Raw genomic sequence first — 72,089 nt, forward strand, 5'->3', positions numbered from 1 at the left:
TTTCTTTGTTTCAATGGTTATCTTCTTCTGCACCTTCTTCTCACCATCACTTTTCACTTTCTTAAGGGCCATTATGAAAAAAAAAAAAAAATCACAAGTTTGCATGTAAAAAAACACAAAGAGTTTGAAGTGAATGAACATGGGTGGATTGGAAGTGCATGGGAGGTGTGTGGGAGATGTACGTACATTATCATACAATAGCAAGATGGCGGCCCCCATAGCAGCTCAGATGCACCCACGTGAGGTAAGCGATTTCCCACATTTTTCAAATGTTTGAGTTTCAAAAATGAGTTCGTGAATCAAACCGCATTTTAATACAGTATATATTTTTATTCGAGAATCAATTTGCTCGTGGATCAAGGTACTACTGTACTACTGTATAGAACATTTTAATACAGTATATATTTTTATTCGAGAATCAATCTGCTTGTGGATCAAGGTACTACTGTACTACTGTATAGAACATATTGTGGATCAAGGTACTACTGTACTACTGTATAGAACATATCTAAAATATGTTGGTAGTTTAGAACGATGGGACACGTTCCTCCAAACAGAATGCTAGGTCTGTTACATCATGTTAGTATTTTCATGATTACGTACAAATACTGTACATTTATGATAAAAAAATGATTTACTGCAGTAAGTCCTTGGTTTACGTCTACTGGACCTAGCCATTTTGTGGTTAGTCCTCCCCATCTCCCATAAATTTATTAAAAAATTCTTGTTCCATCATTCTCTCTCTCTCTCTCAGTATACATATCCTTTAATAAGAAGACACAGCAAAATATCAACAAAACGTTACTTCACTTACAGAATCCATTTATACTGTATTATACTGATCTAATCACTGTAAACATATTTAAATTCCAAATTTCAAAAGTGGGCAACTCAAAACCTCCAGTAACAATTTCTCTGACAACAGAATCTCAGCTCTCTCTCTCTCATATTTCAGTACATAAACCATGAAAATAAGCAAATCCAGCAATTTCACTACGAGATCAACATAGGTAGTGTTGCCATATTTTTTGCTTTGTCTGATTTATTGTACCCTCTTTCATTTACAAGTTTAGTTGACTATGTTTATCACACATATTATATCAATACACAAGAGTATATTTTATCACTGTTGATGTTTCGTCTCTAATCACCGTAAAAATATTTAAAATCCGAATTTCATACGTGGGAAACACTTAACATTCTTACTCTCCTCCACAGCTATTGTTTAACCATGGTTGCAAGTCTCGTCCCCAGCTAGTTACTATGTTTGGAATTCGCTGTATAAACACCTCACTTCTCTCTCTCTCTGCTGCAAGTCTCGTTCACAGCTAGTTACTGTGCATAGAACTCGTTGTATAAACACCTCCCTCTCTCTCTCTCTCAGTATACATATCCTTTAATGAAACGACAGAAAAATATCAATAAAACTTTATTTCACTTACAGAATCCATTTATACTGCGCTTACACTGACGTGAACACCACAGTTTCTCTCTCTCTCTCTCTCTCTCATTACAGGTATACTATACATATCCTTTAATCTGAAAACAGCAAAATCTTGACAAAATGTTATTTCACTTACAGAATCCATTTATACTGTGCTTAAACTTTGATCCAAACACCTTGGTCTCTCTCTCTCTCTCTCTCTCTCTCTCTCTCTGTATACATACCCTTTAATGAAAAATACAGTAATTAGTGAATACACAGTGTTGCTCTAAAAAAAAAAAAAAAAAAAAGAGAATTAGTGATAATTTTAGAGTTACCGTCCAAAGAAAAATTTGCGAATTGGGGAAAGTTCCTGCGTAAAATTTGAAGATATGTTCCACAAAAATCCGCGACAAAGTAGAGTGAAAAAACAAAGCGCGTAGAAGTGGGGGTTCACTATACTAATTCAGAAAGTATAGTACAGACTAAAGGTCAAAGCAGTTCTCTATTGAAATATGGCTCGTGAAACAGGACTTAACAGGATTCTAATTGCCTTATTCACAACTACAAAAAAAACATTTTTGAGCAATTTTGTCTAGAAGAGAAAGACCATGACAATCTGCCAATACCTAAAAAGAAGAATCAACCAATAGAAAAAATAAAAGATCAGTGCATGAAAATAAAACAATACAGGCAGTCCCCGGTTTATGACTGGTTCCATTCTGACGTTGAGTCTTAAGCCGAAAATCGTCATAACCCAAAATACTGTCAGAAATCGTAAGAAAACCTTACTTTTAATCCTTTGGTTGTGTTGAAAATAATGTAACCTACATTTTTAATGGGTTTCTCATGAAAGAAAATAAAATAAAAAAATCCTAAATTTGACCATTCTGGCCTTTTGGAACCAAATTTCTTCCATCAGATCAGCATTGTCTGCATCATAACCCCTGAACATAACCCCAGAAATAATTTTTGATGAATATATTTGAAGAGCGTCGTAAGCTCAAAACTTTGTAATTCGAGACTGTCGTAACCCAAGGACTGCCTGTCCTTGCATACACTGAAAGCTATGCAAACTAGGAAGTTTTCTGGCAGCATTAGAGGTACCAAGGACTTACTAATCACTTCTCATCTTAAAGACTCACAATCAATTCACACCTCTCAATCAAGAACATATCCTTAAGGTGAGCCCTAAGAGAATCTATATGACGTTGTACTTACAGTCAACTTAACTAAGATAATAATATACCCAGTTGATACGACTTCGTACTTATTTAATTAATCTAGGTTAATAATACACTCAGAGCAGTACCCTGCGCTACACCAGTCATAATAGGTCTAGGCTCACTAAACATCCACTTAGAAACAGTGAGCCTATTTACTGAATTCATAATAACAAAAGCCATACCTTAACAGCCAACAACAGCTTGTTAGTAAATTTAAACACATCTGGACTCCCTGACTTCTCCAGACAAATGGAGATAGGTTTGTAATTGTAGCAATCAACTCTTACACAATCCTTTGGAATAAGATGTATGGCAGTAACTTCAGCAACACACCATTATTTATCCTCTTTAGGCACCTCAAATGGGGTTTTACTATTATCAATTAACAGTTTAAACCTGACCAATGAGTCAAACATTCTTCATTCTAGTAGATCTGGTCCAAAAGTTTTAAATGGCAGTTTATTGCTTTAAATACTTGCTCCTTGGAACTGAGAGACTTCTCAAGTCCCGATTACCCTCTTCGGGGACTCAAAAGACCAAATTTTTACATGATAAACTCACCTGATTATTATTTGATGGGCGCCACAGAATCATGATGACTAGAAGGATGATGGCAAACAATACATGCCAGTAAGCATCATCTACCCACAACTCCTTCCAATCTGTAATGCACTGCTCAAACAGGTGATATCTGAAAGTATTTCATCAATACATTAAGAGTTCACATCAGTAAAAGGATATACAGCATTATTTTTAATAAAATAAAACCATGTCTATACCAAATTATTTGCAGATAATCTAATATTTTTTATTAATCAATAATTAAGCAAGACAATTAAGATAACAATCAAAACACTCCTTTCACCATGCAAGACAATTAAGATAACAATCAAAACACTCCTTTCACCATGAACAGGGAAAACTATATAACTGAATGCAGCATCACCTGAACTGATTTTATACAAGGTCTATCCAGTTCTTCTTACTAGTCTCTTTTCTTCAAGACTAATATCTACTAAAAGCTGGCCAATGTACATAATCTGGGTAAGAGGAAAGGCAGGAGTTCTGAATTTTGTCTGCTATCAGTAGACATGAGACTTGCAAAAAAGAGAATAGTAAGTAGAATTAAAAAGACTGGATGAAAAGTACAAGAAATACAGCAATGCATCAGTGGCCCAAGGAATGACAAGTACAAGAAGGCAATGCATCGTGTGCCAAAGAGAAGCTACAGAGAACCTTTAGTAACATCTACAGTGTGCCATGTGAGGGTAACCTCTGTGGAAGATATTGTTTGTAAAGCTTCCTATATATATATCATGTAGAGTAGAAACAGATGCTAGGCAGAGAATGACAGCTTCTAAGATTAAATGATGCTAGTTGTGTGGTGGAATCAGCAATTAAGCAGTGGGCTGAAGATGAGCTTAACTAAAAACTGAACTTGGCAAATGATCAAATATTTACAGCTCAACAGGACATAAATAAGAATTCTGAGGTAGTTCTTAGGTATCTTTTAGGGGAAAAGACTAAGAATTGAAGAGGTAAGGAAAATAACTAATGAGGCAATTGAACTTTATTATGAAAAGGATACACAACTTGATGGCCCCGACATAATCTCACAGAAAGAGAGAAACCCAATTCTGTTCAAGAGAAAACTCTTGAAAATATGAAAATTCTGTGAGACTGGAGAAGCCAATAGATACTGAGCTTGAACAAGGAACATAATGGGTAGGGCCATTTTACAACAACACTACAATTACAAACCTAAACATTCTAGAGAAGGCTGATACTATCACTTCCTGACAACCTTTCAAAAAATTTAATCATATCAGGAAAAATGGAACACTAATGAACCAAATGCTACATCTCATGTATAAAGAGGATGGTGGTAAGACAGTAAAAGGTACACACTCATTCATCTCCAGGAAGCAAAATCTCCATGCTGCTTTTTTGTAGAAGGCATGCACTGGTAATGAAGAACCTGTTAAAAATAGTTTTTACATAAAAATTGAAATTATATTATTTCTTTTTACAATTTTCATTACCTTAAGGACCACAGCATGAAGATAACAGAAGCTAGCACAGCAAAGGCAAGGGTATTGGTGAAATGTCTGTACAGAGAGAGTTTCACCAAGTTTCGTCTTAATCGTAATGTTCTGGTTGTCTGCACAAGAGCAGCAAAGATCCAAAAGCAGATGGCAGACTCCAGTAATGCTAATGGCAACAATCCCAGAAGAACCTACAAAGAAATGGTTTACAGATACACTGTGTATATAAATTTGACAAAATTTAGATTGCAGCATTTAAAAAATGATTTTAATTACTTCATATGAAATACATGTGATATTAAATTTATGGGAACATTCTTAATCCTCGACTCAGTCCCGAGCTTAGTTCACACTTTTAAACTGAATCCAGTTTAAACGAAAAATGATCTAAATAGACCTACAGAGAACATCATACGGGGTCACTGAACTATTCACAGAAGCACCAAAGTTATCAGAGTCCGATGAAAATATATCATACTATGAAAAAACCCCTAATGTCTGGATAAGGTTGGAAGAGATATTAAAGAGCCGTGTACCTTAAAGTACTTAATTTCATAATACGGATGTGTATTAGAAATTACAGCAGTTATCAAATTACCCAATTCAGAAAGTTAGTTTTGTTTCAAGTTAGCAATAATTTTTGTAAACAATGCATTTTAGTATTTCACAGATACACATACAGTAATATACATTTTCCCTCCCCCCTCAGCTTTGATCATTAGTTCCTCAATTAGTTCAAGGAGAATATAAGTAAAGCTTTATTTCCATTTTCACAAAGAATAAAAACATTTCAGTCATTACTGGGGAACTTCAAAGAAAATATTATAATGTGGATAAATTGATAAGTCAAAACCTTATTCCCTATTATGACAGTTTAATTTAATCCAAACAACTGCTAGTCTTAATATTCCTTAAAATAAATTTATTCAGTATTTATCTTTCAAAATTTATCTAGATAATCCATCATTACATAAAGAAAATTTCATGTTAGGTACTCAACTTTCTATGGCTCATTTTTTTTTTTTTAACGTTAGTTTAACCATGCTCAACCTATACAGAACTATCAAACAAGAACCTGTAGCATAGGAGCACTGCACTCTCATTGTGCAATACTATTCATCTTGTCTGGTTAGTCTGTTCATTGTTTTTACCGGTACTTGTGCACAGCATTCATGAAACACTCAAACACATACATTACCTATAGATTTCTAGTGTTTGAAGGAACCTACTTGATCATGAACATGTAGCTCAGTAAGTTAAGCTATTTTGACAAAGTCTTTGAGTAAGAAATTTTCCTAGCTAAAGCATAGTATTTTTGGTTGTTTAGTAAAGTTTTTAATACACTTAAAATGACAAGATGAATGGTTCTTACTTCTTTGGATTCTACACAATTTCTGAAGGTACTTTAAGTCTGTATAGGCTATCCTTGGTTAGGCTATAATTTTAGGGGATAGACTACTTCAGATGTACCTGCAACCCCTTAGACATAATGGTGTGGTTAAACAAGGTGGTGCTATATAAATGTATGCAACGTATGAATAAAGGGTTTGCACTGAAATCCACACAAATTTGTAATCTTGCCAAAAATTATATTGTTTTATAAATTTCTATCAAGTTTTATGCACTAAATTTCCATTTCTTATCTATCTTTTTACCTTGACTAAAAGTAGAGCAAAAATCATTTGCCTAAATTTATTCCAGTTCCTTGTTAACCAAAAACCCATTATATCTAACTACCAGAAAAAGCATTACATCAATTAGAAAAACCTTTTTGTGGGGATCTGTGCGTGACTGGAGGATTCGTGTGCAACCTTCAACACTGGCCAATATAAAGTACAGAAGACCAACACCTACGACACGATGAAGAATCATGCCAAGCCGGGGTCTGAAACACAATTGAAGAATTTTTTCAATATGAAATGCAGTCTTGTATTTTGAAAAATGTAAATAAAAACACTACATGATAAATCCATTTTATTACTTTTGAAAACAACCTAACCATAAACTGTACTCTTTAAAATCCATTGCCTTTCAATGGGATCCAACAAATCACTTTCTAAGATGCAGCACCTGTCCTTGCAAGGAGGAGTCTCTCACTGTAAACATATAAAGATGAACATGAAGATCATTATACATTATTACAATAAATTTCTTTTCTATTCACAGAGAGAGGGGATTGAAAATAATAAAAAAAATTATGCATGTGCCTATTACATAGTACAGTAATCAGTTATGGAAGTTTTATTTGTAACTTTCTCTACTTTTCTGTATGGCAAATGTTTCATAATATAAGAGAGTAAATTGATAGTTTTTATTAAATAATTTAATGAAACCACTGAGTCACATCTCAAGTCACTGAGTCATATCTCAAGACTCTTAGGGGGTTCACAACAAACAGGGCTTAATAAAAAGAAATTAAGGAGCTTGAGTCCATGTTCTATCCTGAGTAAACCTACAACTCCATGTATCTTCTACATTCACATCAAGGGCTAAAAGAAAAGATAAAATTTTTGGCAATGTTGGAGAGCATCATTTCTATGGACTTCTTTGTAACTGCTGAAATCAACATTTGTACAAACTTCTGGAAAAGTGCGTAATCAAAGAATTTCTGCCCCAAAGAAAACTACTACAACCTAAAATGGAAAACACATAAGAATCTTGGCCACTAGAGCTATCCAAATTATCTCTAATATATTAAATATGCCTTGAGCTCAATGTATATTTACTATATTTAATATGCCTTGAGCTCAAAGTATATTTGCTATATTTAATATGCCTTGAGCTCAAAGAATATTGACTAAAACGTGGCTCACAAGGCAAAAAGTTTGGCTTCAAAGGTCCTATGAAGTAGCTTTCGCTTTGTCTTAGGGTTCCAGTTGTTACCTAATATGGGTAGATAATAAATTTACTAAATCCAAAGATCAGGTCAAATCATTTCAATTAGTTTGACTTTTAAATTATGATGATGTCTCTTGAAATTACTAAAATTGTATTTTCTTTAAGGTAACCTTCAACAAAGTTCTAGTCTGATTGGGAGTGATTGTCACCTGTGTAGGACTTTCTCTAACTCAGGTAGATCACATACGTAGATTTTTAGTTTTTCTTGCAAAAAGTGAAATAAATAAGTTGTTTGGCTTAATCCCTAGTTGGGGTCACTATTTTTGATGGACCTTTCCCTGTTGTTTTCAATACTTGTGTAATGGTTACTTTCACAACTTAAATTGGGTGATGTTTTATCGCCCATGGCATGCTCAAGATATGAGTTCATATACAGACACTCCTGTAATCAAAATTAATACTTTCCCTATTGACATGCTGAAAACCATACTAATGAGTTGGTTAAAATCATCTAGTAAAAAGCCTTGTTTTCACAGCAGTATACAACATCTCTTTTTTTTAAATTATGAAAAATAAAGTAGAGAATCTCTGGGATATAAGGCAAAACATTGATTTTTCATATGATAACATTAATGACGAAAGTGTTTGATGGATATAAATGTCCAGTCTTTTCAAGTGAATTTCTCAGGATAAATGTGAAAAGGAAGGAACATTCAGTTATAAATCAAAATGGAACATGGGTTAATCAGAATTATTGTATTGGCAAATGCTGGATAGATGTGAGCTCTTCTAAAGTGACAGGCTATAAACAGAAAACAGAAAAGGAAGATGTCTCATTGTTTTACATTCAAGATCAAAGGAAGGTTTTTGCCAAATGCAAAACTTATGTTTCATGTAAAAAAAAAGTATAGTGATTACACTAAATGACCAATGTAGTAATGGGAAAACATTTTTTCACACAACTTCTCCCAATCTTAGACGATTACAGCACTCCATATCTGGAATGTTCACAGTCTTTTTGAGCCAACATACGACTGCCATCATCTGGTAAAGTTGTGGACAATGGCCCATTCAGTAAAAACAGACGCATCACTGACATGGCATGAAAAAAGGCAACGATTAAAGATTGCCTTACTAAAAGGGGTCTAATTCTGGGGAATACCTGATGAAAGATGACCAGCTACAAATGGTGAAACCATGCTTTAACGCTATTCAAAACAGGTATGTAATAGATAAACTTACATAGAAATGTGGCCACAAAATTAATTATCTTCCCCTTAACCAGAACTCATCCAGGATCAAGTAAAGAAATAACTAGCAAGGAAGAATAATTTTATAATGGCAGACACTGAGACCAAATTAATTTTCCTTAAAAATGATGAATAGTTAATTCAACCAGTAGAGAAATTGAGAAAATACAATCCCACAAATGATATATAAAAAGGAACATATATAATTAAATTGCCAGACACACACACACACAAATCTTGACCATTGACACACAATATTATTGTTATATTACCATAAGCACTACATTGAAAGAAAACATTTAAAGAAGCCAAAATATCCATAACATAATCTACTACAGAAACAAAACACAGCGAATGACAGGTTTCAGACACAAAAAAAAAAACTGAAATGATGGATTAATGGCTCAGGAAAAGATTTCAAGAGACAAGCAGATATGGCAGTACTGTTTTCTGTACCTGGCCACACAAGAAAAATCTTAGAATGCTTGAAAGACTACAGAAATTCTAATTATCAAGCAGTTTAACATGATATGTACAGAAAAGGGTATTACACAGAAAAGGGAAAAGAGGAAATGATCCTAAATGGTGTAACTTAAGTATTTTGAGATTCATGGAGGGAGTGAACTAAAGAAATTGATATGGTTTGGGTATGTGATGGGTTTAGGCAAAGAGCAAGGAACATTGCCAAAAAAAGTTAAGTATACCTTAGTTTTACAAGACCACACAGCTGATTAACAGCTCTCCTAGGGCTGGCCCGAAGGATTAGACTTATTTTACGTGACTAAGAACCAACTGGTTACTTAGCAACGGGACCTACAGCTTATTGTGGAATCCGAACCACATTATAACAAGAAATGAATTTCTATCACCAGAAATAAATTCCTCTAACTCTTCATCAGCCGGCTGCGGGAATTGAACTCCGGCCCATCGTGTGACAGTCTGAAGCTCAACCGACTCTGCCAACAAAGGGCTTAGGAACATTGCCAAAAATCAGAACTTATACCTGATGGACATTAAACTGGAAGTGGATAAATTGTAACAGAATGGAAAGAGCTCATGAGACATCTAATCCAATAAAGGAAAATCCAGATACAACAACAACGATGACAATGCTGATAATGCATTTTGAGACTGAGGAGTACTAAACTGTGTACTGTATACATTTACATAAAAAAAGAACAACAATGAATATTAAACAATTGAAATGAAGAGTAATAATACAAAGTTTGACTAGAAGAAAGTGAAAGTAACAGTAGAAGCATTCCTCCAAACTGGCTTTCAACAAAAGTAGATTATCACCATTCATACTGTAACTATCATTCTGCCTGCTGCCTGTAACATATAACTTAAAATTTTGCATGGAGAGTTCTTTGTATACAACTGGATTGCATTTCATTCAACCATAAAGGGAAATACCTAACGAAAAACTGCTCATGTGGGAAAATAAATACCTAACGAAAAACTGCTCATGTGGGAAAATATCAAGTTCCAAGAGTTTGTATATAAGAAAGCCCACTAGCCTATACCAGCAAATCTTTTGAGTCTAAGTGTAGCTGAATAAACTCTACATCACACACAAGATATAAAAATCTCAATGCAAAAAAATACATAGAAAAAAGCATAAGTAAATAATTTCTGGTAACCTTTACAATCTAGGAAAAAGCATAAATAATAATTTATGGTAACCTTTATAATCTAAGTACAACCTAAGCAGTCATCTCAGTTCCTCCTTCCCCCTTTTTGGAAGACATGTTCAAAATGTTCACAACACTTCAAACATTTAAAATACAATTATGACATTATTCACTTTAAAAGTGTAGCGCAACTGTTCTGATTTAACTTACGATTCACAAAACATTTTTCCATCAAAACTTCTTGGGAAATGACTCTGGTTCAACATGATATATAGACAGACTAGTCTTGTCGAGTATGTTTGCTATGACTGCCAACATGCTCAATATCACCAAAGTCATGCATACTGAGAAGATATGTAAACAATGTTGTTCAGGATACATTTCTCTTAAAAACCCAACATGCTACCTCTGAGCAGCATTCATTTTGCAAAAGTGTGATCTTCGGTGGTCATCAGGGTGTACTTACGGTCATACTGATAATCTTAATTAGTTACTTCTATAGAGCAAATATCATCTATCAATCAACAATATTCACTGCTGAGTGTAGAACAATGGTTTGTACTTTTATATAAAAACATTAAAATTACCTCAAACACAGCATCAAATTCCTGAGTATTCAATGGGTTTCATGAGACTAAGTGCATAACATACAGTCTTGAAGGAGCAAAGATATAGTACTCACTTCACATTACAGTATCACAACACAAGATACACTGATGAACTTCATAAGAATGAGAATACAATATAGCATTTTTTTGCAAAAATATACTCACTTTACAATACCAAAACCTAAGGATACAATGATGACCAACATGCGGGCCAAAGTTCTCTTGGCACATGAGACAAGTTCAGCAAAAATGATAAGTCCAGGAACACTGTAACCTCGCTGATTAATGCTGCTATATTCAGCAGTGAAAACTGCTTTCTCCAACATACCTGAAAATTTTTCCATCTTTTACAAATATTCCATAAAAGGGACAAACACCATAACAACAGTCAGTTTGAAAAAATAAAAATATGGTTGGTGAATAAACTATTTTTTATAAAAGAAAGTCAGTGTTTCAATACAAACCAATCACTCATATGTTAGCTAATTCATAGTCTTTGAATGTCCCCAGACTCTGCATATGAACATCTAAAAAAAAAGTAGTAACACTGTGCATCTGCCACCTGGAACTTCATGTACCTATGAATTACCTGTCTCACTGTCTGTCAAAAATAGATGTTCTGGCAAAGTGAAATGCTTCAGAATGCATTTCACACTTGGAATCAATAAATGAGTAAGTAATCCTAATTAATTTACAGAGCAGCAAATATGCAAGTTTGCTAATGATATTGTGTATCATTTTCCTTCTTGCATGTATACATTAATCCTTGTTTAACTGTACTGACAGGCCCAAAATGGGGTGCAGATATGTCCAGAAAAGCAATGATGGTAGCAGTGAAAACCTAATCAGAGGGCTAAAACTAACCTCCAAAAATCCTAGCCTAACCTTGATTGGCCTAAGCAGACATACACTGACAAAATTTTTTTTATAAAATCCAAAGAAATAAGTACATTATACATTAATGCTGTATAAAATAAGTGTGTGCTGTACACAGTAAGTGTGCTAAGCATAAAATAACCAAAAAATATGACACTAGCAAGCACAAAGTCTCAAACAATACCTCTGTCACAATAGCTAGACTACCAAAACTACTATTCATGACCAAGTAATAGTATCATCACACCACACAAAAAATCCATAGGTAGTCATGTATGGTACCTTTATATATACATGGAAGTATTCTGAAAGCTTGCACAAGTAAGAATAAAAAACAGAACCAGGCTAGCACCAAAGGACGAATGGCAACATGCAACATAAGCACCTCATTACACTAGACTATCCTGCTATTCACATTTTGTGATGCACGTTTCCCATATACCTGTATATACATAAGGTACAGTGCATTATTTGGTCAGCTAACATTATGTACAAGTCTAATCAACTTAACCCTTTCCTGCCCAATTGACGTCATATTACGCAATAACCCCCTACCCCCCTTCTTGTCTGACTGACGTAATTGAGCGTAAAATTTACTGACATTTTCGTAATGCGTGTGGTAGGGGTAAATTTTTTTATTTTCGGACAGTTGGTGGTTTCCATAGGCTAAAGCATACCTTGGACTGTGTAACTCAGGCATCGATACGCCAGGCAAGCAGTGCCTATACTGCGCATCAAGCAATTCCCCTGGCATAGTAAATTTCCCACAATGAAATCAGCTGATCCTACCCACGTTTCTCTCTCGTATCTTACATTTTTTTTTTATAAAATGTAGGATTACATTATTGGAAACACTCTGTTTGGTATCCTCTATTTTCTATAAATTTTTTAGTTCCTCTACTGCGCATGCGCAAATCCATGGCGTAGTAAAATTCTCACAATGACATCAGCTGATCGCACCCACGCAGGCCTGACAGGCCACACTTCTGTCAGAGACCATGCGTACGAGGCTGGGTAAACACGTGTGGCTGTTTACATACAGCGACGTCAATCGAGAACAGTCTCCAACATGCTTTCGCAAAGTTTTTACGGTAAAACTAGCGGAAATTTGTTAGTGCATCACATAAGAGATGTCTGGATTTTAGGCAGGGCTCTGAATCTCATTTTTCATTATCATATATATCGATATTTAGAGAATTTTGTTGGCTTTCTCATAAAAAATAATTCATTCACCCAACTGTTATAGCTTTTGAGCTACGAACGATAATGTTGACAACGGTAACATTTTTTTTTGTTTCGAACAGCTTATAACGTCAAAATGAAACTGTTGCTGTTACCAAAGCCATTTTTCTTGACTCACTTTATTCCTCAACCTTTCCTCTACATTTTTGTATATTTACAAAGTAATTTCTATGAAAAAATCCGAGGTAGGGCTCTTCAAAAAAAATGTCTAGCGATAATTCTCACCTTATGCCTGGCGGCGCGCTCTGTTTCTTACCCACTTTTCTATCAATTTTCACCAACTGGACTTATTCGTTTTTCATTTTTTTTATATGTCGATATTTAGAGAATTTTCTTGGCTTTCTCATAAAAAATAATTCATTCGCCTAACTGTTATAGTTTTTGAGCTACGAACAATAATGTTGACAACGGTAACTTTTTTTTTCGTTTCGATCAATTTATAACGTCAAAATGAAACTGTTTCCGTTACCAAAGCCATTTTTCTTGACTTTCCCTTTATTCTTCAACTTTTCCTCTACTTTTTCGTATATTTACAAAGTAATTTCTATGAAAAATAACCGAGATAGGGCTCTTCAAAAAAAAATTTTCTTGCGATAATTCTCACCATAGGCCGGGCAGAGCGCTCTGTTTCTCACCCTCTTTTCTATCAATTTTTTTCACCAACTGGACTTATTCGTTTTCCATTTTTTATATGTCAATATTTAGGGAATTTTATTGGCTTTCTCATAAAAAATTATTCATTCGCCTAACTGTTATAGCTTTTGAGCTACGAACGATAATGTTGACAACGGTAACATTTTTTTTTTCGTTTCAATCAAATTATAACGTCAAAATGAAACTGTTGCCGTTATCAAAGCCATTTTTCTTGACTCTCACTTTATTCTACAACTTTTCCTCTACATTTTCTTATATTTACAAAGTAATTTCTATGAAAAATAACCGAGATAGGGCTCTTCAAAAAAACTTTTTCTTGCGATAATTCTCACCATAGGCCGGGCAAATCGCTCTGTTTCTTACCCTCTTTTCTATAATTTTTTTCACCAACTGAACTTATTCGTTTTTCATTGTTTTATATATCAATATTTAGAGAATTTTGTTGGCTTTCTCATAAAAATAATCCATTCGCCTAACTGTTATAGCTTTTGAGCTACGAACGATAATGTTGACAACGGTAACATTTTTTTTCGTTTCAATCAATTTATAACGTCAAAATAAAACTGTTGCCGTTACCAAAGCCATTTTTCTTGACTCTCACTTTATTCTACAACTTTTCCTCTACATTTTCGTATATTTACAAAGTAATTTCTATGAAAAATAACCGAGATAGGGCTCTTCAAAAAAAACTTTTTTCTAGCGATAATTCTCACCATACGCCGGGCAAATCGCTCTGTTTCTTACCCTCTTTTCTATAAATTTTTTCACCAACTGGACTTATTTGTTTTTCATTGTTTTATATATCAATATTCAGAGAATTTTGTTGGCTTTCTCATAAAAAATAATCCATTCGCCTAACTGTTATAGCCTTTGAGCTACGAACGATAATGTTGACAACGGTAACATTTTTTTCGTTTCAATCAATTTATAACGTCAAAATAAAACTGTTGCCTTTACCAAAACCATTTTTCTTGACTCTCACTTTATTCTAAGACTTTTCCTCTACATTTTCGTATATTTACAAAGTAATTTCTATGAAAAATAACCAAGATAGGGCTCTTCAAAAAAAAACTTTTTTCTAGCGATAATTCTCACCATACGCGGGGCAAATCGCTCTGTTTCTTACCCTCTTTTCTATAAATTTTTCACCAACTGGACTTATTCGTTTTTCATTGTTTTATATATCAATATTTAGAGAATTCTGTTGGCTTTCTCATAAAAATAATCCATTCGCCTATCTGTTATAGCCTTTGAGCTACGAACGATAATGTTGACAACGGTAACATTTTTTTTTCGTTTCAATCAATTTATAACGTCAAAATGAAACTGTTGCCGTTACCAAAGCCATTTTTCTTGACTCTCACTTTATTCTACAACTTTTCCTCTACATTTTCGTATATTTACAAAGTAATTTCTATGAAAAATAACCGAGATAGGGCTCTTCAAAAAAAACTTTTTTCTAGCGATAATTCTCACCATACGCCGGGCAAATCGCTCTGTTTCTTACCCTCTTTTCTATAAATTTTTTCACCAACTGGACTTATTTGTTTTTCATTGTTTTATATATCAATATTTAGAGAATTTTGTTGGCTTTCTCATAAAAAATAATCCATTCGCCTAACTGTTATAGCTTTTGAGCTACGAACGATAATGTTGACAACAGTAACATTTTTTCGTTTCAATCAATTTATAACGTCAAAATAAAACTGTTGTCGTTACCAAAGCCATTTTTCTTGACTCTCACATTATTCTTCAACTTTTCCTCTACATTTTCGTATATTTACAAAGTAATTTCTATGAAAAATAACCGAGATAGGGCTCTTCAAAAAAATCTTTTTTCTAGCGATAATTCTCACCATACGCTGGGCAGAGCGCTCTGTTTCTTCCCCTTTTTTCTATCAATTTTTTCACCAGCTGGACTTATTCGTTTTCCATTCTTTTATATGTCGATATTTAGAGAATTTTGTTGGCTTTCTCATAAAAAATAATTCATTCGCCTGACATTCATAGTTTTTAAGTTACGAACTGAAAATATGAAAATAAAGATTTTTTTTTTTCGTGCAATAACTCACATTTTTTTGTATTTAGAGGGCTGGGACTCTTATTCTGACTATTCCACCATAAAATATAAACATTTAGAAAAAAAGGACAGCAAAATGAACGTTGTTGGCATAAAATTTATATTTTTGCTGAATTTTCGAAATAATTATTTTTTCGCACTGTCGAGCGCTCCCAGACACATCGGGGCTCATGTGCCCTCAGTGATGTGATAACTATACAGATATGAAAGGGTTAAGGAGTGGCATTCATATTGCTAAGTACAGTAACGAAAAAGTAAAATTCATGTACTAGAACTAAAAACTAAAATGATTATACCAAACAAAATTCATCCTTTCTTTCTCTCTCAAATAAAACGATGCCCAACTTTTACAGAAACTGGTAACTAATCAAAATAATAATGATAACAGTAATAAAATAATGAAATGATACCAAATCATTATTTCACTGCTTGAGTTGAACTGCTCAGTGCTTAAAGTGCTTTTAAAAATTAGCATATTTACATTTGTAAATGAGAAAGTCAGGAAATCATAAGTATTTGTGCTGATTTTCTATTTCTTGTTGTAAAATATTTATGAGATTTACTGAGATGGGGAGATGCAGTAACTTTCTGTGAGGTATACATGTTTTTTCTAATATTTCTTTGCAAAATTACAATTATAGCTGACATACTTTCATAAAAGATAAGAACTAAAACCAACAGCAATACCTGGGTATATTTATGAGGAAATAAATAAAAAGACACCATGGGATAGAGAGGTGCCATACATTCCCTTATCAAGTCTTAAGTCAAACTGATCCCCCTCTGCCCTGTGCTGGGCTACTACAGTTGCCATAAGTCATTTATGGACCACTGAAGTGCTATAAACATCTTTCCCACTATATTCATCCAAATCATATGGCATGTAATATAAATACCCATATGAGTTAACCCATCCATCACTCGAAACCTGTTATAGATCATCACATGATGATGCCCGTCCATTAAGGGTTAGTCTTTTAATCCTTTCCTGGCTGATTGCAGAGGAATGACTGATGGGCAAGTAGTCAATCTCTCTTTTTCCCGTGCAAGGTCTCAAAACTAGCTTCCGTTATGCAAACACAACACTGAATGTTTACAGACGAAAAATAGAGAAAATTTACCTCTAGATAAAAAATATATTAATAAAAATTTGATGTTCTGGGTTTGCTCTCCAGTTAAAAAGCTTTCTTTTAAAAGAAATGTTATTTTACATCAGCAAATGAGATAATGAAATTATACAAAATTTTTTAAAAGTTATAGCTTTCTTATTTTTGAATTTAAAATGCAATTTTTTCTTAAGGGTACATCTTTAAGCAAAAAACTGAGTGATGAACATTCAATTTCCGCAACTCTGTCGTCCTCACTTTTACAATACTGTACTCAGATTAAATATTAAAAATTAATACCCAATCAATTATGTTGGGCTTCAAGTCAGTCTCAGAGGAAGAACTGGGAAGCTGCGCTCTCTCTCTCTCTCTCTCTCTCTCTCTGCAATCATTTTCTTATGTTTTTCAGTTATTATTCCTCTTCTCTTTCACTATGATATTCTTTTGCTTAAAGGAACATTTTACTTTAACTGCATATATGTAGGTGGAGTTACTTCTTACTAATCTCTCTATTTCAGTAAAAACCATTTTGAGATAACATACTGATCACAATTCAGCCTTCTGTGAGGGGATTTCTGAATAAAACTCTATGGATATGGGAGAGGCATTTAAGCATGAGATTACTGAAACTGGTTAGCTTACTACCAAAGCTCATCAGCACTCCACATGTAAACAAAGGAATTCTGATTTTATATCCATAACTTGTGCATACTGTCAACATTGTATGACATTGTTTTAAAATTCTACATGTTTATTTGTGTAGTAAACTGTTTATTAGTGATTCTGTACTTCACTTTCCTTTCTGAGAACATCAAATTTACATTAGGGTGCTAACATGACAACAAGAATCAGTTGTTAACTAGTAAACAACAGTATGTCATAACCAATGTCTGCGATTTTAATATACTTATTTACTGTAAGATGTTTCAAAATGCTGTTTAAATGTGCAATATTTTGTTTTCATTGGATTTCTATTCCTATTTCCTTCCCGAATAAAATATCATATTAACAATACCTTACAGTAGTCCAATCTTGCCAGCCAATGGTAGGCTACCTGGTACATTGGAGCCTTGGCTAGCCTAGATAATTATTCAACTTTCTACATGTAAGAGAATGCATTTATAAAACTGCAAATGATAACTACTTATGTTTATTAACTATTTAGTGAAGCCTATCACCTACTCATTATAGAATTCCATGTCAGTTCAAGAAAATAGATACATTTTCAGTTCTTACATTACATTCATGTTGACTACTCAGAATTTCTAGTCATCCTGAACCCATGTCCCATGGTGTTTGAGTAACAAGGACTTTACAGTATATAAAACTTGAAATTGTTATGCAAATTGTAGTACTATACTGCTTGATAGAATTTATGGGCTACCACAAGGTAGTAAAACTATTTTCCCCAATGATTTTTGCCAAAACCTTTGTTTAACATGCTAAGTTGACCACCAGTTTTTATCCATTATGTTTAAAATGTCTTATATACTGGCTTATACAGAATGCAGCATGAATTTTTAAAGCAATTTGTTATTCACAACAATAAAAAAAATACTTCTCAAACTTACCTAAAAGGATCACTGCTCCAATCCAATACTGCACACGCAACAGTTCCCGCCACCTCATAAATGAAACTATCAGCCAGGCTAACCCATATATGAGATAAACAACACACATGGCTGCATAAAATCCTAACAATGGCCAATCTGAAAATATATTACCATTAATGAAGTCTCTAATGTAATTATTATTACAGAAGCTGACATTGCTTATTACCAAATTTTTATGACTGCTTTCATGTTTCCTGAAATACTGTAATACTATAAAAGCTAAAATTCTAAATGTAAACCCATTACTCATAATTAGCCCATTCATACCAAGAAAATACCAAAGATACTTCAGCCTCTTAAAAAAAAGTCTGGCCGCCTGATACGTATGAAAGCCTGTTATGTAACAAAGGCCTGGTAGTATAGTCTACATGAAACTGCGCAGCTTACAATCATACAGGCATTAATGCAAAAAATCTTATTCTTTCTTCCCTCTCTTGATATGTATCAGTATTTCACTGCAGAATCATAATCAAAGCCACTTATAGTCATCATCCAAAAATCAATCTAGACAATGAGGAGGAACGGGGAGCAGGAAGAGATAAAAAAATGCCTAGCTAATTTGGTTTAGACAAATTGCTTGGGGTTGAGTTATTAACTGACTCTAAGCAATCATTCTCTGAAGACCCCCCACCCACAGAAACATGCTAGGAGTCCGAGTGGAAAAATGGAATAATGTGCAACTTAATAAAAGTTGTATTCAAATCCCGAAAGATTCACCTTCAGTACCTCAGCCAGGAACATCTAGCCAGAAAGCATTGTTGCTTTTGCAGTTGAATCCAGAGTAGCTCCTGTCTAGTCCTCATCCATGGAACTGGCCAATTCAGGCTCAGAATACCTATCACTGTGTCACCATGTACCAAGAATTTCACACTGCCCAACATCTCTCTAATCAGATAAGACTGAAATGAATGTTAAAAAAAAAAAAAAAAAAAAAAAAAATAAAAAAAAAAATAAATAAATAAATAAATAAATGTAGGTAAATGTGTTATGTTAACTTCCAGACCAAGGCTTTCTCATTACATGGGTATTGGGCAAAGTTTTAAAACTGAATGGTCAAGGGCTCAGTTATGATTTGGTTTTTGAAAGGGAAGTATTTGATAAACTGAAGTACTGCCTTTTAGACTAAGTCTATGCAGATGTTGAATACTGGATATGTCTGAAAGTGAATGCACATGGTAGACTATGTCAGGGCCATACAACAAATTTTGGAATTTAACTGTTAGATCTCCAAAGTGTCCATCAAAATTACTAGATTAAGCTGGCCTTGTGCTAGCATATGCTCTTGCTCTTTTGAGCAGTCCATAAAGTGAGGGGCCAGTGTACAGTGATGAGTAACAAGCTATAGAGCCCGACATGACAAGGACAAGTAAAACAAAACTACTAGCTTGCAAGCTCGTGCAAACAAAAAAATATGGTGACGATATATACGAAAGCAAAATCTTTCAGTTAAAACAGTTCAGAATTGGATCAAAATTTCTGATATTATTAATGCTTAATTACCAATGCGGGTTCATACATCTCGTTGACAAGTTTTCTTAATGTGAACTAAAAAATAATGTTCAGCTGCTCCTTAGAGTGACTTGAGGTCTAATCAGAAAAAACTAATAAGATCTAAGGGATGCTGCTTAATGGCATGCAACCTTGAAATATTACAAGCATGTTTGAATATTTTCAATGCAGCTGCCCAAATCTGAGCATTCTTCAGGTGTGGAATTGGAATGGAATTGTCATATAAAATTTAGGCCGAAGGCCAAGTGCTAGGACCTATGAGGTCATTCAATGCTGGAAACAATGATAAAACAATTGCTAGGAAAGGGTGGAAAAAAAAAGACAGAAAGAGAATATGACTGAGATATAGTAAAAAGAATGAAAGAGGTTGCAGCTAGCAGTTGAAGAGATGTTGCAAAGAACCTATAGTATTGCCTACACTGCACTGCTATGTGCACACTGAGAGCACTGACAATGGGATTCTTCAGGCGTGTCTCCTACTTCACTGTTGCATTTCCATTCAGTAATGCAATAACCAAACAAACACAGAACATGAACTGCATCAAATTTTGAGAATAACCTGATGATTTGCAATCTGAAACCATCAAAAAGACTCAATAAACTTGTTATTTAGTAACTGAAGTCATCAAATTAAGTCGAGACCAAAAATGGCACAACAATTTCATAGCAATATCAAGTGATGTCAACAGTTTTTTCAACTACCAGGGAGTTGTTCTTCAAAAGTACCATCCTGAAGCTCAAATACTGTACTGAAGTTCAAATGATTGATACCCAGTAATATCTGGGAGAATTCCTCCATCTACAGGAAGTAGTGGGAGATGGACAAATGGCAACTCAGTAAAATGCTCTGGCCCACTCAGCTCATTCTAATCATTATTTTTTACCAAAACACAAGATCAAACATGTACAGCAATCCCTCTATTCACATGACATGGCTCTGAGTAACTTCTGGTTTTCTTGGACTGAAATGTACAAGGTAAGAAGACACAGATCATATCAGGCTGAATACAACAAAAGATCAACAATTCAAAATATTTCCAACAACGGCAACACTGTTGGAACAAATGTGTTGAGTCCCAAGAGGCATATTTTGAAGGAGCGAGTATGAAAAGTGTTAGTAAGCTTACTTCACTATAAACCTAAAGGTAAGGTTTTCGTTCAGATTTCACTCAGTGTAGCATTTTTATTACTTTTGGAAATCACCAAAATATCTTTCAAAAGCAAAACTTTATTAATTTCAGCAAAAATCAGGAACAAATCTTTAGAGCAATACAGTCTGCAGATGAACATAACTCTCAGACTGGTCCCCATAGCTTTAATTGTCAACAGCCTCCTTGAGGCACTCCCTTGCTTGCCCAAGTTTGCAATACAGTTGCTCATGCTGGTCTACATCCCAGATGTTCTGACCAAGGTACAAATAAATGGGCAAATTTTAGGACTGGTGTTAAAAACCTGAAAGGCATTGCACAAATTGAAATTTCAGAAGAATATTCTTGCTAAAATAACTTCATTTTATTTACTCAATGAAATGATAACAATTGTGTTCTCATATTAATTTCTTATAATAAAATCATCCACTAACAATGCTGTTAAATGCCACTTGCTACTGAACTAATTAAAGATCATGTAAGAAAGAGGACTTTCCCTCATTGCAGAGATAAATCCCCTGAAAGAGTGACTCAAGATTTTTTCTGATACTCCTTGATAAACAAGAAAGGTCTGACTTTAATATGGGCACAATAAAGTACAGTAAAGTATTATAAATCTTACAAACGATTTACAATTTTCACTCTTGAAAAATAGCAAATGCTGGACAACAAAGACAAGTATTAATTGTTTTGAAAAGCAAACTTGATCAACAACACTTCATTTTGAAGCAAGCAAGAAACGCCTATTGTACAGGAATTCAACCTGATGCAACTTACCTACAGCAGAAAGATAACCATAATCACTCTTCATTTGTATGTCTATATATGCTGTGTATGATCTGCCAATATCTTCAAATGCAACTTCTGTGTGAACTACCAAAATGTACACACCATCATGGATGATAATTGCAATTGGATGATTTGTCTGAGCTGTCCCACCTGAGGTAATGTCTTGTTTTGATATTACATGGTCATCTGCAAAGAAGATGCTTTAAGTGTCTTCTGCAAGTTCAAGAAATTTAATGCCAGTAAAAGCAGCTCCTTCTAAGAAAAACACGACTAAATACAAATATAAATAGATTACAGCACACATAAAAAACAAAACCGTTAATCAATAAAAGTTCATATCTCAACAAACCATTGCCTTAAACTTTGGTTTAGCCTCAGCAACTGTTAAAAAAAATGCTGCTTTAAAGAGAGATAAAGCCCACCATTTAATTATCAAATTTTAATTATTCCACAGTTCTTTTCATGATACTGTACACTGCTATTCCTTGTTTTTTCTTCATTTACTTGAAGCGTTCCTCTCCTTTTCTAAGTGTTGTTGTGTGGTAAACAAACAATGTTCTGCACTAAGAAAATAAGTTTTCTGCCACCACAAAACCAATACAGTACAGCCAATGTTCATATATTTGGCATCCAGTCTTTCAGAGATCCCAACTATTCAGCAGATTTCCCAATTAGTCCCATTACTCACAAAAAAATTCCGGATTGTTTGGACAAAATTTCAGCCAGCTTTACTTTATTCAGTTCTGTGTTCAGCTTCCATGAGAATACCAGTCAGTCATATGTGGTAACTGATGTCACAGGCAGAAGGCTCAGCTCTCCCGTAAGGCTCTGCTGTTAATTTCCAGCAACTTAGAGAGAGATACGGGGTAGGGATAGGTAAATCAGATCCAGTACTGCTATGCACACTAGTTTCCAGTGCTAGTTTGGAATTTTCATCAATCTTTATTGGAAAGTTGTGAATATCACTCAATGGTCTGTTAAGCTATTTTAATAATCACAATAATAAATGAATATCACTGTTTATATTCCAGAATATCTTCTACAGCTGTGAAAGTACAAGGGAAATAAAAGTAGTACCCTCAAACTTATGCTTTTCCATAAAAAAAAAATGAAGAAAACAGATTACGATGCTGATAGGAAAGTGTTAATGGTACATTACACAAGAAATTTCCAGAAATAACAATGCAGTATTATTAATTCATTCACAGCTCCAGAAATTTCATCAACGCCTCAATTAAAGGCTAAGGAGGATATGAAGTCAGACAAGCTTGACAAAGTATTATAATTGGTTTATTGCTCAGCTCATTCATCATGGAGAAAGCCAAATTTTTTATGAAGGTCAAAGAGCTTTGCACCTTCTCAATTGGTTAGTTTTGAATCTACAAGGCCCATTGTAAATTCAGGCAACTGTACATCAGTGGTAAAACTAGGTCTACAAATGCAGACGCCACTGAACGCTATAATGAAACCTTCTATTTTAGCATGATGAGATAAGCATATTTTATAACTACATCCTTGAAAGAACTTGTCAGGGGAAGGAAAAAGGAGATTAAATGACTGAAGAGAAACGAAGAATGCATAGCTGAGATAGTGTACGGTAATAACTTGGGAACTCGTACACAAAAATTACTTATTATTAGAAATTTTGAGAACATAAAAAAAAAAGTCCATTTGCCATTGTCATATGATATTCAAGGGAATGAACAGATGACTGAAGCAGCCTTCTCTCACTGGTTCTACCATGTCAAAAATAAGTCTACCTTGAGGAGGGAGGCTATTTTAAATTCAAAGCCTTTACTCTGTCACAACAACTGATGTGCATATCCTCCAATACATAACTTATAAACGAGAAAATTTTTGTGTTGTGTTCATTCAGCCAATGAAACGAAAGGCTAATGAGTGCCAGTACCTCAGGGAAGGACTTCCAACATGATTTCACTACAACAACTGTCATGTTCACAGCCACCATTGCCTGGAACAATGTACAGAAGTTCACTTTACAAAGAATGTAAGTTATTGGAAGATTATTGAATTTGTGACTGCCCAGGTCATGGATGCCAAACACCAGATACAAGAATAGTATACAGAAGGCACAGTGAACACTCTGGCCTAGCATCATGTTCCAGGAGGATGAAGAAGGTCAGCACTTAGTGTGTGTGGGCTTTTGGAACAAGAGGAAAACTGAATACGTGGGCATCCTGCACACTGTTGCAAGTGCACCAGCTACTAATACCTCAGTATTCTATTTTTAAGCATTCTGGGACATGCTTATGTTATAAATGTCTGGATCATTTTAATAAGATTATTGTACACACTGGTCAAATTACGAATAGTGTTGGAATTGACACTGACAGATAAACTTACCTAAGATTGCCCAAAAGAAGTTAAGGAACTGAAAGGATGAGGATCCTATTTTTCTATTGTTCAGACATCCTCAGTCCAGGGGAAGCCATGTAATCTGACTTCTACAATTCCATTTTTGTGGTCTTCAAATGCCTCAGGCACTTCAGTCTTTTAATGGACAGAGTAAAGAGGTAGCCCTGCACATGCACATACAGATCCTGGGTCCCCAGCATTTTTTGGATGTCTTTCCATGATTTTTTCAAGATTGCCTAAAGCATTTACACCATTCAACCCTTAAGAGATTCTCATGACATCAACTGACATCATGAACATTTAATCCTTTCAGGTTCCAATGACACCAAATGACACTATCCATGGAACCAATAAACATTATTTTGATGTTGGGTGGCACTGGGATGACATCTGGAGGTGTTGGGAGATGGTTTAACTGACTTCCCTCAAAGCGTGGACAGTTCAAAGGGAATTTTCATCAAACCATCTGAATTAAAATTCAAAACATTTTTGCCTATTTTCCCTTATCTCTATAATGCAGACACAAGCACAAATAGCAATAAAAATTATATCAGTGCAAAGAAAATTTACTGTACTTTTCATGGTGCAAAAAGTACTTATTTTTAAAAGGCAAATAAATTTCAGCTCTTGGCTAACCTTATGCATGATTGTAAGTAATTTTGTTTTTAATTTATAAAGTGCAATGTCGATCGAGATGATCGAGACATTACAGGTTCATGTTACAGCTGAGGGTTTCGTGCAAGGATTCGTCATACTTAACATAGCAAGTTTTCACTCCACTCCCTCAACGCAAATGTTAATGACGCTAGTCCTACAGTTGCGTTGATCTCAACTACATGCTCAGGACCAGTCAGAATTTACGGTTTTGTCTTTTTCCCGTCTTGGGGGGGTGTGTGTGTCAGTCGTATGACTCACTCCCTTCCCTTAGATACAGATATATTTCTTTTTCTTTCTCTCAGGGTGGGAGGTTTATTCCCTTTCTAAGGGAGAAGGCATATTATTTGTTTCTTTTCAGGCCCTACAGTTCAGAACTTGCTTTACAAAACCTGATACAAATGTATTTCAAAAGTATGTACAAGTACTGAACATACAATGTCATTTCATTATTGCTGTACATCCCCACAGGTTTTCAGCAGTTTACTTTGTTCTCCAAAGCTAGGGTACCTACCATTCTTTCTTCATTTATAGTGTCTTTTCTCTACATTTATCCTTTAGTATTCATAATCATTTTCTTTTTACTTTTATTCATTCAATATTTTTACTTTTCTATTCATAATCATTTTCTTTTTACTTTTATTCATTCAATATTTTTACTTTTCTAATACTTTTCATCTGCTATTCTGTCTCACTCTCTTCAATTTTCCCATAACGGGGAGGGAGGGTGTTGGCCTTAAACCTATTTTCAGCCTTTGAGCTGCAAATGGTGGACAGGAGCATGGGCAGGGGAATGGGATGGTGGAAATAGGGGAGGAGGGGAGTAGGGCATTTTTTCTTCGTATCCCACACACTCTGTAAAAAACACTTTCCAGATTAGTTTCATATTCTTTTCTATTTTTCTATGTTATTATCATTACTATCATTATTATTTCCATTTTCCTATATTATTATTGTTATTATTACTGTATTATTATTTTCACAACTGTATTCGTGATTTTCTTTTTATTGTACTCTATTAAGTGCGTGCTATCTGTAATTCTTCTGGCAGATGGCGATTCTTTTTCTTTTTTGCTCTCTCTCACCTTCCTTTCATGCTGCCAGATATGTGCAGCTTTTAACTTTTTCATTCATTTCTTTTAGCAGCATGGGAATAATAAAGGTAGGTGAAAAATCTGCAAAAGCGCTAAATAAGCCATTTAAATTAGAATTTTCCTTTTTATTCCCTTGTTTCATTCAGGGAAAACAGTAGTGGTATATGGGGGGTTTCCCTTGACCAAAGGTAAAACTTTTCTCCACCAAGAGTCGTCTCAGTCTCTTTTTACCATTACTATTTGTGAGGCTGTCATGGTGGTTCATTCAACTGGAATTGAGAGTGTGTGTGTAAAAAAAAATGGTTGCTTTCTACATGACAGAAAATGGAAGACTAGTGACAGTCTCACTGAGACACTACCTGCTTAAGCAGAGTAGTTATTATGTTCTGAGTAAAAAAAAAAAACTTATTGCAGGTATTTATACTGGAGTACTATACGTATTACCTTTGCTTTTATGAATTTTTCAGGTCTTACTGATTTGGTGTGCATGTTTGCATATGGTAAACTAAAATTTTAAGGTTAGGATGTTTGCAGTAGGATGGCTAATTTAACTTTTTGGTAATGCAAACCAAACTCCTGCATAAAAGCAGCAAGGTTTCCTTAACCACAATATTTTACTTATGCTTACTATCTTCAGTTTTTGGATGTGTTTAATACTGCATATACTAATTAGTTGTTCTTGGTTATGCCAAATTTTCACCAATTAATAGTTCTGTTACCATGATAAATCACCTGTCTTAGGCACCTTGCTCACTTACATACAGTAATGTAAGAGAATACATTAAGGTAAAACTGTTTATTGCACTTTACTCAAACAAAGTGCAATACTGTAGTGGTTGCTTTTTATCCACTGTGATTTAAAGGATTTACTGACCTAGAGAGTGGCTGTATATGGTAAAATGTACTTGGTAAAATTATGCAGAACAGCCTGGTCAGCCATAACCACATTTTCTATCTGACACAGCCCAGAACTATCACCTACTGGATATGCAAAGGGTTACTGAATTAATAATTATGTATTGGCCTTTTTTTGTTTTCATTAGCATTATTGCCATCAATTCATAGTGAGTTACATTTACCTATATCTCTTCATTAGTAAATGTAATAAGGTAGGGAGTGCACAATACTTTACATGCCATTTACGAATAGTTTTAATTCAATGTTCTGCTAAAATATTTTTCAACTGTTTTCAAAGCATGTTTCATAACCTGAAAGTTACTGGATACTTATGGACATTGTTATCACCAACAGAGGTACAGAACACTCTTATGGGTTAGCCTTTGGCAGCCTAGACATCTGCATCATGAGAAAAATGAAATTTTTATGATAAAATAACGTTTCACTTATACTTACCCGGTAGTTACATATAGCTGTCGTCTTTGACGTCCACGGCAGTATTCAAATTCGCGCTAGCGCTATCGTTACAAAAGGTGATCCTCTACCGCGCCTCTATCGGGGTATCGGGAACCGTCCCCACGAACACGTCATAAGTTTTTGCCCAACTGCCCAGGTGAGGGGAGGAGGGAGGTTATGATTATGTAACTACCGGGTAAGTATAAATGAAACGTTATTTTATCATAAAAATTTCATTTTCACTTATACAACTTACCCGGTAGTTACATATAGCTGATTGGCACCTTGAGGAGGTGGGGGCACTGGCAGCTAATAAAATTCTGGAATTATCTACTGCAACAAGTTAGACATAGGTTCCTTACCTTAGCTGCAGCTGACCCAGTGGCATTGCCTCTGTAGCTGCTGGCCTTTATATTGCAGCCGAGAGGATATAAGGGATCCGTGTGTTTGACACAATAAAAACAGTACTCCGCCAGAGAGAACATGGCTGGGCAAAGACGACAAGTCTGATGCCCTTGATCAGGGAAACAGTACAACGAACAACAAAACGAGGGATCACCTAACATTACCATAAAACCAATACCAAAGATTAAAACTGGAAGATACTAATACATCATGTATCTCCAGCAGGCAACCTTCAAAAACAACCCCAAATAATTCAAGGTGAAATGTTAGTTAAGGAGCGGACCCCTTTTCACCTCTCCCAACACTGTGTCGTCAATAAAGGCTCAGCGTACGTAATTTCGAAAATAGTTTGCACGTCCATTTCAAATAATGCGATGCAAACACTGACTTGCATCTCCAAAAGGTGGACTTAACGGTCTCAGAGATAAGTTTCTGCTAAAGGCTACAGAAGCCTAAACCGCTTCTAATCTCGCAGGCGCTTTACCTTAAGAATACTCATCTCGAGTCAGCACACTGGCTCATGAGCTTCTTTTATCAGGCTTCTCAAAAAGAAAGAAAGGCATTCTTAGAGGCCTAGGTACCCTAACTGAGCACCACAGAGGTGTCATTGGGGACCCTCTCTTGAGCTTGCTCCCCTGAACGTAGAACTTCTGGAGAGCTCTCACAGGGCAGAGGTACCTTTCGGGTTCTTCGGGACCGACCAATTGGGAAAGGTCCTAATTTCCTGAACTCCTTGGCCGTTCAGACGGCCTCGCTCTTGGCTAAGAAACCAAGAGTAGACATACATACTGCTCTCTCCTTAGCAAAGCCTACTCTTTGTCAATCGCATGTAGCTCACTTACTTCCTGTCGTAGCCAGAGCTCTTTACCAAAAAGAGGCTTTTTCGTGAGATCTCAAGAGATGTTCCGCCATCGTTCAAAGGACTGAGACCGTAACCATCTCAGCACTACGCCAAGATTCCACGCCACTGGTCTCTTCTGGTCTCTCTTGACGATTAAATGATCTAATCAGATATGAAAGGTCTTGACTCAAAGACACTTCAAGCATCTCTATGTCAGAAAGAATGAAGCTAACATGGCTCTATACCTCTTTAATGGTAGGTACAGCAAGCTTTTTCTCTGTGGATGAACAAGACAAAATCGGCCATTCATGTTATAGACGCCAAGAAGAAGACACGCTTCCTTCGACACCAGGACCTAAACTGTGTCCACTTCATTCTGCAAACATTGTCGGAGGATTCTCTTCTTGGCTTCACATAGCTTCTGAAGCCTCTCTTGAAAAGCCTCTTTCTGATGAGTCTCCTGACAGTCTGCAGGCGACAAGATGAAGAGCCGGACAAGTTTTGGTGGAACTCTGAAAGTGCGGCTGTCTGAGTAACTGGTCTCTCTGGCAGAAGTCTCGAAAGCTGACAGTAGGTTTAGGAAGGTCCAGAACCACCCTCTGGATGCACAGAATGGAGAGCCACTAGAGTCATCCTTACGTTTCAAATGGCTTGAGAACTGAGATTACTTGGTCGCAGAGGATCTTGAACGTGGGGAAAGCATATAGGTCCAGGTCCGACCAGTCCATGAACATTGCATCCACTAAACCGCTTTGTTGTCTGGAACTGAGCAGTAAAGGGGCAGCCTAGCTGTTTTGTCGGTTGCAAGAGATCTATGAGCGGATGTCCTCACATCTCCAAAGCCCTCGCAACCAGGGATGTAAAGTCCACTGCTGATAGGACCTGGTTCTTTCTGCTGAGAAGGTCCGGCTAAGATTTTTCCCTTTGAATGAATCTCGTTACTAGTCTGGTCCCGATCTCTCCGGTCTAAACTAGGGAAGCTCCTCGAGGTCTCAGAGAGGGACCACAGGAGTGCCCCTGTTTCCGGTAACGTATGCCAGAGCGGTCGCAGTTGTCTGCCTGACCAAGACGATTTGCCTTCCACTTCTTTTTGAAAGGCTAACAGGCTAAGTGAACCGCTTTAGTTCCTTTCATTGATATGCCAGTTTCTCTTCTCTTGCCACTGGGCTCCGAAACTTCTTTTGTCTCCTAGTCGCCCCCTGTGCCCTTGTCCGAGGCACGGAAAAAAGAGTTAGGTCTGGGTCTGAAGGAAGAGGAAGTCCTTGTGACAGCCTTCCTTCTGACTTCCACCAAAGGAGGCACTTTATCTTTTCCGAAATGGCGAATGAAGGAGTCCGGGAACTGCTCTGGCCACTTTCTGCAGGTAAAACTGCAGTGGTCTCAGGTTTGCGCCCAGTTTTACAAACTTCCTCCACTGAAGTAAGGTCTCATTTAAGCTCATCCATTCGCTCGCTGAACAAATCTTCCCTCTGCAGAAAGTCGTCGATCTTCTGCAGGCATGAGCTATCCGTTGGTTGGACAGAAAAGCCTGAGAGTCCAGACTCACTCCCAAATAGACAATCTGCTGACTGGGAGTAAGGCAAGACTTCTTCTCGTTGATAATGAGGCCTAGAGACTTCGTTAATTGAAGAGTCTTTGATAGGTCCCGAACAGCTCTCCTACAGCTTTGAGCAGCCAATCACGGCGGTACATGGAAACTCCTCTGGAATTCCTTCCAGGTGAAGATGTCTGGCAACTGACAACAGGATCCCCAGAGGAACTTATGGGGCTGTCGACAGACCGAAGCAGAGGAACGAACTGATAAACCCGTCCCCTAAGACGAACTCCTCAGAACTTCCGAAGTTTAGTATCGACGTGAAAAATAAGCCGCCTTGGAGGCGTCTATCAAACCATCCAATCCTCTGATGGAAGACGCCAAGACTGACTGAGTTGTCTCCATGGAGAATTTTGTCTTCTGAACGAAGACATTCAACGCACTCACGTCCAGGACGGGTCTCCATCCCCCTGATGCTTTCGTAACCAGGAACAGACGATTGTAGAAACCTGGAGATAGAGGGGCATGAAGCAGTTCTATCGCTTCCTTCTCCAGCATGGCTCGGACTTCTGAGCGAAGGGCGTCTAGTTTCGCGGAGTTGTGCGAGTACGCCTGTAAAGAAACTGGAGCCTCCACTAAAGGAGGTTTGGAAAGGAAGGGGATGGCATATCCTTCTTTCAAAACTTGGATCGTCCAAGGGTCTGCCGAGATCTGTTGCTACCTTGCCAGAACCTTTGCAGTCTGGTTCACAGCTGTAAATGGAGGACAAAAGGTTCATTTCTTCTGGGGCCGCTGAGAAATTTAGGGCGTGGCTTTGCTCTTTCCTCTGGCCCTGCCAAAACACGCTTAGAGGGTCTTATACTGTCCATGAGAAAGCGGGGACGAAACATCACAGACAGAAGGGGGAAAGCACAGGTCTCTTCGCTTTCTTGGCAGACTGTGACAAAAAGATCCTGGTTGACTCTCTGGGCTAACGCCTGGGAAATTGCAGCAACCAACTCTGTGGAAACAGATGAGCCTTGTTTAAAGGAGAAAACAAGAGCTGACTTTCCTGGCTTGAAGAAACACCTTTTGCTAGAAAGGAGCACCAAAGTTGCCTCTTTTTGAGAACCCTGTCGTAAATAAAGAGGCTAGTTCTACTGCAACTGCTGCAGATGCCCCTATCCATGCAATCCACTACTCCTACCATCATCCAAGAGCTCGAAGGAAGATTGTAACTTAATCTTCCTGGCTAAGGCCGCAACGCCCAGTCCAGGAAGTCTACAATTTCAAGAGTCCGAAATACGTCGGAAAACTTGATCCGTTCGGAGGACGTAAAGAAGACCTCTGCAGAATTCAAGTGCGGTCCTCCTCTATTTGGTATCCATGAGACTGGAGAAGTCCCCTGCGCGAGGCAGCTACACCCAGGGAAACATTTCAGTCTCATACCAACTCCGGTTACGGAAGGAACGATTTATGAGGAAGACAGAAGACGTTCTTTCCACTTCTCTCGGCCAGCCAAGCATCCATCTTTCTTAAGGCCTGAGACGGACAGGACAAGTTTGGTAAAGTCCGAAGAAGAAACAGAAGCCTTGTCCTCTTTGTACTGGGACCCAGGAGATGGAGGAGCTGGTGAGGCGAGAACTAATCAGGAAGTTCAACAAAGAACTTCAAGAGCTTCTTGTAGAAGAGAGCTAAGAGATTCTCCTCCTTACACTGCCTCTAAGCCCTAGAGGAGTTCGCCAGAAATTGGGGATAAGTCCAGCTGACAACACACCCATCCAAGTCTCCGAACTGGAGACTTGAGTTACACGAGCGGGGGCTGGAAGGCTAGTGACATATTCTGCTGTGTCTAAAGAGTTTGAGCCTCGTTGAGGAGCTACCGAGGCGCCAAAGGAGGCGCAGTTGATACAGCAACCGGGCGTGGCGCCAAAGGTTGAGCCGCCGGTACCACAACGACAGGAGGCGCCACGAAGGCGCATGGCGCCACCGAGCGCAGACATAGTCGCCGAGGCGGACACTACGAGATTACAGGAGGCAGCCGCAGTGAGGCGCACCGCACAGCAGAGCAAAGGTGGCGCCAACGAGGCGCTACCGGGCGATAACGGAGTTGAGGTGGCGCCACATCGGGGAGGAGGAGCCAAGAAGAGATTTGATTTTTAGACAAAAAGTTGTAAAATCGAGTCCAAACGTGGCGCGTTAATTCCGTCAATCACAAGCCGTTGAGGTTCATCGAATGCTGGAGCAGGCGCCTACAGGAACAGGAGTCACAGGAGTCGCTACGCCAAAGGAGCAGCTTCTCAGATGTAATCGTCTGATAGGGAGGATCCGATCCGCCGATAACGTAATGAGACGCAGTCCGGACGAAGAAAGCCCCGGTTCTGCGTTTCAAAAGCTACAGGAGGGGGAAGGATCCTCCAGAAGAGCCTCTTCAGGGAATCTTCAATGGAGAAAGAGACAAGACCTCTTCAAAGGTCTAAAGAGTCGCGAAAACGCCAACCTCTAGGCGTGGAGGAACTCCAACTGATCCACTCTCGACACTCTCCGCCTCACCTTTCTTTCGGGTGGTGAGGGCCAGCAGCCCGGGAAGCGGCAACAGGACTGCTTGGAGGGGGCAACTATCAGAGGTCCCACTCACCTCCTTTCGGGCCGGCATGCCTTCTCCTGAACCCGGGAGGACTGACAGGGCCTAGACCTGGGAGCGGAATGGGCTGAGAAGCCACCTCCTCCACAACACTTACAAGGCACAACACTTGATTATCACTGCGGCTCTCACTAACTGGCTGCAAATTGTCCCCCATTTTCTGCATGGAAGACATAAACGATTAAGGACTGGACACGTATCAGGATTGGGGAGAAACGTGTCCGCAGGTAAAACTACAGGAACTACAGGAGCAGGGATAACAGGATTTAATAAAACCTCTTGACTACCTTCCTGACTCCTCGAAGACCTAGAAGAGGCCTCTCTCCCTAATCCCATCTCTTTCTAGCTTCTTCATGTACTCCTCAAAGCACTCCAGTCAGACAAGTCAGAAGTTCACACTCGCCATGTCAAATCAGTGAACATTTTTGTCTCTGCATGAAAGCACTGATGTGCGGATCTAAACTAAGCTTATCAGGCTTTCCGGGTTTTGCAGCCTTACTGCAAAAACCGATACCACTAGGAACGAATCAGACATAATAGTCTAACTAATAATAACTCTGCCAATAACTAGCGCCAGAAAAAATTTCACAAACTATATTTCACCAAAAAAGGAATTAGAAGTTCAAATCTGTTGAGAAATATTACCAAGCAGCAGAACCGTATTACTGGTTCGGTACGGCAAAACTAATGATGTGTTCTGGGACGGTTCCCGATGCCCCGATAGAGGGCGGCAGAGGGACTACCTTTTGTAACGAGAGCGCTTAGCTAAATTTGAATACTGCCGTGACGCCAAAGACGCATAGCCATATGTAACTACCGGTAAGTTGTATAAGTGAAATTACATATTTGTGAAGATAAGGAGGTTTGGAAATTAACCCTTACAGAAATAAGGGTCCAGGGTGATTGCCTTATCTACTTTACTGTACCTGCATTTAGCTTTTCTGCCCATCATAACCAGGTCCTAAGCCTTTTATATATACTCAAATAATGATTTTGGTTTGTTAAAGCACTCCATGATACCATGTAAAGATACAATGGTATCTGTCCCTAGATTCACTTCCTCTGAATGGCTGGTACCATCTGACTGTACCATGTCCATTGCCCTTTCAAATCCAGGGGTCAAACATAGAAGACATTTGCTTCAGGCCCTCACAATAAATCTGTTTTTAACCTCCTGTATAGAGGGCACCATTTACATTGTACCTTCTTGTGTGGCACAAATCAGACAGTAGCTAAGGTTCTCTGTAGTTTCTTTCCAACTAAAGTTCAATTTCTTCAATTCAAACTTTACTTTAATTTATACTTTATAAACAAATCCTTTCAGCAAGTCGCATCATCCATGACTATCCCGAAATGAATTTGTGGTCATATTTTCTAAAAACTCATTCAAATTCAAGTGGCAAGCTTACCTTTTGGAACATCATTCTGAAGAGTTTCTTCCTTGATGTCTCTTGTTACAGCAGTGTGACCCTGCTCTCCTTCTGAATTCCCTTTCACATATATCATTTTCTCCAGAGAAACTTCATTCTGATGAAACATTTCAGGTATTAAGAATACAATAAGTACATAAAATAATTAAAGAACACAATACAATTTTCCTTAATCTGAACAACATGCACACAATATATTACTCAAACATGTACTAACCAATATTATATTGTGGTCACATGTCTTCACTTCACTAGACTTTATGTAACCATAGGCATACTTTGTACCATCAGTTGTTTCTCTTAAGGTTCCATTGGGATGATTCAAGAAGAACCTCATTCTATCTTCTTTAGACTCCTGAAACGTGAAAAATATTTGTAAATATTTTACTTTCTGTCACCCGCCCCAACATAAAAATGACATTATCATAATAAAACTAAGTTTCATACATATTTACCAAGCAATTACATAACTAACATTCCTAACTTGTGCGCCAACTTTTAAAAAAATTCGCAGTAGCACTTCTTCTATTTCTGTGTAGGTGACAGACCCTGCCCACTAGTGGGAAACACAGGAAACAACCTGGCCGGTAAGCTCACTTTGTTTGTGCCCTATGTCTACAAAAGGGGAGGAGGGCGGGCTCTGATTCTGTAATTACTTTGTAAGTATATATGAAACTTAATTCTGTTATGAAAAATGTTATTTTCATATAAGTAACTTACCAAGTAATTACATAGCTGAATCCCACACTGAATGGAGGTGGGATACATGGACATATCCTACTCCAAAACATTAAAGCATGGTAATGACTTTGAAACAGAAAAATTTGCCAGCATTGAATGCAATGCTTGTTGTTTCCTTACCTGGTAAGAGAGCTACTGCAGGTGAATAATGCCTCTAGTTGGTGCTCATCTTAACCTGTAGTGGTGTGGCTGCTGTGCCGTGGGTTACCTCTACTTAAGTGGGAGCTTTACAGTGGAGGATGTGCCTCATGGCTATCAAAGCACACAAAAGGTGCCCTTGCTCTGGGTGCAGTACCAAATTAAAACAACCAGACAACGCTGTCACCTATTCTGAAAACTCTGTAAAAAATACCACAACCTATCCACTAAACTGGTGGATACTCCAGGTACGTTGTACCCCCAGGCTCCCAAAACTCAAAAACCCTATTCCAAGGCGAAAGGATGGTAGGAGAAAAGGAGTGCTTCCTATAATTCCTCACCTGATACCATGTCAGCCACCAATAACGGCCCCAAGGTACTGCAATCATCAAACACTTTTCCACTTCCTTCAAACAGTGAGAGGCAAAAACAGACCTGCACTTCCAGTAGGTAGACTGAATAATGGAAGTCAAGGACATATTACGTCTGATATCATGAGCTCTCACTTTAAAACTTGGTAACACATACTCCTGGATCTGGGAATGTGCCCCTGAAATAAATCTCTCAGGAAGAACAAGGCATTCTTTGACAGAGGATGAGAAGAGTTCTTAACCGAACACCAGAGGTTACTGGATGGACCCCTGATCTTTTCTGTCCACTTCAGATGGTATCTAAGAGCTCTGGCTGGACAAAGTTGTCTCTCTTCTTCCTTATGACCGAGAACATCCATTAAATTCTTAATGGTAGATGAAGAAGGCAAGGGCTTGGACAGGTCCTCATTCTTGGCCAAAAAACCTAGGGTGAAGAAGCAAACTGCACCTCCTTGGGAAAAAATTACCCTTTTATCAATGGCTTGAATTTCAATAATGCGTTTAGCTGTTAGCTAAAGCAAAGAGGAAGAGTGTCTTGCGTGTGAGATTCCTAAGGGAAGCAGAACAAAGGGGTTCAAAAGCTGGACTGGTCAGCCATTCCAGGACCACATCCAGATTCCAGGTGACCAAATTGTCCTTCCTCTGTTTCGTCGTATCAAAGGACTTCAGCAGATCGTTAATCTCAAACTTCGATGAATAGATCCAGGCCTCTATGTTTAAATACTGAGCTAAATATATCCTGATACCCTTTAATGGTGAAGGAAGACAAATTCCTGGAGTTCCTTAAGTAAAGGAGGAAATCAGCAATCTGTGTCACATAGGTCTCAGAAGATGAGACATTGTGGTTGTGACACCACCGACGGCAGACTGGCCACTTGGCCTGATAGACAAGGCTAGAAGATTTTTGCCTGCATTGTGCAATAGCCTCTGCAGCTCCCCTTGATAAACCTTTCGCTCTGACAAGCTTATGGACAGTCTGAAGCCTGTCAGAGTAAGAGCAGATAACCCTTGGTAGTGTCTTCTGAAGTGGGGTTGTTTGAGTAAAGATTCTACTTGGGGAAGGAGTCTTGGACAACCTACCAATAGCCAAAGAAGGTCTGGGAACCACTCCTTCAGGGGCCAAAACAAGGCTATGAGGATCATAGTTGCATTGTGGTGTGTCTGAAATTTGTTTAACACCCCCTGATCATGCTGAAGGGTGGGAAGGCGTATAAGTCTAGGTTGGACCAATCTTGCAGCATGGCATCTGTTGCCTATGCAAGAGGATCTGGGACTGGAGAGCAAAACTGAGGAAGGTGATGTTTCTTGGAGGTGGCAAACAAGTCTATCATTGGCCTGCCCCACAGCTTCCAAAGATCTAGACAAACCAGGGGATCCAGAGTCCACTCGGTGGGAAGGATCTGCTTCCAACGGCTCAGCTCGTCTGCCAACACATTCGAGTTCCCCTGGATATATCGGGTGACCAGTCACTTGATTTTGTTCTGCCTACAGAAGTAGCTCTCTTGCTGCCTAGCAGAGAGAAAAGGAATGGTGCCACCTTGTCTGCGGACATATGCTAAGGCCGTGGTACTGTCTGCATGTACCACTACTGTCTTGTTGCAGACCATGGAAGAAAAACTCTGAACGCCTAGCTGGACTGCTTTCAGTTCTCTCACGTTTATGTGTAGGCTTTGCTGATCCAGGGTCCATGTACTGGATACTTCCTGATTCCCCAGTAGGGCTTCCCAGCCAATGTATAAGGCGTCAGAATAAAAGTCTAGGTTGGGGTTCAGAACTTGAAGGGACTTCCCTTCTGACAGCGACCACTGCAGATCCGATTTGATCTCCGGGGTGATCAGAAACATGTTAAGTGTCCGGCTGTGGTTTCCTGTCCCAGTTGACCTTCAGACAGAACTGGAGAAATCTCATGTGAAGTCTGCCTATTCTGACAAACATCTCTATGGATGTCAGAGTCCCCAGTAGGCTCATCCACTGTTGAGCTGAGTAAGATGAAAGGGCTAGAACTCTGAACCATCTGAAGGCAGATGGAAATTCTCTTGGGAGATGGAAAAGCCCAAAAAACCTGAGAATTCAGAGTCATTCCCAAATAGAGGATTCTTGCGATGGGGTCAATTGGGACTTTTGAAGGCTGATAGGAAGGCCCAGTTCCTGGGTAAGAAGAAGAATCTAGTGACAGTCCCTTATGCACTTTTCCTTCGATGGGGGTCGAAGCAGCCAGTCGTCCAGATAAAGGCTGACAATGATCCCTATTAAGTGGAGCCATTTTGAGAGAGGAGCGAGGACATGAGTGAACACTTGAGGGGTCGTAGAAAGGCTGAAGCAAAGAGCCCGAAACTGATACACCTTGTCCTGGAAGACAAACCTTAGATATTTCCTGGAAACTGAATGGAAAGAAATATGGAAGAATGCATCCTGCATGTCTAAGGTTAACATCCAGTCACCCTGGTAAAAGGCAAGGAATGATTTGTCTCCGTTTTGAATTTTGTCTTCAGGACAAAATGACTGAGGGCGCTTACATTAAGGACTGGTCTCCAACCCCCTGATGCCTTCAGTACCACAGAGTCACTTGTAAAATCCCTCTGTGCTGGTTTTCTTGACTTCCTATATGGCCCTTTTCTGAATGAGAGAGGAAACTTCCTTCAAAAGGACCGAATGTCTCCTGGAGCCTATTGAGTACAGTCAATCCCCAGGATTCGTGGGGGATGCATACCACAACCCCACTGTAAATAGTTAAAATCTGTGAATAGTTAACACCCATCCTAAAAATGCTTATAACTGCCTATCTTGAAAAGTCAAACACCAAATGCATACCTTAAACTCCTTCATCAAATATACCTTAAACTATCATCCTACTACTGTATTAATCTTTGAAATGATATTATTAATGTCATTTCAAAGTCATCTTACACAATTTACACCTAAAAAATATATATGTACATACTTCTAACCATTCCAGCCAATAAGAGAGAGAGAGAGAGAGAGAGAGAGAGAGAGAGAGAGAGAGAGAGAGAGAGAGAGAGAGAGAGAGAGAGAGAGAGTGTGTTTGTTTTTTCATATTATGACAAAGTGAGAACAACTTTGGAGAGAGAGAGAGAGAGAGAGAGAGAGAGAGAGAGAGAGAGAGAGAGAGAGAGAGATATTTTTCAGTGGCCATTTGTGGGCAAAGCTCCCCTTTGTCAAGTTAATGGACAGGTACTTAGCACCCCCTAGCTCTGAAGAATCTGAGAAAAAGACTGGGAATGATGTGTATCTGCTAAAATGTTTTTAATGATTTACTATACAAATGTAATAAAGTTTTAATTATCGCATGGAAAATATGAAAAAAATTAATAACAAAGTAACATCATGTTTACCTATAAAACTACATTATACAAAACAAATAAAACACATTACATATGCATAAAAAGGCTATCTCAGAGAGAGAGAGAGAGAGAGAGAGAGAGAGAGAGAGAGAGAGAGAGAGAGAGAGAGAGAGAGAGAGAGAGAGAGAGAGAGAGATTTTTTTCAGTATCCTTCGTAGTTATACCCTTGTGGTCAGTATGTCAAGATATTTGACATATTTGACAGGTTACACACCCTCTCCACTCCAAACCTTTAGATAAAAGATGAGGGAAAGAATTCATATTGAACTAAAATCTTACTAATTCACTATATTTTCTTTAATGAACTGATATTTTGCTGTGTTTAGTACATTAATATTAATATCTGGATATTAATAAACCATTTATTTATCATACAAAACAAATAAACATACATATTACATACGCATAAAAATTCTCTCATCTCAGTAAGAGAGAGAGAGAGAGAGAGAGAGAGAAATTACTATTTTTATTTATTGTTACTTAATATTATTAAAGTTTATGTGATAAGAAAATGCCAATCAAGCTAAAAGTCAAGATCTGTAGCACAGTGATAAGACCAGTGTTAATGTACAGATCAAAAACATGGGCTCTAAGAAGGAAAGAGGAAGTAAAGCTTGAGAGGACAGAGATGAGAATGCTGAGGTGGATTATGGGAGTATCGCAGCTTGAGAGATTGGAAAATGATGAAATACGAAGAAGAGCAGGCTTAGTAAAGATAACAGGGGTGATAACAGTCACAATTAAGATGGTATGGGCATGTGTTTGATGAGGAGGGAGTGAAGAGGGCTTGGGAAGAACCTGTTAGAGAAAGAAGATTGAGAGGGAGACAGATAATTAGGTGGCAAGATAAAGTGAAGGAAGATATGGAGAGAAGAGGTTTAGTGGAGGATGATGCCTTTGATAAAAGGCAGTGGAGAAGGCGCGTCAGGCAACCGACCCCTTAACGTATGGACAACAGTGGGAAAGAAGAAAACTTAATATTATTAAACTTAATATTAATATTTGAAAATTAGTACTGTACTGTAAACCATTATTTTATTACAAAATGTATATGTAGATACAGTAAAGTATTTGGTCACAAAAATAATATGAAAATACAGAATATTGCTCTACAAATAAATCCACGAATGGGTGAGTTTCCCTGTGAGTAATTTATAGATAGGCTGCACAAAAAGTTCTGCGAATTGCTGAGTCCGTGAACTGCAAGCCCATGAATCCGGGGGGTTGACTGTAGGCTGTCAATGAGATGGGAGAAGTGGCTAATGGGGGGCTCTCCAGGAACAAGATGACGTATCCCATAGCCCTCCTTCAGAACTTTGATGGTCCAAGGCTCCACTCCTTTTCAGCCACTTCTCCCAAAACTCTAGAAGTCTGACTTTTACGGGTGCATGAAGGACTTCCTTCTTACTTACTTTTAGGTACTATCTTGGCAGAGCTCTTTCTTAATAGACTTGGCTGTGAATCAGACATTTGTACGGGTCCTGATTGGGCTCTAGGTCTACTTCCACGAAAGAGCTGTTGCTGGAGGGGTGACAAAGTCCTAGTCTGAAAGGCTATTGAAACCTTGGAACACTTAGATGACTGGGCCAACAAGTCTTGCGTAGATTTCTTTTGTAAATCTGACACAATTCCATTCACTCTGTCCTGAAGGAAGAGATGATGCTGGTCTAGCAGCGAGAACAACAGGGCTGACTTTGGGTGACTCCCTTAGAAGTAAAGGAGCACCAGAGCTCTCTTTTCTTCAGTAATCCGAAGGTAAATAGAGCGGAAAGCTTTAGAGTGCCATCTCTGATGGCTTCGTCAGCACAGGACAAATGCCTGAGCCAGTTCAAGGTGATACCTGCTGCTGGATTCTGGTGGTCCTCAATTTTCTTGGCCAGCGTGCCCACTGTCCAATCCAGGAAACTAAGGACTTCGAAGACCTTAAAAATGTCTTTAACTACATCATCTAGTTCTGCAGAAGAAAACATTACCTTCACCGAAAAGAATGCTGAATGGCGAGAAGAGTTGATGAGACAGAGAAGTCCCCTTAGGAGGAGGCAGCGACTCCCAAAGAAGGAGCTTTGCCAATCATGTAGGATAAGTACCTCCTGCGGATTAAACGAGAGGGAGGAAAAGCGAAAGACGCTTTACCTTACTACCTTTTTGGCTGAAAGCCAGTCGCCCATCTCCTTGAAGAACCTCTTAGAAGACAAAGAACATACCATCCTGAGAAGTCTTGTTCTGTTGTCTGGTTGATTCCTCATTAAAAAGGTCGGAGCAGGAGATCACGGCGAAAAATGTGGGAAAATTCGCCATAAGGTACCGCAGTAAGGCAGCATAAGCTGAAGGATGCACGTATACAGTAATATGCATTTATTCGGGTCTACGCACACAAACCCCCAGTGTTCCCAGCATACTCCGGTCCACATAGAATTCTTCAATAACGTCCCAAAACATACCAGATGACGGCTGACGAAGGACGACACGACCTGAGTTTCAATCGATCAACTGAAACCAGGCTACATGCAGGACACCAGCCCACAGGTGTGGGCCTCTCCTGGGGAGGGGGAAAGAGTCCTGTAGCCCCACATGAATCAGCCACATGGCCTACCTGGCGATGAATCAGCTCTCACCTTGTGGAATGGACCATGCACTCGATACAAGGCAAGACGAACACAAATCCTCAAGACTGTGTTTTATGTAATGTTTCTGACAATGTTATCACTCCTTAGATCAGAATGTAATCCATTCAGTCCTGTGTATCTCCTTATATTCATATGTTCTGTATTTGTATACTAATTGTTTTACATCTGTGAGAAGACACAGATGTCTCTTGTTAATCCCTTTTCCTCTACTTGTCAAGAGGTCGGGACTACTTTGCAGCCCGCATGGGCCTATGACATTTGTGGATTTTGAATTAATAAATCAGTTGTGTTTAGACCTACACTTTCGCTTGTACCACGCCCACAACAGCATGAGTCATTCATTAACACTGACCTCCAAGAAAAGTTCTTGTATACAAAAATACATACGTGAAATCTGGACACTTCTGATTTGCTTCAACATGACAATAAAATCATAAAGCAAATATAAAAAACAATCAAGAAACTCAATGCAGTTGAAACTGCTATCACATTGCACAACAATAATAATAACTATAATGAGGTTTTATAGTGTATGCAATATCCTTAACACTTTTCTATTATCTCCAGACTAGATGAGGATCTTGCAGCATAAACAACACAATCAAACGAAAGATTGCCACGCTCCTTACCTCTTCAAAAATGTAATCATTCCAGCAAGGTGTCTTCAGTAACATCCATGATATCTTTATTTTTAAGTCTTCCTTGTTGGCTGGTGAGTTCACGTCATCGCCATCAGTATAGGCGTCCCCAGGATCACATTTAACTTTCATAATCATTCGACTGCCATTAAACATACTCTTTTTGACACTATGAAATTCATGGCCCTGAAAACTGACAAAGAACATATAATTACAAGCTCACTTCCACTTCAAAATGCAGTACTCTACTGCCAATAGGATAAAAATTCACTTTATTACTCCATAACACTGGAACAGAATTTCATAAGCAGTTAACAACCATCTTTCATAAACTGGTCATAATTTACCTCTGGAAATGTAGGGGCCTAGTGAATGGTTCCAATGCCACTATGAAATACTGTCCCATATGGACATTATATATCCCTTTATCTATATACTGTATTTTTAGTCTGATCTGCTAGACTTTGATTTTGCAACAGGAAGTTTTCTGCACAAGAAAAGTTATTACAGTACCTAAAAGTTAAGATTTCAACTAGACCTGCCTTTGGAGAGCAAATTGTGGCTATGAAAATTACTTACTAATAAACTTACAGTAGCACTATGAAACAATTGTTAGGAGAGGGCAGAAAGCAAGATGGAAAAGAATGTGAGAGGAAGTATGGTACAAGGAATAAATAGGGATGCTGCAAAGAGCCTTGGTAAAACTATAGAATAGCTTTGCATGGATTATTAGCTTGGAAATTGGTTTTTCCTATATATATACTTTTAGTGTTGCTGATGAAGGAGGTGGTGTTGTTTACTGTCGGTCAATTACCACTAACCTCATATCTCTATCCAACATGCTTGAGGACCCTTTGGGAACGCGGGGTTTTGGGTGGGGGAAATCGTTGGGAGAAAGACCGGACTGTCATGTTGTTGTCATGGAATGGTTCCGTGCATGTGCAAGTCATCAGGGTGCCATATGTTCAAGAAGAGATTTGCTAAGGATACCTATTAGAAAACAAATTATACTAGCTAACATACCCTAACGGTCCCTGGAACCCCCGGTGAAGGAAATGGTATTACTAAGCAAGAGATCTGCATCGGGTATTACTTTGGAAATTGATTTTGCTTATAGTGCTTTGGTTGCTTATCATAAATTTACCATTATTTTTTGTTGGTCGACTGTCATTAACCTGCAATTAACCTCAGAAGTTGTACGCTGGCCATCCTGGAATGCTGCTGCACATGCACAGTGTTGAGCTTTCAGTAAAAAGTGGAGTTTGCTTCACCAGGGGGTCTGGGAGGCTCTGCCACCTGACTAACACAGTCTCCTAGATTAGGTTAGCCTAAGTTACATTAGGTTAGTATATTTCCTTTTACAATAGGTTTCCTTAGCCAATCCCTTCTTCAACATATGGCTCCCTGATGACTTGTGCATGCACAGAACCATTCCATAACAACAACATGGCATTCCCAAAGGGTTCCCAACCATGTTGGGTAGGTATGAAGTTAATAATTACCCAACAATAAACACCACATCCTTCATCAGCAACACTAAAAGCATAGGAAAAGTTATTTTCCCAAGTAGTCCGTGCAGAGCTGTTGCTTAGATTTACCAAAAGTTCTCCTACAACACTGCCCATACGCGACAGCATTCCAGGATGGCCAGCGTACAACTTCTGTGGTTAATTACAGGTCAATTCAAGTCGACCGACAATAAATAACAGTAATTTTTTATATGCAACCAAAACATTAGAGAAAAAGTCAATTTCCAAAGTAATACCCCATGCAGAGTTGTTCTTCAGTTTCTACCATAACCTTAAGTAATGCCTCCGGTGGACTGACAGCAATACCCAGCTCCAGGAAGAACCTTAGAGAGTCTTTCGACCCGTCAAACTTACCACACACCTTGAGCCTTGCAATGCCCTCCGTGCCCTCGTCGTCTGACTTGCCTAACCTAGGTGGTCGTTACAATCACCCATAACCCATACCTACAACCTTGCCTTTGGGTAACATAACACCAATAACGAGGCACATTTACCCATTACTCTAACACCTTACTTTGCCCAAACAACCTGATCAACCATTATTTGCGTAGTCTGGCTTAGCCTGGTAGTCTAGGCAGAGCGGTGTCAGGCTGGTCCGCCCTAAATCTGACTACCCAGGCAGCTCCTCCACGACAGACACTCACCGGATCTGTGACAAGATGCCAGACGCCCTGCTCTGGCGAAGACGTCGCAGCCAACGCAAAATAAGTCGTCGAGAAGAGAAAAACGAAAATCCTGTTATCACTGAACATTTTCGTCATATCTTGCCAGCCATGAACAGCGAACGTCAACAAACAACGGGCTTACGATTCGAATCCCCTTCAAGTAGGATCGAAAAGTCTAACCCGAAACTTTTAGAGGTTCCGAAGGGATTCGGTTGCCACAGGAAAAGCCGAAATCTGCTTGATAACAGTTTTTTTTTATCACGCAATTTTCGTCTAGGAAGAACACCATTTTTTATTCTGACAATGGAAACCCTTGATTAACAATTGCAGGACAACAGTAACCCAATGTGGTTTGTTACCGCCATGATTCATAATGTGTGCACGTCACAGTATGCGAGTCAAGTCCATTTAATAGTAAGTAAACGTGGATGAATGGAATATAAAATTAGGCCAAGAGCTGGTACCTATGAGGTTATTCAGCGCTGAAAAAGAAATTTAGAGTGAAAATGTTTCAAAGGTGTAACAGGACGGAAACTTCGCAGTTGCACTCTGAAACCATCGCTAGGAGAGGGTGGAAAGTAAGACGGAAGAGAAAGAAAAAAAGAACGGAGGTACAGTAAAAGGAATGAAAGGGGTTTCGGCAAGGGGCCGGAGACGTTGCGAAGAACCATAAGTAATGAGTGCGGTGCAGCAAGTGCAGTGCATTAACGGCACTATTCCCCCACCCCCCTTCCCACGGAAAAAGAGGATTAGAGGTCTAATGTGGACTTATGTACTCTTTTCACCAACAGAGACAGTACTAAAGTATAGTATATCATTAAAATACCAGCGGGCACTTAAAAAAGGGAGAAAAACTATTCATAATAACTGGGTAAAATGTGATTATTGAAAGGCAATTCTTTATACGATATATATTTGACAGTCTTTCTTTCAGAATTCTGAGCGCCTGCGACACTGTGTTCCGGTGGTAACACAGAATTGGGAAAGGAAGGGAGCGGGAGTAATTAAATTATAAAAGCAATAGAATATTTTATATACTGAATGCTTTTTTTTGGCAAATCACATTACAGATCTAACGAAGAATAAAAAATTTATGAATAAACAACACTCAAATGATGAGAAATATAAACCTAATTTGAAACTTTTTATATTTTGCTCTAAGTTTTATTTCTAATCTATGCAGCACTCAGTGAATATGGGTTTCTATTAACAATGCGTATCTATGACTTAAAAAATATATCAAAATAATAAGGTACTGGTTTGATTTTCTTTGGTAAAGAGGAAGTTTGCAAACGTCTTACCTGAATAATTCTTGAACACATAACAACGTCAGACTGTTTTGTTCTTGCATCCTTCTTGTGATGACACAGGGCATATCTGGAGGGCTTTGAACTTTTCAACCTGCCTGATCTGGATTTTACAAGCCTAGGTTGAAGATGCTTCAGATGAACAGTTATGTGGTTCGGTGCATTAAGCCTCATGGTGCATTGACTCGTTCTACAGTGAATGGTCTGATCAGTTCAATTACAACTCTTGAATGAATTTTTTCTAATCACTGCTCATCTCAGTCTTCTCCTCACACTTTTGGTTTTATAAGCATTTCCGCGACCATTGTTTCTCAAATCATAAAAAAACGCAGTGGCCATATTCTTGTGAAATGATTGCTGGAGTATGTAGAAAATTTGATACAGTGTGTCCACACAACCTTTGTATGAAGAGAATATAGTTTTAGGCACCATAATGAAAGTATAATTTACCTGGGGAAAAATACACCATTGCCATCAAGGATATTATCGCAGTGACGTCCCAGCAAACAAACAGGTATTAGTCATGCGCTGGTCCAGTACTGGACTTTCTGACTCTTGGACATTAGCACAATACTCCCTAAAATGGTCAGAGGCATTGATCCATCTATATCCGTTATCCGTTTGCACACTGGGTCACTAATGACACCGTATCGAAACAATTTTGGGCAAATGCATAGCCTACCATCCATAATCATTCCAAAGCATATATTGGAACGGTACTGGAACGAGTATGGACTACCACTCTACTGTATTGGGCAGACACTGACACGATTACCAGTATCCAATTTATGTTTCGTTATGGATTGCCAAAATCAGTTTTAAATTGTTATCTGCCGCTTTTCCGATGCATGTACTGGATAAGGCTTGGCACAAATAAGGGGATCCAATTTTATGCTTTGGGTAGATAATGCAATAATGAATGATAGGCCTACCCAGTATGGGCTTCATAAAGGAATTCCAATGCGTGACAGTTTTAGGTACCTGTTACAATGACAAAATCCGCAATTATGTTTTATGCATTAAATATCTATGTATAACACAGCTAAAAGAATAAAAAAAAAAAGCCTTTGGCAGTTTGTTCATGATCTTCGACACCTGAAAGAACCCACTGGACGAACGGTTAGAAACTCCTGTTATTTTTCCTTTTGCCGCAAAAAACATTATTTATATAGATAAACGCATAAAACATTATTCTATAGTTTATTTTCAAACTTTAGCTACAACAGGGTGATGTGCCATAGATATAATACATTTCTTTCATATACTTTGCTAGCAAAAATTTTACCCTTATGTATCTGTATATTGCAATATTCATCTAAACTAATTTTGATCAAAATACTCTAGGGTGATGGTGGCAAGTATTAAGTAGTTATTGTACAAAATTATTTTTAAATATAACCTAAACACATTTATGCAAACAAATATCAATCAATAGGAATAATCAATATCCTGTTAAATGTTGTCCCTATTTTCCCAGGGGAACTGGACTGATGCTAATGCTGTACTGTGATAAGTATTGTGGCTGCCATGCAAACACACAATTTTTAAAATAAAAGCATTAACACTTCTAAACAACGGGGTTCCTTTATAATGGTGCGTAAAATCAAAACAGTTACGATTCAATTTTTATTCAGAAGGCAAAGAAAGGATTTAAAAAGACAACTAACCAATCAAGTAAAAAAACAATTAACTTCCCTACAGCTGCAGTGACTATCTGATTTGCTTTGTTCATTAGTGTTCCTTCAGGACCAATAACATATATACCTGTATATATACTTCTTTTGCTAGCCACAGTTACCCTTCATCATACTAATTGTATTCAATTGCCCATGAAACACCCACTGCATTCTCCATATCTCACAACATACTACATAAACTCTCCTTAATTGTGTAATTTCTAATTTCTATGCATGATATTTTACAAAACTTGGTGATTTGTTAGCATTTTGATAACCATCGGGTAACAAGCACCGTAAATTACAGCATACACTGTGTAACTTAAAAGAACCCTTTTTGGCAAGCATAATATAATCTAACTTAAAGATCCCCTTTGGCAAGCAGAAAGTAAAAAAACCTATCTTTGGTAATTAAATGGATGAAAATTTTAATAATGCAGTAAAAGTATTACTTTAAAAAAAGTATAGCAGGAACACAAATTGACCTTCATTAAGTAAAGTACTGTATTTGTTTAAATGTATGCAGCGTCTTGCACGATGTCACAACAAACATTAGACAGAAAAAAATTATACTTCTCTATATCAAATCATTCCTTTAAATTAAGCAAGTGGAGGCAACCAAACAAAAGTTTAATAAATCAGTCAATCAAAAGTTTAAAAAATTGTCATAACTCTGATAAGATCAATTTGAGTTGTAAAACAAATGACATGAATAATCATTTCCTTGACTACAGTAATCAGAAGCACTGTACATTTGTTCTTTCAGGACCACCACCAGAATTAAGGATAGTATACAAATACTCTTGAGAGATCCACTGCATTCTCCATATCTCTCACTCCCTATTAAATTAAGCTTCCTCCTTCACTGTTTGAAATATTTCTTTGCACAGTATTATACAAAAAATACTTACTTGTGGGCAACTGCGATTATATAATTATCAAGTAAGAAGTAAGAAAATTATGAGAACGGAATTGGAGAGAGCAAGAGATAGGGAACAGACCGGACCTGAGGAATGAATATACTATAAGAATGTGACATTGGTAAAGGGAAGAGAGGATGTGGATATCACAGGGTTGGGAGGGGTGAGAGGAAAGGTAGTGAGCAATGGAATGACACAGTGAAGAATGAAGTGGATGGGAAGAAAAGGCTGAAAGAAATGTGGCTCCAGACATCGTGATTGTTGAAACGTTTCAACAAACACGATATCAAAATTTAGTAACAAAATCAGATTAATCTACTTATGTGCAAAATTAACTCGCTGCACTAAAGCCCAAGTTTCCCCCCTATTAATGATCATTTTAATTTAAATATTACAGAAATAAGTTGATTTTCATAACAAACCCCTTATAATTCACAGGACTCTGAAATCACAAATTCTGAAAAAATCATACATTACTTCTTTAACAGCAAATTATTCGTTTTACAGATACGGTAGTGGAGCGGTTTCTCACCCTGAACGACCTTCAAAGCCACTAAAACATTTCACAGGAAATGGCTATTTAGCAAAGTATTTCATTTTTCACCTACGATGACAAGTTCATTGCACAGGGGTATAGACTCACAAACAGAAGAAAACCGTTGACAGCTCAACTTGAGACCTTTCAGGAAAGCTAAAACATTTTACAATTTGAAGATCATTGGTGTGCGAAGTATCCTCACTCCCTGCTGTATCATGTCAGGGATATGTGTAATAAGAACAGAATCTACAGTAAAGGAGTTATGCTGAAATATAAATAGTTGGATGCCAAACAGAGAATGGCATAGGAAAGATAATTAGTTCTTCATTGGCGGGATGGGTAGAGCTTTCGGCTAGCACGCCAATGAAGAATTAGAGGAATTTATTTCTGGTGATAGAAATTCATTTCTCGTCATAATGTGGTTCGGATCCCACAATAAGCTGTAAGTCCCGTTGCTAGGTAACCAGTTGGTTCTTAGCCACGTAAATTAATCTGATCCTTCGCGCCAGCCCTAGGAGAGCTGTTAATCAGCTCAGTGTTCTGGTTAAACTAAGATATACTTAGGAAAGATAATTTACACCGGTGTGATATAGAGCAGGCCTCAATATGACAACTACTGTCATGCACAACTCTGCGATCTCGTGTACATATGATAAAGCACTGGGTGGTGTTGGAGAGATCTTGAAAGAAAAGTATCTGCACATTTTTAGTTTTTATTACAAAACTATAGAGCGGGTGCCTATTTTTCCCTGGATCTCCTGCATTTTCCCTTCTCACTCACTCTGTTTCAGGCAAACAAGTCAATTATTGATTTTACACAATGGTTATGACAGACCAGACAAAGTGTACATGAAAGCGATACAGAGGTCCCTTGAACAGGATTAGAAATTAAATGGTAATGACTATCTTTATAAGATTAATCATTAGTAATTTTTCAGTGACAACACCTAATTGGCATCACGAAAGTAGAACAACCGTGCTCTAGATTGCTTTTTCTCTTTTATTGTTAATTCCAGTTTGTTCTAAATATATCCTGTAGGGCAATGGGTAAAACAAAGAAAGAGTTGACAACGTCATTAGATTCAAATTGCAGTAAACAACTCATTAAGCAGGCACCAACGTCACCAAACGCGTCGTCAGGATACTTTGACTTAGGAATATTAGATACGTAGTGTACGTACATTCTTTGGAAATAGCCCCTCAGTATATTCACACAATGGAACTGTATGGTCTTTCACTCTGATATTTTAGTAAAAATATTTAATAAACCTTTCTTTGGAAATTGATCTTCTACCCGGGGAGCCAACTGCCCATTTTGGGGGTCCAATGGACATCGCCTGCCGTCAAATACGGGTGCGATTTTTCTTATAATACAGACAATAGAGAACACATTTTGATTGGCCAGGCATCTGGGAATTTTACAGGAGGGATTATATATATGAGGGTAGTTTTGATGCAACCATCAGACAATTTTTCCACATCTTTTGCTCGAATTCTTTTGGGGGAACTACTTACTTATGTCACTTTTATCAGTATATCACAAGTACTTGCAGGCAAGTGATACGTACTACTGAAAAGCTTATTAAATTGACTTTCTAATGATGTGTATTACAGAAGAGATTGTCTTCAGAATAAGTTAACAAATCTTCGTTAAACAATCGTCCCACACAATTTTTCACATTTTCGGCTCACATTTTAAAGGCATCTACTCTTTCAAACCACTTCTGTCATTATACACTAATTGATCACAGATAACTAATGCATACCTTTGGAAATTACAGATAAATGATGGAGAATGACTCACAGGCCACACTGCCATCAAGCCCTGGCAACCTACAGCTTGGGCCATCGGGTTCCAAACATCGAAAGAATACAGACTTTGCATGTTGTATTATTTGCCAGAAAGATTCAGGAAAGCAACATAATATCACTGAAAGTTCTATTGCAGCGCTCAGAAGAGCAATGGATGCCAGACAAGGCAATGTTTGAGGGAGACTATCAGCTGGATTGGAGTTTGATACTTTCCTAGAGGAAAAGACACCGAAATGACATCCGCGAATTGCAGAAATATATATCTTACGAAACCATCGCATGAGCTCATTGAAAAAAAGCGAAACCAAGAAATCTTAAACAAGCCTGTGGCTGACAATGAGCAAGATGCAAGGTCCTTGACAAGACGTTCCATGGTCCAAATGTTTGAGAGCAAGAAACAGTGTACCATACGTTGCAAAACTTACCATGCCGGAAAACAACTAACTTCTTTAGTGACAACAAAGGATCGACAAAGTTCACTACATCAGAAAGCCAAGGAACTTGATGATCAGGCCCTGTTGATGCGGATTCAAGGTTTAGGGGAAGAACCTATTGATATGGTGGCACATGATGTATGCTACCATAGAGTATGCATGAACAGATACATGAGCAAAAGATCTGTAAATCCAGACAGCACAGAAATAGCTGACAGTCATGATGACGTCCTCTGTAAGCTTGTAGACAAAATAAGTGGTCCATTACTGAAAGACTCAACTGTTTTCCTTTTAACAACGTTACGTGATATGCATCGTGCTATGCTTCATGACAATAATGTCCCACATTGGGAAAATTACAGGTCGTTGTCACTCAAACAGCGTTTACAAGATCATTACCAAGACAAATTTGTATTTTTCCGGCGAACAAAAGGATCAGATGTTGTTTGCTCATCTTCTTTGCCTGTTGGAGATGTCTTGATAAAATTGAAACAATTTCAAGAGAGCTCTGGGTGAAAACAGAGCAAAATAACTTCATAGCCGTTCATGGCATCAGCAAAGCACTGGGAAAGGATGTTTGTCTCTTGCTGCCCTTTTTTCATGCGTTTTCAGGTAAAGATGATACATTTTTCCTCTATGGACTTGGAAAAAAGAAACTATGGAAAGCTTTTCCACTAGCTAATGCAATCCCACTCGGGACATTTGTTGAGAATCGAGACATGCTGATGGTGAATGATGATTTGCTTGCTTCTTGTAAGTCGCTGGTTGTACGTGCATCGAATGGTACGGCAAGTGAGACCTTGGCTGATTTGAGGACACGAAAATTTTTAGCTGGCAAGTCTGGATTGCTTTAAAGTCTTCCTCATACAGATGATGCATTGGAGCAACATATCAAGCGCGCTGCTTTGGCCACAATAATTGGCAGATCGTCACATATTTCAAAACCAGATGCTTTGATATCTCATCCTATGGTTTCTGCTTCAAGGAAGAAATACAATAAAGCCAGTCTACATGACCAAAAATGCATTTCCACCTAACCTCAAAACATATGTAAAATGTGTGTGCAAAAGATGTGCTGGAAATTGCGCATGCAGTAAGAACAATGTTGGTGGTTACAGTAGCTGTTGTTGTCAAGGAAGAGTCCCACTGTGCTCAGGAGCTACTTGCTTAGGCACAGTAGAGAGTGATTCGGAATGAACTGACATTACGTTTTGAAATGACTTTTGTAGTTGCTTTTGTGTACAAGAAAAGTATATGTTCTTTACGTATGTTATGATATTATATTTTAAGATTAGACAACAAATTAATAAAATGCAGAATACGGTCCTTTTTTGAACAATGCGTCGTGTTCTATTCATTTAATCATACTGTACCGTATTCATTATTGACTGAATATTCAGGTGACTAGTTTATGTTTTTGGATTCTTTGTTTTTACGCTGACACAGGTCTTTTTTCACGCCAGTATCACCGGTCAAGGATGTGGACTAGGATTGGTCGGGTTGGGGAAACATTTTTTCAATGAAGATATTTTAAAAAAATGTTATACCATATCAAATGACCATTTATTATCACCATTTCAATTTATGACATCTGTAAGACACGCCATTAGATGGTCGATTCAATAAGCGTTCCAATAGTATGCACAACTTAACTGTAAATATGAGTGCTTTTCTGAAAGAAATTGATTTAAGGAGCGACTAATTTGCGTCACGGTTACATTTTGACCATATTAATTGCATTTTGATATAATTTGTTTTAAAAAATCATAAGAATTGAAATTTATCATGATTTTTCATGGCATAGAAAAATTAAAATATGTTCAGCTTACTGATAAAGGTGATAAAATAGTGATATCCCTACAAAATGTTAATAAAAAAGATATGGGAAAAATCTGTTTAGCAGATACGTCATAATCATTTTCTTAAATATATTCTGAGAATTATTTTATGCAATACACATCATGAGAAAGGCAATTTAATATGCCTTCCAGTAGTGTGCATAACGTATCTGACAAAATGTGTGGTTTATTGGAAAAAGTGATAACAAGAATAACACCCCTTTAAAACGTTGGAAAAAATAGAAAAATTTGCCTGATGGTTCCATCACAACTACCCTCATAAAATGCCTCCTGTAAAACTGCCAGATGCCTGGCCAACCAAAACGTGTTCTCTATGGTCTCCAATATAAAAAAAAAATGACACCAGCCTTTGACATCATGTGGCGTCCATTGGCCCCCCTTTGGCTCCCGGACTATTCATTAGTTCAGACAGAGAAAGGAAAGAAGAACTTCTGTATAGATAATTATTCATTACAAAGAAAAACAAAAGGAAGAAAAAAGTACTTTGGAAATCTGAAAAATAGCATAAGACGCAGTGTGGAGCCCAAGTGATTACAGCTGGTGACAAAATCGTCGAGACTGAATAATCATGATCACTTTGCGGATACCGCCAGTGTCGAAGCAGCATGGATTTGATAAGAAAATCGAGATAAAGCAAGGACTTCAACTGATTTGCCTTATTCAGTATTATCAGTTGCGTTTGATCTAGATGCAGCTACGCAGCAACAGGAATGCATCCGAACACAGAGACTTTGAAAAGAACAATCCTCAACGTCAGATACCGGACAAATTCTGGACCAGCTCTTCCACTTAATCGTCATTACATAATTTTTCCTGAAGGTATTACAACTTTACCTAATGGCAATGAGTTCTTGTATTTTGATTCAGGTAATATCACATAAATCTTCAGCGCTCAGAGAAATCTGCGAGTGTTAGCTAATGGCCAACAATGCTATGCTGAATGAACATTTAAAACTGTACCGTTATTATTTCATCAGTTATACGCTATTTATGGTTCAGAGGGAAATATTTCATTTTCAATAGTGTACGCCTTATTACCTAATAACTCTCAAGGTACTGATCAGATATTTTGGGAAAAGATAAGGAACTTACATCTGTCAACACTTCTATTATCGATAACAACTGATTTTGAAAAACCAGTCGTAAAAGTCTGGGAAGAAACATTGGGAGAACTCTTTTCCCTTTTCTCAGTGCACTATGCGTCTGATTCTGTTACATGGCTTAAAGCAGACTTATGAATCTGACGCAGATTCTGCTAAAAGTCTACGCATGCCACTTGCAATAGCATTTTTCAGTATATCTGCATCTTTCATGAAATAAATGAAATTTATATTGATTTTACTGTTTTGTTTCAGTATATTTGTAACTTTTGAAAAATAACCGAACATCAGTGTACACACTTCTTTCTCTCCCTTTTTCTTTTACTCTGATGAATTACATGGCGATGATTGATAAAGGGTGAGCATGTTTGCTGTGACTTTTCCTAAACTCCCCAAAAACAGATGGACTAAATGATGGCCAAGCAGCAGGCTTCGAAAAATAAAACGGGAAGATGAGACCTAAGAGCATTGATCTTACCTGCTGGGGTGGGGTGTCGGTGTTTTGGGGAAGGCAGCGGAGATTATTCAGCAGTTTTGGTTCACAAGAAGAAGAAGAAGAAGAAAAAGAAACTGGGCGAACTTCTTACCTAGAATAGCAACAGAGTTAAAATCTACGAACCACACCGAAGACAAATTGTTATCTATTATCAAAACTTAGACAGAATAATAGTTGCATAGCCAGCATTTCTGTCTAATAAAGCAAGTAATATGCAACTAATATTATGCTGGAACCTACATGAAGTCTTCTTACCATACGAAGGCTCTCTGCCTCCACACGTCAAGGTCGTGGAAACCGGATTTTTAAAGGTCTACGGTTTGATTAACATCAAAATATAAACAAGATACTTTGCCATTTTCTACGCATATTTTTTTATCGTTAATTCGACGTAATGATCGTCAAATGCAAAAAAATTCGGTGTTATTAGTTTCACAGGTGTGCGTAAGTTATCAATATGTGGAACAGTTAATGTACAGTAGTCTTACTCTACAGTAGACCCTTAGGCAAACTCGATTGAAAACGACGAAGTAGGTTATCAGAGAGAGAGAGAGAGAGAGAGAGAGAGAGAGAGAGGAGAAGAAGAAGTAAATTGTGAAATAAATGTTTGGTTCCTGGCTAGCCTTGTCATAGGACGGATGAGCCAACACGTATACATTCTGCACAACGGCAAGTCCGTCTTAATATTAGCGAGAACAAAAATGACTTCCTTCTATTCCCAACGGACCTTTAAACCAATCACGAAAAAGCTGGAGAGTCTTTCAACCAATAGGAACGATCGAAGTAGGTCTTAGTAAGGAGGGGACACTACCGCCCCCATAATCTTCTCGAGCTGGTAGTCGCCTGTAACCCCGCTAGGTTACATATCGAACATTGTGGGTCCGAGACCTTTCCATCAGTGAGCGAGTGTCAGTATGTAACTAACCAAGTGGGAGTGAGGTGTATCTCAAGTTCTCCGGAGATCTACAGGTTGTTCGTCTGTTTTCACAGAAGCTGTGGCCATCTTAAAGTGTAGGAATCTTAGAAAACAACAATGCCATACGGAAAGGGCGCTAGTAGTGCTCTTGTTTTTTTCGTCAATGGTCGTAAGGTATGATACTTCAACTGTTGTACCTGCCGCCCCCCTCCTTTTTTTTTCAGGGGTTCCAAGTTGAAATTGAAGGACTTATTAGTTTAGACTTTAAACTGGATTGGTTTTACGTAATTGCCACCGTATCTCGAAGCTTATCAAGAAAATTTGAGATTCTATAACTTAACATGCGTTGCAGTTAATTACATTAAACCACACCGTTTGATATATATATTATATATATATATATATATATATATATATATATATATATATATATATATATATATATATATGTGTGTATTTATACACACATATACAGTATAATATATATGTATGTATGTATGTACGTATATACATATATTACATAAATATATATGTATTGGCAGAACATCCGTACAGTTTCACTTGCAAGGAATATACATTTTTTAGTGACTTGTCAATAAGTGTATGATGTTGATTACCCAAGTTTAAATGGATCAGTTTTTTTATTAATGATCAGTCAATGATGATGGTGATTGTTGAGAGGAAAAAGTTCCTTGAATTCCTTTTCTGTATTCAACTATATTTTCTAACTGCACGCTTTACCTGAAAAAGGCTTATTCATTAGACACGTGTGGCCCTATATGTTTCACTTCTGACTGTCTTTAGGCCTCATATTTCATTAATCTGACCCTTATTGCGTTCATCGTGTCTCGAATGCCCACGTCACACAAACCTCAAGTTCAGGTCAGCTTACAGTAGCTCTCAAACTGGGAGGCTTCATTGTAACCTTCCTTCCTCCAAAAATAGACGTAGACTATCGCGATATCTTTCTTAGATAAACTTAGTCCTCCTGCGGTCAAGGTTGGAACTGAATAAGAGCACGACTTTCAAGATATTTTGGCATAAGGCATTCTCTATATAACCGCCCTTAATTACATAAAGTAGGGCACTTTAAATTTGTGTGATAAATGGAGGGCCTCCACTTCCAGTCACTTTTTCGTTAGCCTGTTCTCTTATTAAAGGATCAAAAGAAGCATACTTAATGAAACACCCGGCCTGACCTCGGTAGGTATTATGGGTACCAATGCAACGCTGTACCCGTGGCATCGCTGCCAAATTTCCACAACACCGAATTCCAGAACCGTGTTACCAGATCATCTTCCACCACTTTCAACGCAAAAGGTTTCAGATTCCCCATAGCGCTTTAAAGTGGCTCGCTGGAGAAAATGTTTGACGTCCACTGTGAATGTCATCATTAATTTTAATTTTTTTTTTTTTAAATAGGAACACTTGTATATATTGCGGAGATTTATCAAAGTGTTAATTAGCAAGTCTGCTAAGGGTGTCGACATCATGAACAGGAATTTCCTCACCGAAATGAAAATTTCAACTTTTTGACAACTTTGCCATTGGCTCCGAGTGTTACGTCTACTTGATACTTTGTGGACGAACTTTATAAATATTTCGTGGCAAGGGATGAACCCAGACAGAATTCCATAAAGTAACCAAGATATATATTTACGTATTTTGCCAGTGTTTTGCTATCAGAACAAGAATTTATGCAATAGACCATTAATAGCAAAATAATAATAATAATAATAATAATAATAATAATAATAAATAAATAAAATAAAAATATAAATAAAAATATGTAACTGAAAACTAAAGATTATCCCGTAGGGTGTAACCACATAGACTAAGTTTTCCTGTGGCTTAGGTTGTTTGATTTATAAAGGCTACCAATGTATCTTCTCATCAGTGAAGTGTACTCGTATATATAAGCCCTTCGTTGGCTGAGTCTGTTGAGCTTCAGACTGTTACTCGATGGGCCGGAGTTCAATTCCCCCGGCCGGCTGATGAAGAGTTAGAGGAATTTATTTCTGGAGATAGAAATTCATTTCTCGCTATAATGTGGTTCGGATTCCACAATAAGCTGTAGGTCCCGTTGCTAAGTAACCAATTGGTTCTTAGCCACATAAAATAAGTCTAATCCTTCGGGCCAGAGCTGTTAATCAGCTCAGTGGTCTGGTAAAACTAAGGTACACTTACTTAGTGAAGTGTATATCCCTATGAAGTAGGTTTTTATCAATATGGTTTTTAACATGATGTAACTCATAAACATTGCTTGCCTTGATCTCCTGTTAGTAAAATGCAAAAGTAATGCATACATTTTTACTTATTAGAAGACGCCAGGTATGTGATATTATGCCAAAATAAGATTAGGAGAAAACATATCAGAGCTTTACCAAAATGTGTTAGGCTAGATAGTTTTTAACAGTATTTCGATAAAAACACAAAGTATTAAGATAACTGACCTTCGCCATCAAGATTACAAGCAACTAGATCATTTCTGACTGCCTGTTCTACTATTCGTTACCGACTTTGCATAATGCAGTCGTACTTGAGTATTATCATTGCAACGTGCTTGTTTCAGGTTATGGATTATGATAAGTATTATTTAAATCGAAATACCAATAAAATGTAATGGGAAAGCTACAATTATGAGTGGGGCGGATGGCAAAAGGACTACCACAATTGAAGGCAGGTTTTCGTGTAAATCAAACTTTGGGCACCAAAGATCCAGATAACGGAGACTAAGCTGCTGGGACTTAATTTTACTTGGACTCCACTTGACAAGTTTTTTTTTTTTTTTTTTTGTAAACAGTTGGTTATGATGTATACTTTAGCTTTGGGGTATGTGGATAATAAAGTTTTTAATATATTTTTTAAATCAAATGTTTGCAAATAGACATTTGTATGCTTCGGGTTGAGAATTCTTTATCCAAAATTCCCAAACCCAAAAGATGTAGCAGGTGGTCTCTTTCTTGGATTTCTTACCGTTATTTTATCCCAAGTTTTGATCGTTAATATTCCACAGTAAAATGGGATTAGAATAATTATAAATAGATATGTGCACAAGATTTTAGTCACAGTGCATGACATTCGACTGCCGTTCTAGCAGCTTACGACAAAAACGATTTGAATGGCGTAAGAATTGTTTATTTCCGTATACACCATTCCCAAGAACTTTGCTGTAATGTGTGTGTGTGTGTGTGTGAGAGAGAGAGAGAGAGAGAGAGAGAGAGAGAGAGAGAGAGAGAGAGAGAGAGAGAGAGAGAGAGAGAACATGTTCACAAGATGACACAGGCAGCCCAATACAATATATTCTGAGCACGCTCGGGTTAAGCTTTTGCTTAAATGGTTTCTTAATGTGTAATTCGGATGTGTATGTCACTTTCAGGGAACTGCAACCCTGCCCTGAGCGATGGTAGGGCCACCCGTTTATAACTAGATTTGCGCGCTGACCTCAGGGTAGGATCGCCTCTGCCTTGTAGGTTGACACCCTTTTCGCAAAGGTTGGGTCCACGATTGGATATTGTGGCCTTGTTCAGGAGGAACACCAGTGTTGAGTGCGTTGTCTCCTTGGCTTCAGCCCTGGATGCCTGGAAGATTAGGGTAACGGCAGGGGTCATTGCCTTAGCCGAGGAATGCAACTGGCTATCCCTTAGTGTGATTAACTCGTGAATCCTTCAGTTTAATGGGAGGTCCGACTGTTACTTGTGAAGCGGACATAGTTTAGTATAACAATGAAGAATAGTGACATATTCTAGCCAGAGCGGTAAACTAAAACTAAAATAAAAAAAAAAAAAATTAGAATTACGGCGTAGTGAAGGAAATGTTGATATTCTTGATGTGTAACTAGCCTTTTGTGTGCATTTGTCTCTGGTAATAATCATAACTTTCAGTGTATACACGAAGAAAACAATTAGTACTGGATGGATGGAGGGCCAGTTTACGTGTAAAACACTTGTACATTCATCCATGCACTCGCAAATTCACGGGTTTTAATTTGTTTGTATGTCCGTGTACTCTGGTTGACCGCCGGCAGTCTAGAATCCATATGAGTTCAAAACAAGGATTTAGAAAAACAGGTTAGCAGTCACACACACACGCACACACCCGCTTTTTAAGAGAACTTTGGTTAAGATAGGGGAGGTTATGCGGGTTCCCTCTCCTATATTATTATTCCCCTTATCCGTATGAAAGACCCATCACTGTGGGTGAAACGTCTCCACCGGACAGCTCGATAAAACCGTTAGTAACCTTAGCCTAAATTTTCCAATTATCTGGTGGGCTTTTACGACTCTGCTGCCACTTACAACGATCCATGTCTGTTATTTATACAGTAGTAGCGTTTGTATGTTTGCATGCAGTCAAACTCCTCCCATCTTCGGAACGTTTTTATAAAATACGAAAATAGAATATGCAGGATCAGTTTGGACTTCTTGTATTAGCTAGGAGTCAAAATGCCCATTATTATTATTATTATTATTATTATTATTATTATTATTATTATTATTATTATGATAAATACTTTTGAGTTGATAACTTAGCTGTTCCGTAGCTTTGCTGAGATTTAAGAATTTTGATAATTAGCTTTCATTTCCTTTGGTCCGACTCTCAAATGAGGCAACAATTTTCTACGCGGAGGAATAGTTAAAAACACTGCAAAATATTCTCATGGATATGGATTGCGGAATAATAATAATAATAATAATAATAATAATAATAATAATAATAATAATAATAATAATACAATGTAATGCCAAGTACTCCCATCCCACTAATACTAGATTCATGCAATCGATAGTGATATAATAACTAATACAACTTTATTGCGACAGGATGTCCACAATTTAATTTAATGATGTCCAATTATTTTGGCGATCGGATCAATCTGCTTTGCATTCTGAAGGTCATTCTTATCTACAAACTAATTTTAAAAATCTGAAAAATACCAATTATTCCGTAAACTGTTAAGGAGAAGGGAAGACCAGGCTACGTTGGCCTAAATCTGCTGCGAATTACGGTTTTTTCAAGGTCAAAAGCGTTTAAGAGTAGACAGTGGTGTCAAAGGGTAAATAATCGGTAGGAAAAGAGTTGAATTCAGTAATAAGTGGAAATACACTTGTCAGACAGTATCTTCTTAGATATGAAATTAGATTTCTGGATTATTTTTAACAGCAAAGTGGGAGGCTTGCAATTCACACACACACACATATATATATACACACACACACACACACACACACACACACACACACACACATACATATATATATATATATATATATATATATATATATATATATATATATATATATATATATAGTTTTATCAGCTAAATATTTGCACCTCCTTTCCTGCTTTATCACTGTAGGAAGTAACTTAACCATAGACAGCATTGCTCGTGTATGTGAGTCAGTTCATAATTATTTTGTTTCTTTTAGCACTTAGTTATAGCGTTGCAAATCGAACAATATTATAGTATACTGTACTCAGCTCACCGACTTCATAAAATAAGGACCTGACACGCAAAGTAAATTAACGTACAGGGCAAGGATAATGATAACAGCAAAATAACGGAAAAAAAAGAATGACTACACTAACAATAAAATGCAGAGCAATTGAAATAACTCGGAAAGACTATACATATTTAATAAGAACAAGTTTATAATCATGATATTTACGAGCGAAGGCACTGAACAGTAAATGTAGCAAATGAAGGAACAAGCACAATAACAGGTTCTACTTCATAGAGTGTGAAACTATGCGGAAGCACGAGTGTGGCAGAAATATCTAAGAAATTAATTTACTGGATAAGTGGATTACTCTCCGCACTTAATTAGGGACAGCTCAGAATAAACAGCAGAATTCCTTTCAAAATTATAATTAGCAATGCTCAGGACATCATTCAGAACTGTACATGTAAAGAAAACTGACACTTGCCGTGAAGTCACGAATCCCCGTACAAAACATGCATGACCATTTGTATGATAATCGGATTTCTTCACCAGCAGTTACGTTTATTACGCAGAATAATGAAATAAGAGAACACCCTCTCTAGGTTTAATTTAACAATACGTGCGAGCAATGGACTGCAAGTACTGCAAGGTAATACACCTTATGCAACATTGAATGACGGAGCTTGAAAGCGAATTACCAGTCGTTTAAGGAAAATCTGACATTTTTTATACAACGGTATAATGGTCCGAATGTTTGAACGACCTCAGTTACTCGTTACCGGAGAACGGATAGGGAAGCAAGTGAGTAAAGGTGGCATTTATTCTGATCCAACAAGTCAGACATTTTGGATGCCAAACAGCCAGCACCAACAAGGACTAACGGGACTTGTCATTAGCAGTGGTAGTAGTGGATGGAATTTGGCATTGAAACTGCTCCCTTGCTCGTCCTATTTCTCCCATGACTTTGCTTCAGTCAGCCAGGTAGGAAATGTTGATGGTCAAGCGAGAGCGAAGGTACACTACCTGTATGTTGGCGCACAACTCAGGGTGCCCGATGATCCTGTAAGTGTTTAGATGTCTGTATTGTGAATAATTCTTTTCTTTTTAATTGCAAAATACCTCGAGGGTGGAGGGGTGACCAGGGAGGTACTTACTACAAACGAAGGTCATGTTTGCTCTGGTGGTGCCGCTTGATGGCACTGTCCTAAAAGTGGCTCGGAATTCTCCTTTTCAGACGAATCTGACGAGGCCCACATTCTCTTACACTAATGGCATTTAATAATGGCCATTATTTCAAGAGCACAATAGGAAGGTGTTATGAACTGTTACCAGTTTGGTCATTTTAACAGATTTTTAATCATTTTACAAAACATAAATCCCACTCATGAAAATGTGGATGAAATAAAAAAAAAAGAATATGAGCTCGTATTTAATAATGACTAAGAAAGTGGTATAAAAATGTCTGGTGGAAAGTCTAATATTCTGACATAGAGAAATCGGCTATTCCCTGATGATTCTTCCCTAGTTGCATATACAGATGATGATACAGTACCTGTATTTGGGTTCTAGTCGCATAAATCAGTTACTACACCTGAAGATAAAGTGATTTGGCAAAGTCGGGCACTGGATAACCTTGCTGATTTTCCACACTTTTTTTTCTCCTTGTTTTTAAATGTGTATTAGTGTTTGGCCTGACTATTGAGATGTCTCTTTTGTCTTCCTGAAGACAATGGATTTTTAGTTTACTGTAAAAGAAAACTCTATTTGTATGTCCGTCCTCACTTTTAGTTTTCTGTAAAAGAAACCTGTTGTGCCGGCTTTGTCTGGCCGTCCGCACTTTTTCTGTCTGCCCTCAGATCTTAAAAACTACTGAGGCTAGAGGGCTGCAAATTGGTATGTTGATCACCCACCGTCAGTAGTTTTTATTTTAGTTAAGGTTAAAGTTAGCCATGATCGTGCGTCTGGTACCGCTATTGGTGCCAACAACAACAGCCACTACTGGCCCGCGGCTGAAAGTTTCATGGGCCGCGGCTGAGGATTTTATGGGTCGTGGCCGAGGGTTTCATACAGCATTATACGCTCGATTGCGCCGATGAAACTTTGCGCATTTTTTATTTATTCATATCTTCATTGGCTGTGTTAACGTTGGTCGCTAGATTTTTTTTCCAGAATTCTGAGGTTGCATAGTCTTCCAGACTTTGGCAATAAACGAAAAAAATAAGCACTGAATTCATGCACTAGGATTTTGAGGAGCATTTTATTTATATATGATACAGAGAGAATTAATGGCACCGGAGAACTCGTCATCGTTGCTGATTCTCAAACTGGGTGCCGTGGCACCCTGGGGTGCCACAGACAGTGCCTAGGGGTGCCACGCAGATTAGATCTGCAGAACTGTACAAATAATTACTTTGTTTTTCTTCAAGATTGTCATGAATTTTGTCTTGGCTAGATCATCTCAATGAACATTTGTAAAAAAAAAAGTTTGCAGACATCTTCATATAATTATTTTCAGTGTGTCTACTCTAATTATGTTTATCTAATTCTTCTGGTATGCTCTATGTTTGTACAGTATATTTATGCATGTATGGTTGCTGATTTTGGTTTGAGCATGGATAATTTTATTCATTAAATAAGAAGTTAGTTCATGCGATATGGTGGGTGAGTATGGATAATTTTATTCATTAAATAAGAAAGGGTGCCACGGTAATGATTCATTAGTTAGGATATGGTGGGATGGTACCGGTCAGGTCTAAAGTATTTTTCAAACTTTGGCCGATCACACGACCCCAAACAGGTTGTGTAAGATGATTACATTGCTTTGAGTTAGAGAATAATGCCATCACTAAAATATCCGAGCCACCTTTCAGATGAGCCCGGAGAATAATTCTCTCTCTCTCTCTCTCTCTCTCTCTCTCTCTCTCTCTCTCTCTCTCTCTCTCAGTTGAGAATATTTTGAAAAGATACGCTGAAAAAGATATTTATCCTTTAGAAAACCTTATCAGTAAATAGACATAGGTACGGACTTACCCTTCTATGTAATATATCGAGCAGTTGTTATGCCCTCTTTAACTAGAATAGTAATGCGAGTATATATATGCCAATATATTGGAAATGGATCAAATATTCTTGAGCGTAAACTTTATTTAGCAAAATTATTTTTTTTCCGGGTTGTTGGTTCGTACTGGCTTTGGGTAGGTAGTTTCACAGTGCCTTGCTTAATGTTTGAAACAGATTCGTCTTTGATTTTTATATTATATAAGGTAATTTGATCAATATCACTCATCTGCTCATCCCTGCTACTCATACTTCGATTTAACAGTACGACTCGCCTAATGCGCAAGCATTCTTAACAGGGTGATGTGTAGATCTTCTCCGTATGCACCTGCAATACACTCTCCCTCAAACCTGTTGAGTGCGTAAAGACAATTCTTCAATTCGAGACTCGCTGTCCAAGTATAGTACTGTGGTGGTTGTGCCGAGAGGAACATAAACTGGCAAATTTTTCGTGGTGTCTCATTGTTGTTTTATTTGTTTTTCAGATTGAGGACGGCAATGTTGATCCAGAGTGGACCTTACTCACATATCTGAGGAACAAACGTATCCTTTTCTCACGCTTATAATATCACTCCTGTCCCTTCCCCTGCAAGGGTTTCCCTTCACATGTGGTATTCTGATTTTTCATTTGTCTTGTTGCATATATAACTATGAAATGGGGTATATGTGTAGTTTATGTACGAGTACACTAAGTATGTTCTATCTGCTCGGACATAAAAAAGTTCTATCAGCCTTGTATCAGCCTGTGTGCATTGTGTGTTTATCTGTATCTAAGTATATAGAAAAGTGTTCATGCCTCAGCAGATCATTAAACTGAGCTGCAAAATATCAAAACAGACTTTTTAAAAGCAAAATTCAGAATACATAACAAACATTGTCGTTTTCATTAAAAAAAAATGTATTCCGGCCTTTGAGAACGTGAGTCTGTGGATACATAGCTGATTACAACTGATAACTGCCAGATTGTGCAGCCGATTTTTACCAGCTGTTGATCGAATATAAAGTTGCATTTGCTCTATGCCTGTTGTCAAGAAGGCGCGTGTAAAACCGGCGGGGTTCAGTCTGCCAGTTTTCTTAGGCTTGGAAAACGTGATAAATTATTTCTAAACAAATTTCAATTAATCTTTATATCTCATAGCTCTTACTCTTGGTCATCCAGATTTCATTAGTGAAGAATTTTTCCTGCGTTCATCTTGAAATTTGACTTCATTCATGAAAACACTCACTGTATCTTAATTTCTGTAGAAGTAGGAAGCATTTGATCCGCGTTGGATCAGTGACACGAGGCGGTACTGTACCTCATGAACTAGGCTATCCAAAATCGTGTTGTTAAACAACCACTCGAAACCGTCTTGACTTGTGATTATCTCGTCCTCATTTGTTTTTGTCAGGGAAACGGGTTTTCCTCGATATATGCTTCTGCTCATGTTTTACAGGAATGCCGGTCAAGTCACTTTTGCCATGAACTGTTATGAACTGAAAATGAGTGCTGGTATAACGCATGTTTTTTTTTTTTTTTTTTTTGCCGAATCAAACTGTTTAGGAATAACTGAACTTTTTCGGAAATTAAACGAAAGCAGAAATATAAGTGAAAATTCTATTTTTTTTTAAATATATTAAATAAACCTGCAACATTGATACATCATTATGCAAATGCCTCAGTTTAGCATTTGCAGTTGTATCCGTAATTCAGTCATGTGCAGTGATAATTTGCAAAAGAAAATAAAACAATGGAATTAAAACGTTATTTAAATCCTGTAACCTTTTTTTGTGGGGAAGACAATTATGTAAAGCTCAAGTCATTTGTCTTCACTTGGAGTTGCAAAAAAGTGTTTGTATAATTAGCATGTCATCTTCGGGGGGTATGTACCTCATGCGTTACACTGTAGGCATTACTTAAGGGTCTTTGCAGCGTCCCTTCGGCCCCTAGCTGCAACCCCTTTCGTTTCTTTCACTGTACTGCCTTCATATTCTCTTTATTTCATCTGACTTTCCACCCTCTCCTAACAATTGATTCATAGTACAACTGCGAGGTTTTCCTCCTGTTACACCTTTCCAACCTTCTTACTGTCAATTTCCCTTTCAGCGCTGAATGACCTCATAGGTGCTTGGCCTTTGGCCTAAATTCTATGTTCAATCAGTCAATTGATGCACATAAACTAAATCGATGCTTGGAAGAGCCGGACAAAGACACAGAGAGCCATACTTGTAGGCTTTCCAAATTCAAGATCGTCATAGGTAGGCACAGAGTGAAAAGAAACTAGGAAACTCTTGAGTGCTTGATTTCTCAGTCACCGTATCTGCTCATGCAAAAATATTGCCTGAGGTGGTATAATAAGTTAAAGCTTGACATAGGGTATAAAAAAGAAAAGGAGAATAAAATATTCTGCGAAAGTAGTTGGTCCCCAATTTTTATTATTTTAAAGCAATCTTCGGTAAAACTGTGAGGAGTTTTTGTATTCATATGATTTGTTCAGAAAATAATGCATGATTACAACGTACAGGATATTGGGTAACAGTGTGACGAGACACAGTGCTGTTTAGAATTTTAATAACTATCAGTTCTGATAAAGTGGCTAACTAGTAATGTAAATATCTTAAGTCATTGCCTCTTATCTAGATATGAAAATTTTGTTTCCATTATGTTGTACTTCTTAGTTAGGGTATTTTCACTAGCTACAATAGCTGTAAATTATAATGTACTAAAATGTTCCATGTGTGCATTTACTTTAAAGGTATGTTATCTTTACATGATTTTTCTGTAAATTATACTTAGCATGCCGGCGGACCTATTCGATGATTCCAGACACACATCGGGGAATCTGGAACCTCAGAAATATAAGATTTCTAGCACTTCTTCAAACATATGCAACAAGCCCCACGAAGAGATCAATCCTGGCTCAGTCATCCTCCCCCCCCTCCCCAGTTATATTCCTGGCAACGCCCATGCTCCATCATCAGGTTGCCATCTCCTCTTACAGTTACTTTTTTTTTCTCCAATGTCTATAGCTTCTCGTCACTATCCCCAACCAACACTGAATAAATGCAGATCGCCTCTTCACACTTCACGTGCAATCGATTTTCTTAAACAACAGCTTTTCAGCCACAAATCCTGCCCCGTTTCTGATTTCTTGCATTACTCCAAACATGAAGATATTAAATAACCATGGATACATCATTCACCTTAGTCTCAAAGTCACTTTTGCACCAAACTAACCACTTCTGTCTGTGAGTTCTAACAAAATTCGTCGCCCTCCTCTTAAAACCTTTTAATCTGACAGATTGTCTTCTGTCACTGTAAGAACATTCTCAGAAATGTTCTGACAGTGAGCTGTAACAAAGGTAAAGTACTTATAAAGAGATGATATGACAATGGGTTAATCAATGAACTGCTTGCTTCAGCTTCTATCTTATCTAGGTGGAAGACAAAGGGTGCAGCACCTCAAATATGAAGGCAGTACTCCAGACAGGGATGAATAAGTCTAACTTAAAGGTTAAATAACTGGGAGGAAGAAAAGAATGTACAATATTTAAACAGTACACCCAGTATTTTGGCAAAGTTATATTGAAGAAACATTAACACCCATGACAGGATTGGATTGGGCAGGCAGCAGAGAAAAAGATATATGCTGTGTCTTGGAAGCATCAATTTGGACTTAAATTATGGGATCCCCCATTCATATAAGCATTAATAGCATTAATAGATAAGGATAGGACAACTGAAAATTTATTGTGATCAGCAAAAGAGGTCAGGTTAGGAAAAACATAGAATTAACATTGCAGAGGGGGTGATCGAAATAATTCACAAGAAGTTTGATTTACAGAGCCTTATTCCAGACTGCCAAATGCCCTAGAAATATGAAGAACAAGGACAAATGATTCTTTGAATTCCCACTGAGGAATATCACTGAGATAGTGAATGTCACTTGGAGATCTTGCCTGAAGGAAGCCATTCTGGTGATCCAAAAGAAGCGAGTTGGATTAAAGTTATTTTATGACGGCAGTTGGAAGGATTAGAGGTGTTACTCTTCTTAGGGGGTCACTGAACTAACCATGTTTCCAAGGTGAAGGATGAATGCTGGATTTTACAATTAGACAAATATAATGGTGAAGAACAGGATCAAGTTCACATGAAGAATTCTAGTGAAATATTGCTGTAATGCAATTCAGGTCAGAAATCTTCCAGTAAATAAGAGAGGCAAGAACCCTACATGCGTTATGTCCAGAGGATATTGAGGTACGGGATAGACTAAGGATTAGAAATGGTAGAGTAGAGGGTCAGAAATATTGGAATTACTGAGAAATGTTAGATAGAAACTGTAAGATAAAAGAGTGTTGCCTTTCCATTTAGAGAAGTTGAGAAGCTTACTAGTAAAGGACCACGAAGGATATCAAGAGTTCCTCATCATCGTCACCTTCAACCCTGTGGAATTTGTGAAATTGCCATTCAGTCGGGTTATCTTTCTTTGCTATCTTTATTAAGATGTGTTCATTTTCAGTCATCTTTGCTATCATTCCATCACAGCCTGGTGCTGTCCATCTGATCCCACTTTAAAAACCGTAAATTCGTACTTTGGCACATTTCGGACTTTTTTAAATTCTGGTATATCAGGCGAGTTATTCCCTCATATCTTTTATTCGTGACTTCATAATAAAAGCTCTGCATAGGATTGTCTTTTATCTTCAGATATTATCAACCCATCACTCCTTTTGACGCGCATTTTTCTTTTTACTCACGGATATTTTCAGTAATTCTGATAGCCATACAAACGCCAATGTCTCTTAGTACAAAAAACTTTCTTTGAGGTGCTCTAAGAAAAGGTTACAACAGTTGAAGGGTCACATGCACTGATAACTGAAATTAATGCCTCACTTACATCAGAGACCATGAAATCAAGGTTTGGGCTATCACCGCAACAATCCCTCCAATAGACGGGGAGAAAGGCTCACTTAAAGAACCGAAGTTGGCCTTGTATGGAGGGCATCGGAGAAGGATAGGAGAAAATTGTAGTTCCAGAAATACAGGGTACAGGCAAGGTTTCATTCTTCTTACATCATTGCGAGTGGATCGGAGCCACTCGTTTTTGTTCCCTAGATAGAGAACCTCAGCATGATAATATGAAGGAAATATAGCAAAGACTTTTGGGAAGTGGTGAGATAATTGAAAAAAGAATTACATTTGGTAATGATTGATGTACATGTAAATGCATGACTTGGTTACAGAGCGGTAAAAATCGCATAAATGATGTCTTGCCCCAGTATAGTGTGACATTTGGATAACAAAAAAAAGAGATGTAGGACTTAATCTTCAGTAGTTCTCAGATTTGTTGTGTTTGGGCTACTTTTCCCTTTTCTCTTATATAAAAATGTTGTAAAAAAATGTCATATCTCTTTCCCGTTTCCTTAACCTTCTAACAGTAAGATTATGTGGCACCAAGCTTGGATGTGGTGAGGGAGGCTGTGGTGCTTGCACTGTCATGCTTTCCAGATATAATCATGCCTTGGATAAAGTCACGTGAGTTTTATGTTTATTCTGTATGATTTTCCCCTCTCATTAGTATCGAAAATTTTTTTGTCTGATCAAAGTGTATGAACAGAAAGTTCTGGACACTTTTCCTTCCTGTTACCTTCAAGAGATATGAATTGGTAGGAACAAATGAAATGAAACTCACACAAGAGGTATTGGGCTCATCTAAAAAGATTTTCAATAACAGAACACCAAAAAATTATTTAAAGTTTGTTATTAGCTGTGTGTCACCATTAGTTGTCTTAGGAAAGGTATATTTCATTTGAAAGCCTTTTAAAGACAATATGCAATGATCAATCGAAACGAGTTTTTAAAAAAGGTTAGGCAATGACGCCAAATGTTACAGTCAGAAATATGACCTCTACTAAATGACCCCTTTCACAAGATGAGTCCTTTTCTATAATGATACAACACATTTTCTTTACTTTTTCCCACAGGCATTATTCAGTGAACGCTTGCCTAGCCCCAGTTGCCTCTGTGCACGGCCTGGCGGTGACGACAGTGGAGGGAATAGGGTCAACCAAAACAGGACTTCACGCTGTACAGGAGCGCATTGCCAAGGCCCACGGATCTCAATGTGGATTCTGTACGCCGGGAATAGTCATGTCCATGTACACATTGTTGAGGAATACCAGAGTCCCTTCGATGGAACAAATTGAGGAATATTTCACAGGTGTCTAAAATGTTGATGACATTCAACCCTCTTCCCATAGTACACTTGTGGCCATAAATGTGCAGAAATATAAACATACAGTGTACGAATGTATAAGAATACTAAAATTTTTGAGATTAGTCGGAATACAGACTAGCAGATAATATATCCATTTAGCAATTTTAACTATTTTAAAGCATTAGTACACACAATAAGTATCCTCACTGATTACTTATTTCAGTTTAAAAACTAGGACGTGTATCTTTTCTCCCTTTCTTGGTATCTTCATTCCATGCGTCAAGTTAACTTCATAGAGTTGGCAGCTTTGGGTACAGTTGCCTGAGCTTGATAAAGCGTGTTTTTAGCAAGCCTTGCCGGTATTTCTCTTCCTTTGTTATCACACTTATTCTTCTTTTTCACAGGTTAATCCCTTTGTTATCAGCGCTTCTTCTGAGATTAATCCCTTTATCACTCTTCCTCTTCTCAGATTAATCCTTTTATTATCACACTGCTTCTTAGATTAATCCCTTTGTTATCATACTACTTCTCAGATTAATCCCTTTTTTTATCACACTTCTCAGTTTAATCCCTTTGTAATCACATTACTCCTTATTCTTAGATTAATCCTTTTGTTATTAGACTACTTATTCTTCTCAGATTAATCCCTTTGCTATCACACTTCTCAGATTAATCCCTTTGTCATCACACATCATCTCAAATTAATCCTTTTATCACACCTCTTCCTCTTCTGAGATTAATCTCTTTGTCATCAGACATCCTCTCAAATTAATCCTTTCATCATACCTCTTCCTCTTCTCAGATTAATCCCTTTGTCATCAGACATCATCTCAAATTAATCCTTTTATCATACCTCTTCCTCTTCCCAGATTAATCCCTTTGTCGTCACACTGCCATTTCCATATATTCTTGTAACTAGTCGTGGCGACAGATCCTCACGGTCTTCTGGCCATCAGGTTGGCTAAACTCGTATCATCTTACCATTGCAGGTAATTTGTGCAGATGCACCGGTTACCGACCCATTCTGGAAGGTTTTCGAACGTTCACGTCAGATGCTGAAGTGAAGGGGGGATGTGGAAGAGCAGATTGTTGCAAACTGAAAGACAAGAACTCAGGTGAGAGAGGAAATGAGCAAAGTGAATTTGGATAATGTCATGAGTATTCTCTGTAAGAGTGTAATTTTATACACACGCACACACACACACACACACATATTACATATACACACACATATATATATATATATATATATATATATATATATATATATATATATATATATATATATATATATATATATATATATATATATATCATATATTATATATACATATATATATATATATATATATATATATATATATATATATATATATATATATATATATATATATATTTAACTGCCTATTTTAAAAAGAATCCCCATTGTGTCATTGTCCCTTTATATGAAAAATTAAACCGTCACAGATTCTACAACCCATAGAGAGAGAGAGAGAGAGAGAGAGAGAGAGAGAGAGAGAGAGAGAGAGAGAGAGAGAGAGAGAGAGATTGTTAATTATATCTCCACACTATCAGGTTATATTTCCATCGCTTATTTTCTTATTTTTGCGCGGACTTGGACCTTGAGTAACTTGCACATTTTTGAAGAAGGTTGTCGAAGTTGTCAGTACATTGAGACCTAGATGAAAGCTCGGAAGTCTTGAAGTGCCCACTGGACTATTGCGGTAGGCCTTCTCCACTCCAACACCCTCCCGCCCAGTATACTTCCCCTTCAAGCAAAAGTCACTGAATGGATAGCTGGCAAAATTTTATTCGATATTTCTCGACGGGAATTCCAGTGCTTGTACCATGTAGGGGGCTTAGTGCTGTCTTTGCCCCTCTCACGGTGCACTGTAGGTTCTTTGCAGCGTC

At 37.7% G+C, this 72,089-nt stretch overlaps 2 protein-coding genes across 2 annotated transcripts in view; one reads left to right on the forward strand and one right to left on the reverse strand.

The window, feature by feature from the left end:
• Positions 1-3,177: 3,177 nt before the first annotated feature.
• Positions 3,178-44,579, reverse strand: LOC136838589 (transmembrane protein 87A). The gene is made up of 10 exons (XM_067103794.1): positions 44,402-44,579; positions 42,220-42,414; positions 34,569-34,706; positions 34,331-34,448; positions 22,030-22,227; positions 18,554-18,691; positions 11,190-11,352; positions 6,462-6,579; positions 4,692-4,885; positions 3,178-3,340 (listed from the first exon to the last, which is right to left on the reverse strand). The coding sequence occupies exons 1-10, from the start codon at positions 44,516-44,518 to the stop codon at positions 3,178-3,180; spliced, it is 1,542 nt and encodes a 513-aa protein (XP_066959895.1). The 5' UTR covers positions 44,519-44,579.
• Positions 44,580-55,307: 10,728 nt separating this feature from the next.
• ry (xanthine dehydrogenase rosy) overlaps positions 55,308-72,089 on the forward strand; it is a 52,408-nt gene continuing 35,626 nt past the window's right edge. Inside the window, exons 1-5 of the mRNA XM_067103795.1 lie at positions 55,308-55,654; positions 64,467-64,524; positions 69,400-69,496; positions 69,946-70,181; positions 71,168-71,293. Coding sequence (XP_066959896.1) covers positions 55,598-55,654; positions 64,467-64,524; positions 69,400-69,496; positions 69,946-70,181; positions 71,168-71,293 — 574 coding nt within the window. The 5' untranslated portion in view covers positions 55,308-55,597. The remainder of the gene's footprint in view (positions 55,655-64,466; positions 64,525-69,399; positions 69,497-69,945; positions 70,182-71,167; positions 71,294-72,089) is intronic.

This window comes from Macrobrachium rosenbergii, chromosome 5, assembly GCF_040412425.1.
Source record: "Macrobrachium rosenbergii isolate ZJJX-2024 chromosome 5, ASM4041242v1, whole genome shotgun sequence".
In the NCBI taxonomy this organism is placed as follows: Eukaryota; Metazoa; Arthropoda; class Malacostraca; order Decapoda; family Palaemonidae; genus Macrobrachium; species Macrobrachium rosenbergii.

Bases quoted from the DNA above. Each gene is read 5' to 3' on its own strand.
- LOC136838589 (XM_067103794.1), bottom strand. From the start codon at position 44,518: ATGACGAAAATGTTCAGTGATAACAGGATTTTCGTTTTTCTCTTCTCG. The intron at 34,707-42,219 runs GTAAGGAGCGTG...TTCACGTTTCAG, and splicing joins ATGATTACATTTTTGAAGAG to GAGTCTAAAGAAGATAGAAT. The intron at 3,341-4,691 runs GTAATGAAAATT...AAATACTTTCAG, and splicing joins TTCATGCTGTGGTCCTTAAG to ATATCACCTGTTTGAGCAGT.